Source organism: Mytilus galloprovincialis, chromosome 4 (genome assembly GCF_965363235.1).
Source record: "Mytilus galloprovincialis chromosome 4, xbMytGall1.hap1.1, whole genome shotgun sequence".
Lineage (NCBI taxonomy): Eukaryota > Metazoa > Mollusca > Bivalvia > Mytilida > Mytilidae > Mytilus > Mytilus galloprovincialis.
The window spans coordinates 21,133,960-21,194,907 of NC_134841.1; the positions used below are offsets into that span (position 1 = coordinate 21,133,960).

Genomic DNA, 60,948 nt, shown 5'->3' on the forward strand with positions numbered 1-60,948 from the left:
TATACATTTGTATCTAATAAGCTTGACCAACTTCTTAATATCAGTCAGACCGTACGCGTACGGTCCAAATACTCATACGGTCTGGAACATGTACATACAGAAGAATTTATGTTTTTTTAATAATAAGATCATCATGTATGAAGGAACTTGATTTTTTTCTCATAGCAATTATTAATATATTACACTAAAGTACTTTTTATGCAGAAATCCTATTTTTGTGGTTTAAGGGAAACACATTGATAAATGTTTTGTTTTTTTGTTGTATTTTTTTTTTGTGGTTTCAAATTTTGTCTGTAACATATGTATGTTAAAATTTCCTGTTGAAGTGTGTGTTTCCAATATACAAAGAAAACAATGGAAACTTCTACCCAATCATTAAACTGAAAGTCAGAATTGTGACTCTTTATATTTAATTCCATACTTTCCCAGTATAAATTGTAATCCAGTGTGAGCATGAGAATATTGTTATGTATTAAATTGAATAGATTTAAATATGTTTTATTGTATGAAGCAAAATGGATTTGACACAAATCATATAAAATGAGAATTTTTTTCTCCTTCCAACAACTGATTCTGTTAAGGGTCTAATTTAATGTGTTTTATATATTACAGACTGGATCTGGGAAATGTATAAATCTTTTTTTGTGAATAATATGAATTTTTGTTGTTGAATAATTTGTTATAATAAATATTTTCTGTTACCTGTCTGTTGAATTTTTTTCCTTCATATGGACATGAACATTGTTTATACTTTTAATGGTCTTTCTTGTTTTGTACTCTTTACTTAATTAACTCTTTCCTCCATAATGACGCTTTTTGACGCCACCCCCTTTACTCCATAATGACGCCTGTGTAGTACCTTAGTTGAAATGCTTTGACTACAAAATGTCTGCATCAGACTTAAAAAAAATTGTATCAAATATGAAAAGGATATTCATGAGAATATCTGACTTGAATTTCATCGATGAAATAATTGTTTTCACAATGCATTAATACTTTAAACCTGATGATTTTTTTTATTGAAAAAAATCCTATGCAAATCAAGTATGTGATGAAAAAAAATCCATGGAGGAAAGGGTTAATGAAAAAGCAGCTGTCAAGATTTGTGTATCTTACAATTAGGTAGGTTAACTTTAATAAAGACTAGTACAAATATGGCATTGAAAAATTATTGACACTAAAATAAGGAGATATGGTATGATTGCCAATGAGCACAATTATCCACCAGAATTCAAATGTGCTGGTTGTAAGCATTTTTAACAGTGTAATTCCCCCACCCCTCTAACCTGCCATTTGAGGTATACAATATGAAGAAGTATGTTTGGACGGTATATGAACAAAAATTGCAAGTATCACACTGCCAACACTAGGGACTATATTTGTAGACAACATAAATAAAAAAACACTGTGTTCCTGGACCAAATGCTCTGAATTTGACAGTTAAAGTCACACTAAAGAACCAATGCAACAACTCATGAGTGGCCTATTACATGGCAATATTTTTGCATTTTTCACTGACAAGTCTAATTAACCTCTTTATCCTGGATGACATACATTGAAGAGCCGACCTATTGTATTGTTATTTTTTTTTTGTCCTGAATATGCATGAACTATTTGCCACTTGGCATGAACAAACAGCAATAAATAAAAATATACTCAAGTCATTGCAGGACAAGTGAAAATTTTCTTGTTGTCTGCTTTATTGTCGAGGTGTTGTCGCTATGACACATTCCCCATTTCCATTCTCAATTTTAATTCTATTGAATCTGACAGTTAGGGTCCAAATACAACCAGTGCGTCAATTTGTGCATAATATTTCAAATGGTATACAGACCAGTTACTGTCACTAATGACTCTTGCAACAAAATTATATAGAAATTTTCAATTAATCTACACAAATTTCAGGTCATATTTTGCTATTGTAGCAAGAAAAGAAGACTGCATGTAATATCAATCTATTCCCCCTCAGTAGTCTTCAGGTCAAGTGTAAGAGATCAACCTCAAGTCAAGTCAAACACATTTTAAAGATCCATGACAATGAGGTCTGTCAGCTAATACCTGCCAGGCTGATATGTACACCTTACAATAAATTACATACACTCAATATATAGCTGACCTATTGCTTGGTATTTGAAAAATGGGACCAAAACACAAAAGCTGAACATTGACCAATGAATCATGAAAATGAAGCCAAGGTCAGATGATACCTGTAGTCATACATGAACATCTTACAATATGTTCACCAAATATAGTTGACCTATTGCTTAGATAGTTCTTGAAAAACACATAACTAGAAGTTCTAAATAGCCTGTGTCGCTCACATTGGTCTATGTGCATATTCATCAAAGAACACCCCAACATAAGTCTCTTGCCCAAAACACAAAAGGTGGTAAACAAATTCTCATTTTAGAGCAGTCACTCAAAAAAGAGTGACGGTTTTCTTACTATATCTGCAAAATTTGACTTGTTACATCAATTCTTAACATCAATTCTTAACATCAATTTTTAACATATGAGGCAAATTGCAATAAAATAAATGTAAAAATTGTCATTAAAGGGCAATAACTGCCATCAAGTGTTTTCAGACAATTTCCTCCTAACTGTCTCAATCAAACATCTAATCTTGCTGATCATTTTGGCTTATTTAAGTTTTAAGCTATCTATTGAAAAGGCATATATTGACTCTAGAATGGTAAAACTGACACTACCCAAATTCAAACTTAAATCAGTGTTTTTTGGTAATAAGCAACATTTGGTTAAGGCAAACTAAATCTTAACCCCGCCACATTATTTAAGTATGTGCCTGTCCCAAGTCAGGAGCCTGTAATTCAGTGGTTGTCGTTTGTTTATGTGTTACATATTTTGTTTTTCGTTAATTTTTTTTATATAAATAAGGCCGTTAGTTTTCTCGTTTGAATTGTTTTACATTGTCTTATCGGGGCCTTTTAGAGCTGACTGCTTTATGGGCTTTGCTTATTGTTGAAGGCTGTATGGTGACCTATAGTTGTTAATATCTGTGTCATTTTGGTCTCTTGTGGACAGTTGTCTCATTGGCAATCATACCACATCTTCTTTTTTATAAAGTAAGAGAACAGAACCAATTTTGGGATATATGTCTAGACAGACAATGGTAAAACTTAAATAAAATAATATCCAAATAATGATAATGGCAAAGTTTGGTTAACTTTGGTCCAGTAGTTTAAGGGGAGAAGATTTTTGTAAAAGTTCACTTGGCCTTTTGAGTGACCAATGAACAATGAAAACGAAGTCAAGGTCAGATGACGCCTACCAAACTGATATGTACCCCATACAATCATTCCACCTACCATATATTGTTGAACTGCCTGTAATATCTGAGAAACGGACATAATCACATAACTTAACCTTAATTACTGATCCATGAAATGAGGACAAGGTCAGGTAAACCATGCCTGATGGACATATAGACATTGCAAGGAACCAAAAGATCAAATATAGTAATCCTATAATAAGTGTTAAATTCACATGTGATGATTGCCAATGAGGCAACTTTTCACCAAATTTCAAATGATATAAGAAATAATAGGCAATGGTATGGCCTTCAACAATGAGATCTTTGATTTTAAGTTGACTAGCGATTTTAGTGAAGAAGAAAAAATGTGATCCTCTATGATGGACACAAAATGAAAATTATGGTCATATTCTACTCCAGGGCCAATGATCTATAAATATCCCCATGATCACATGAACAACACTTAATATTTCATTTCCCCTGAAAGTTAATGAGGAGTTGTAATGATTGAAAAGACAAAATATAGTGCAATTTTAAGATTTTTTTTAGTACTGACTCATGCAGAGAAGTGTACACTTCTAAATAATATAAGGCCAGGATTTTTTAATTTGTTGGTTTACGGATTTGCTGACCCCATTTTGCCAATTTCCAGAATAAAAATAAAATTGACTTTTCATGCTTTTTTATTCCCGCCGACCATAACAAATGTATTATCCCTGAAAAATAATTAAAATATTCTTTTTTTATGAAATGCAATGCATTAATCAGTAACCAAATTGATGACACTTTCTGTTGAGAAAAAATAAAACTTCCAGTTTAGGCCAATTAAAATTAATTGATAGATTTTCATCCCCGCCCGCCCCTCTGAAATCTTCCCGCCCCGATTTTTTTTATTTTTGAAAAAATTACGATTTCCGGATTTCGTTCATTTCCGTTACCGGTAACCGTCGATAATTTCGTTTCATGTAAAACTTCCTGTTTCAAATTTCGGTTATCGTATTCTTACTGAATGATTAAGTCGATATATTCTGCTGATCTATGATGACAACATCATTTACCGAGAATAGAGATTGAATTCGAGAAGGGCGTGAAATATTCGGGTTACGAGTAATACGCTGTGTCCAAGAACGCAAATCGCCGTATGTCAGAAATGACACAAATGTTTGTGAGTAAAACACCTTGGATTTGTTTTATTTATACAATGACTTTGTGTCAAGAAATTTGGACTGTGAATGAAACCCAAAAGCGTAAAAATCGTGGAACACATTTGACTGGAATAAAGAATTTGACATAAGCATGAACTTTTTAGATTGGTGTCAGACCGTATATTGAGTTCAGAAAATCAACAAAAATACGCATTTTTAAGTTATTAATTTCTAGCAAACTCTTAGATTTAACTTTAGCCATGCCTTTCGATTATTTTGTAGAAAAACAGCAAACATCCTGTACCCACGATAGAGTCATTAAACAACTTTATGTTCTACATTGTATTAATTATATTTGCATCTTGTATATTTAAAAGGACCAACCCTATTATTTCAACACTGTTTGAGTTTTCATTTTATTCTGTACTTATCGTACTCGTGTTGCATACCAATGCACTTGCTTCATTTTATAAGGACAACAAAACATTGCTTAGAAAGCAAAATACACTTGATGTAGGTAGTCCAACTGAAAAGAGCATTTCTCCACATTTCTGATGTTTACTATAAAATAGGTTTCTAAAGCGGCAATTACATGTAGAATAGTGGTTGCTATAAATCAGAGATATATTATTTACGAATTTGAAAAAGCGGCACCAGCATATGGAGTATATGTGTCTCAATTGATACATTACTTTAGAGCTTAAGCTCAACGTACATTGATTTTGTTGAACGAGGAATACTGCTTTCTCAAAAGTTGATAAGACAGGACTAAGAATCAATCAAATTAAGGTCATCGCTCAAGCAATTTTATGGTCGCAATCATGAGCTGATTGGCCATCATTACAAAACTGTGTCAGAAATCATATCTCAGTGATATTTTTCCTCAGTCATAACAACCTTCCGTCATTACCGAACTGAACAAAGAAATAACATGACGGGTGCCGTATACAGTGCAGGAAATGCTTACCCTTCCAGAGCACCTGATTTCACACCTGTTTTTTTTAATAGTGGAGTTGTTGTTTCCTACTTATTATTTGTAACTGTTGATGTAAATGTCTATTGGTTTCATGAGTCTTTGGTTACTCATTGGTTTTGATTGTTATTGTCTTACACACGATACCTTATGGATGTATTTACATGATATAAGCTTATTATTACACTTGCATATATGAATAACACGTGACAAGAAGTTTTCAAATGAAATAAAATTTAAAAAATAAAATCCTCCCACCCGCCCCATTTTTTTCAAAAATTTGGATGAAAATCTACTAATTAATTTTAGTTGGCCTTACGCTTCTAAAAATGGACAAATCAATTATAACTGACCTTGAAATGTCATTTGCGCAAATAATTTTGCAGAACGAAACCTGTGTTTAAAACCAATTACACAATAAGTTTGTTTCCCTTATTTGTTATCAGTCCGTAAGATGCATCATCTCATAGAAATAGACCTGTCCAAAAAAGGACAGGTGGAAGACATCATGTTAAAGTACTGGATATTAACAAATTATTTGGAATTTTCTTGTTTCATAGATAATAAAAAAAATTTTCCATTTAGATAAAAAACGGGAATGCATGACAACAGATTAACCCGAAATTCTCGTTTTTCCAGTGGACGAGTCTATTTATTACGGTTTTGAGTCTTTTAACACATGTGTTGAAACTTATTTTTGTACAACGTTTTTACATTTTTTTTCTTTATCAGTTTTCGTGCTTGAAGATGGTTATTCACCAAGTTTTCTGGAAATGATTAAGGGCTATGCGAATCTGTTTTTTCTTGTTTGTGAAATAACGATTTAATTTCGTCTTTGACTGTGCACATCCCCCTTTTTCGTGCGAAATTATTAGACAATGTCATGCAATGTTTATGACAGCTGAACATAATATTTCATCTAACTAAAATTTATGAAATAATGACAAAATAGCATAACAAACATATTGTTAAAAAGGTGAAATATATATATTTATTTTGCATATTTTTTTTATTTTTTTTCCCCGACTGACCGACCCGACTTTTTCATTGGGAAAATCTGTAAACCAACAAATTAAAAAACCCTGGCCTAATGAAATTGAAGTATCTTTTTATAAGATTTATTTTTTCCATGCTCTGTGTCACATTTTTCAATTTATTACAATTAATCACATTCCCCAGACAGCACCCATGCTCTGTTGAATGTCATTTTGTGTGTCTCTCTTCTTTCTGGTGACTAGCGATGCTTCACCACTTTTTCTAATCCTCCTAGCTTCCTGCCTGTGTTTAGTAGATTTAATCTGTCTTTTAACCTTTTGTTTGACAAGATCAGGAGCCATCACAGAAGAAACATTACTTGACATACTGTCTGTATTTCTTTGTCTTTGATGTGTAGTTAAATGTTCATTGATGTGTTCCATACTTTCCTCATTTCTAAAAGGCTTATATTCTCTGTTAGATACACTTAACTCTTCAAGTTCATCATTACCCTCATCCTCCGAATTATTTTCTTTTATTCTGTCACTGTCTTTGTCCAAAATAACTTCAAATTTATCAGGATTGGCTTTATTAGGTGATGCATTATCTAATCTGTCTAAGATATTAGTTTTGTCCTCTAATTGTAAATCAGGATCATCTTTTTCATGACCCTCACTGCCTTCTGAATTGCAATCTTCATTTTCTCCATCACCACATGCTTCCTCCAAACTTTCATCTGTTTCTGCTGAATTTTCATCCTCAGGTCCTTTTAATATATTAAGTTCTTCAGCTGCCTGTAGAAAGAAGGATAAACCTTAGAAAAGTCATAACAAAAAATATAAAATGCTCCACAGGGCGCAGCTTGATATGACTGCAGAGGTTAAACCCTGAACAGTTGGGACACAACATTCAAGCTTGATACAGCTCTGAATTTGGATTGTGATTAAATAGTTGACAAAGCATAGGTTTCTGACACAGAATAAATGTGGTCTAAGAACTTAAAAATTTTAAATTGGCCATTTACCTTTTAGGTCCAATATCCAAAATCTAAATACATTTTTTATGAAATCAAACAAAGTTCAATTTTGGACCCTATAGACCTCAATGTGGGCCAATTTGATAACAGGGTCCAAATATCAAAAATCTAAATTCATGGTAAGATTCAGCATATCAAAGAACCCTAAGAATTCAATTTTTGTTAAAATCAAACTTAGTTTAATTTTGGACCCTTAGGACCTCAATGTACACTAATTTGAAAACAGGACCAAGAAATTAAGAATCTAAATACACGGCTAGATTCGTCATATCAAAGAACTCCAATAATTTCATTTTTGATGAAATCAAACAAAGTTTAATTTTGGCCCCTAATTTCTAAACTGTTGGGACCAAAACCCCCAAAATCAATCCCAACCTTCCTTTAGTGGTTATAAACCTTGTGATTTCTTTTTACTTATACTTAATACTTAAGTTATTATACGAAAATCATCCGTTTTCAGACGATGCTGACATCGACGTGATACCAATATACGAACAAATTTCTTTTAATATTTGCGGTCGTATAAATATTGATTTGCTTTGAATCATTAAGGAATTATATATCATAACTCTATTTCTATACATACAAAAATCAATCTCAGTTAAACAAAGAGACAATCTAAATTATTAAAAAAGTTGCTGAATTACCAATGTTTTCCTACTTTTTCTAAAATTTTATCCATTGATGAGAACACTATAATTTCTTTATGTTAACCTTCCATATTTTTTACTAGAATAAACCAGAGGTTCACCTGAACCTTACTAATACTTATAAATGTTACGTTACTTGGCGTCAAAGTCATCATGCATGCCACCCTATGAAATGATAGATATCTGCAGAGGATTTTCTTTAATAGTATCATTTATTTTAAAAGATATGGCATTATAGTGTCAGAGAACAACCAGATGCTCCGCAGGGCGCAGCATTATACAACCGTAGAGGTCGAACCCTGAACTGTTGGGACAAGTATGAACACAAAATTCAAGCTGGATACAGCTCTGAATTTGGATTGTAATTAAATATAGGTTTTTGACACAGAATGAATGTAGTCTAATGAACATAAAAAAAAAAAATGTTTTTGCTTTTGAGCAATTCACGACGCTGTTGAATATTAATCCCCTCAAAAAAAATATTTGAAGAAATTTTCTTTTTTATTTCTGAAATCTGAAATGAGAAAAATTGTAATTTTTGCGGTTTTATAAAAATGCTTGTTTTTGGTCCTTAATTCTTAAACTGTTGGCACCATAACCCCAAAATGAATCCCAACCTTCTACTTGTGGTATTAAACATTGTGGTACAATTTCCCTTCTACTCTATTATCCTGAAACTAGAACTAGAGGCTCCCCAGAGCCTGTGTCGCTCACCTGTTACTGTCTTTACTGATGTCAGCCATCTTGGTTGGTAGGCTGGGGTCATTAGACACTTTTTTATACGCCCGTCGTCTTTTAGACGGGACGTATTATGGTATACCGTTGTCCGTCCGTCCGTCTGTCCGTCCGTCCGTCCGTCCGTCCGTCCGTCCGTCCGTCCGTCGTCCACACTTCGGACAATAACTCAAAAACGCTTTCACCAATTTCCATGAAACTTAAGTGAATTGTTTATATCTATTGACGTAAGCTCCCTTTCGTTTTTTTTTAATTTCAGATTTTAAGTTTTGGATTTATGGGGCTTTATTCATAAAAAAGGGGGGATTTTCAACACTTCGGACAATAACTCAAAAAGGCTTTCACCAATGTCCATGAAACTTTGGTGAATTGTTTATATCTATTGATGTAAGCTCCCTTTCAATTTTTATAAATTTCAGATTTTAAGTTTTGGATTTATGGGGCTTTATTCATAAAAAAAGGGGGATTTTCAACACTTCGGCCAATAACTCAAAAAGGCTTTCACCAATGTCCATGAAACTTTGGTGAATTGTTTATATCTATTGATGTAAGCTCCCTTTCAATTTTTATAAATTTCAGATTTTAAGTTTTGGATTTATGGGGCTTTATTCATAAAAAAAAGGGGGATTTTCAACACTTCGGACAATAACTCAAAAAGGCTTTCACCAATGTCCATGAAACTTTGGTGAATTGTTTATATCTATTGATGTAAGCTCCCTTTCAATTTTTATAAATTTCAGATTTTACATTTCCGTGTTATGAATTTTTATGCTTAAAAAAGGGGGGATTTTCCAATTTTGGGACAATAACTAACACTTTCACAAAATTTTATGCAACTTTAATAAATTGTTTATATCTATTGACATAAGCTCCCTTTCCATTTTTATAAATTTTAGATGTTACGTTTTCTTAAGTAATGAATTTTTATACTTTAAAAAGGGGGATTTTATGAAACTTTGGTGAATATATTAATGTAACATCCCTTTTGATTTGTATATATATTTCTAGTTGATCATATAAATTCATTTAAAGCATAAAAGACAAATTAAAAGAGCAACGGGCGTATCATGCGCTAAAGCGCAGCCCTTTATTAAAATAGATACCCTAGTAATGATTGTGGCCAAGTTTTGTTAAATTTGGCCCCTAGTTTTAGAAAAGAAGATATTTGTACAAGTTACAACCAGATGCTCCGCAGGGCGTAGCTTTATACGACCGCAGAGGTTGAACCCTGAACGGTTGGGGCAAGTATGGACACAACATTCAAGCTGGATTCAGCTCTAAATTTGGATTGTGATTAAATAGTTGACACAGCATAGGTTTCTGACACAGAATGAATGTGTTCTAATGAACTTAAAATTTTTGTTTTCTCTTAGAGCAATTCACTATGCTGTTGAATATTAATCCTCTCAAAACAAGAATGTGTCCTCAGTACACGAATGCCCCACTCGCACTATCATTTTCCATGTTCAGTGGACCGTGAAATTGGGGTAAAAACTCTAATTTGGCATTAAAATTAGAAAGATCATATCATAGGGGACATGTGTACTAAGTTTGAAGTCGATTGGACTTAAACTTCATCAAAAACTACCTTGACCAAAATCTTTAACCTGAAGCGGGACAGACGGACGGACCAACGAACAAACGGACAGACGGACGGACGGACGGACGCACAGACCAGAAAACATAATGCCCCTCTACTATCGTAGGTGGGGCATAAAAATGTTTGAAGAAATTTTCATTTTTATTTATGAAATTTCAAATGAGAAAAATTGAACCCAATTTTTTTAATCACATCCCCCTTTCCCTTATTCCAAAACTAATCTCAATTAAAATTTCTAATGGAGTTTGCAACAATAACTACTCATTTAAATACATCATAAAATATTAAGATGTAAAAAAAACTGCTTGTTATCACTGAATGTTATTTATTATAATTTATCAGTTGGTAGTAAAAAGTGAATATACATTGTATATTGTATATAACAAAGATTTAAGTTGATTCTGGACAAAGAAAGATAACTCCAATTAAAAAAAAATCTTGCTATTGCACAATATTTTGCAATTAGATATTTCTTGCTTACTATTCTGGACAAAGAAAGATAACTCTAATTAAAAAAAAAATTGCTATTTCACAATATTGTGCAATTAGATATTTCTTGCCATTGCGCAATACTGTTCAATTGAAAAGACTTGCTATTGCACAACACTTAATATAATAATTTTAGATCCTGATTTGGACCAACTTGAAAACTGGGCCCATAATAAAAAATCTAAGTACATTTTTGGATTCAGCATATCAAAGAACCCCAAGATTTCAATTTTTGTTGAAATCAGACTAAGTTTAATTTTGGACCCTTTGGACTTTAGTGTAGACCAATTTGAAAACAGGACCAAAAATGAAGAATCTACATACACAGTTAGATTTGGTATATCAAAGAACCCCATTTATTCAATTTTTGATGAAATCAAACAAAGTTTAATTTTGGACCCCGATTTGGACCAACTTGAAAACTGGGCCAATAATCAAGAATCTAAGTACATTTTTAGATTCAGCATATCAAAGAACCTAACTAATTCATTTTTTGTCAAAATCAAACTAAGTTTAATTTTGGACCCTTTGGACCTTAATGTAGACCAATTTGAAAACGGGACCAAAAGTTAAGAATCTACATACACAGTCATGACAGTTAGATTCGGCATATCAAAGAACCCCAATTATTCAATTTTGATGAAATCAAACAAAGTTTAATTTTGGACCCTTTGGGCCCCTTATTCTGTTGGGACCAAAACTCCCAAAATCAATACCAACCTTCCTTTTATGGTCATAAACCTTGTGTTTAAATTTCATAGATTTCTATTTACTTATACTAACGTTATGGTGCGAAAACCAAGAAAAATGCTTATTTGGGTCCCTTTTTGGCCCCTAATTCCTAAACTGTTGGGACTTAAACTCCCAAAATCAATACCAACCTTCCTTTTGTAGTCATTAACTTTGTGTTTAAATTTCATTGATTTCTATTTACTTAAACTAAAGTTATTGTGCGAAAACCAAGAATAATGCTTATTTGGGCCCTTTTTTGGCCCCTAATTCCTAAACTGTTGAAACCTAAACTCCCAAAATCAATCCCAACCGTTCTTTTGTGGTCATAAACCTTGTGTCAAAATTTCATAGATTTCTATTAACTTAAACTAAAGTTATAGTGCGAAAACCAAGAAAATGCTTATTTGGGCCCTTTTTGGCCCCTAATTCCTAAAATGTTGGGACCAAAACTCCCAAAATCAATACCAACCTTCCTTTTGTGGTCATAAACCTTGTGTTAAAATTTCATAGATTTCCATTCACTTTTACTAAAGTTAGAGTGCGAAAACTAAAAGTATTCGGACGCCGGACGACGACGACGCCGACGCCGACGCCGACGCCAACGTGATAGCAATATACGACGAAAAATTTTTCAAATTTTGCGGTCGTATAATTTTGGACCCTTTGGACCTTAATGTAGACCAATTTGAAAACGGGACCAAAAGTTAAGAATCTACATACACAGTCATGACAGTTAGATTCAGCATATCAAAGAACCCCAATTATTCAATTTTGATGAAATCAAACAAAAGTTTAATTTTGGACCCTTTAGGCCCCTTATTATGTTGGGACCAAAACTCCCAAAATCAAACCCAACCTTTCTTTTATGGTCATAAACCTTGTGTTTAAATTTCATAGATTTCTATTTACTTATACTAACGTTATGGTGCGAAAACCAAGAAAAATGCTTATTTGGGTCCCTTTTTGGCCCCTAATTCCTAAACTGTTGGGACCTAAACTCCCAAAATCAATACCAACCTTCCTTTTGTAGTCATTAACATTGTGTTTAAATTTCATTGATTTCTATTTACTTAAACTAATGTTATTGTGCGAAAACCAAGAATAATGCTTATTTGGGCCCTTTTTTGGCCCCTAATTCCTAAACTGTTGAGACCAAAACTCCCAAAATCAATCCCAACCGTTCTTTTGTGGTCATAAACCTTGTGTCAAAATTTCATAGATTTCTATTAACTTAAACTAAAGTTATAGTGTGAAAACCAAGAAAATGCTTATTTGGGCCCTTTTTGGCCCCTAATTCCTAAAATGTTGGGACCAAAACTCCCAAAATCAATACCAACCTTCCTTTTGTGGTCATAAACCTTGTGTTAAAATTTCATAGATTTCCATTCACTTTTACTAAAGTTAGAGTGCGAAAACTAAAAGTATTCGGACGCCGGACGACGACGACGACGCAGACGCCGACGCCAACGTGATAGCAATATACGACGAAAATTTTTTCAAAATTTGCGGTCGTATAAAAATATTGTATCTCAAGTAAATATAACATAATGGATAATCATATAAAAATTTTGTCAATGAATGTTAGGGGTCTTTTCTCTAGTGCTAAGAAAAGATCTGATGTCTTCAACTGGACGAAATCAAAAAATAGTTCGATTGTGTGTTTTCAAGAAACACACAGTACAAGAGATATTTAAACTTTATGGGGGGATGAATGGGGTCATCAGTGTTACATCAGTCATGGTGATAGTAGAAGAGCTGGAGTTTGGGTCATGTTCAGGGGTGGTTATGATTACGAAGTTCATGAATCACTTATAGACCAACATGGACGATACATCATATTAGACGTGACTCTATACGATCAAAGGTTAACTTTGGTATGTTTATATGGTTATAACACAGATAAACCAGATTTTTTCTGTGATATCCTACGGAAAACTATGAGATTTTCTAATACAAGTTTCATCTTCTTGGGTGACTGGAATGTAGTGCAGGATAAGAATGAAGATACTTATAATGTAATACATGACAGAAACCCCAACTCCAGGAGAAAGATTGATGAAATTAATGACACACTTTTACTGTTAGACCCTTGGAGGGCCTGTTATCCTAGTGATAGAAAATTTACATGGCGTCAGAAATCTCCCATTAAACAGAGCCGTCTTGATTATTATCTTGTATCTGAGGACCTTTTTACATTGATGGAATCAACAAAAATTATTCCTGGATACAGGACAGATCACTCTGCCATTATATTTACTTTTACAGCATCCTTAGCTAAGCGGGGCAAAGGATACTGGAAATTTAATTCTCAGCTTTTAAGAGAACCTGCATATGGAGATTTAGTTATAAACTGCATCAGAGACACTGTTTCTGAGTATTTCTCTAGGGGTGATTTCGAAGATTTTCTTCATGTTCAGTTATCTTGCAGTGATCAGCTATTTTTAGAGGTTCTAAAAATGAAGATTCGTAGTCTTACTATCTCCTACTGTATTAAAAAATCAAGGGAAGAAAAAGATGTTTTCAAGGGACTGGAATTAGAAATCCAGTCTTTAGAAAACAGTGTAAATTTAAACCCTAGTGAAATTGATGTGACGTCACTCAATCAGAAAAAGGGTGAATTAGAGAAGCGACGACAGACATTAGTTGAGGGCCTCATTCTCCGTTCTCGTGTAAATTGGCATGAGAATGGAGAAAGATGCACTAACTATTTTTGTAAGTTAGAAAAGAAAGCCTTCCTAAATAAAACCATGACTGAACTCATTGATGACCAAGGAAATCAAATTTCTGATCAATCTAAAATATTGTTTGAACAGGAGCAGTTTTATAAAACACTTTATACATCTAAGTCATTTAGTAATGATGACAATCAATTTTTTAATCATGACATAAAACTCAGTGCAGAACAAAAACTTCTTTGTGAGGGAAACTTATCTTTTAGGGAATGTGGGGAAGCTTTAAAACAGATGCAAAATGGCAAGTCTCCAGGATCTGATGGATTTACAGTGGATTTTTTCAAATTTTTTTGGAAAGATATTGGTCCATTTGTCTTTAGATCTCTGCAATTTGGATATGAGTTGGGCCATTTTTCAGATTTTCAATACCAAAGTATTATTACTTGTATTCCTAAGGAAGGGAAAGATAGGAGGTACATGGGTCACTGGCGACCGATCAGCTTGATGAACACAGATATGAAAATTGCATCTGCAGTTCTTGCTGGTAGAGCTAAAAAGGTAATGTTTGCCATTATTAGTGACACACAAAAGGGCTTTATGAAGGGGAGATTCATAGGAGAGAACACTAGACTTCTATATGATTTAAATTATGCACTATCTAGAAAAAAATGATATAGAAGGATTGTTATTACTAGTAGATTTTGAAAAAGCCTTTGATTCTATAGAATGGGATTTTTTAAAGCAGGCTTTGATTAGTTTTAATTTTGGTCCTTCATTTTGTAAATGGTTTGATGTGCTTTATGCAGATGCTAAGAGCTGTGTCATTAATAATGGTAAGATGTCCCAATTTTTCAACCTTGAAAGAGGCTGTCGCCAGGGGGACCCGTTATCTCCCTATTTGTTTATTATTGGGGTGGAATTACTTGCAATACAGCTAAAACGGAATCCAAAAATAAAAGGGGTGAATATAAAAGGGAATCTGCCACTCATTAGTCAGTATGCAGATGATACGTTTCTTACACTGGATGGAAGTGAAGATTCATTAAAAGAGACCCTTTCTTGTTTTGAAAAATTTCACAAAGTCTCAGGATTAAAGATAAATACAACTAAAACAAAAGTTGTTTGGATTGGAAGTAAGAGATATTCTGACTTGGTTTTGTGTCCTGAAACAAATCTAAGCTGGTCCTGTTCAAACTTTAAGGTTTTAGGATTAAATTTCTCTTTAGATCTAGAGTGTATGCCCAGTTTGAATTTCAGAGCAAAAATCATTGATATTTCAAAATTGTTGAAAAGCTGGCAGCATAGGAAGCTAACACTACTTGGCAAGGTTACTGTTAATAAGACTCTTGCACTTCCGAAATTGATTCATTTGCTTACATTTTTGCCTAATATATGTCAATCCATGTTGAATGAAATCAACAGATTATTCTTTAATTTTATATGGGATGGAAAAACAGAAAAAATCAAACGTGATACACTGATTGCAGATAAAAAGGAGGGAGGTTTGAAAATGGTTCATTTACAATCTTTCAACTCTTATCTTAAAGTCGGTTGGGTGAGGCGATTTTTTTCAAATTTGAATGGGGACTGGCAAAATATTCTTAAGTTGATATTGAAAAAATTTGGAGGTGCAAGATCTTTTTCTTTACAAAACTTCAAATTTTTGGAGATTGGAAATCAACTCGGCAACCCTTTTTGGAAAGATGTTTTTCAAGCTTTACACTCATCTAAACCACATGTTAAAACTGATGTCAAGGAGTGTCTTTCACTGGATATCTTGAATTTTGTGAAAACAGAAGATTTCCCATTATATAACAGATGGGGAGTTGCTGGTGTGCAAAACCTTTGTCACATTTTTTACCATCAAAGAAGAGATTTTTTCACATTTGATCAGATTAAACAAAAAGTTCAGACAAATAATTATATGCACTATTACAGTTTAATATCAAATATCCCTATGGAGGTAAAACAGTGTATTAGGGAAAACACAGATACTGACTTAGAAAATTTTACTCCGCATGAAAATTTTTTGGAGAAAATTACTAGCAGTAAAAATATCAAATTCTTATATAATAATCTTATTGTAAAATGTGCATATCCTCCAGTTGTAAAATTTTCAAAATGGGAGGATGAGCTGCATTCTAACATTGAAGACTGGAAGAAATACTTTTGTATACTTCAGAAAGGTTGTAGAGATACATATTTGTATAATTTCCAATTAAGTTTTTACATAGGATTATTCCTACAAACACATTTTTATATAAGATTAAAATTAAAGATACAAAGTTATGTTCTTTTTGTAGATGTGAAGATGAAACTATTGGACATTTATTTTATGATTGTCAAGTGACATCAAATTTTTTATATATGTTTTGTGCTTGTCTGAAAAATTTCTATGTTAACATTGATTTTAACAAAAAAAACTTTTTTCTTGGTTTTGTAGAAGAAAGCTTAATTTTAAATTTTCTTGTAATTTTTGCCAAAAAATACATATATAAATGCAAGCTAGAAGAAAAGCTTCCAAATGCAATTGAATTAAAAAATAGACTGAAGAACTTTTATAACTTAGAGTTATATACAGCAAGAAAATACAACAAAGTTTTTGAACTAGAAAAACTTTGGGCCCCTATGTTAATTATTTATCCTGAATGGTAATCTAACAACCAAATTTATATCAATATACATCTTTTTGACCTATTTATGGAACAGAGCAAACAACATGTAATATATGCACAGCACATCATAAAAACCCTTTTTTTTTTCTTCTATTAAATAATCTATAGATATTTCTATATGAAGAGATTGAAAAAAAGAGAGAAAGACAGAGTGAGAAAAAAGGAGAGAGAGAGTGTGAAAGAAAGAGAGAGAGAGAAAAAAAGATTTTCAAAAAATTTATATTTTAGTTTGTGTTAATCTTGATAAAACAATAGTCTTTTGTTGTTATATATTTTGAAACCCTGTAACACCTTAGTCAGGTGGTGCTGTAAGGGTGATGTTAAATCCTGACTATTGAAAAAATAAATAAAAAATAAAAAAAAAAAAGTTAGTTTAAATTTGGCCCAGTAGTTTCAAAGAAGAAGATTTTTGTAAAAGTTACAAAAAAATGACAAAAAAGTTGTTAAAATTGACTATAAAGGGCAATAACTCCTTAAGCGGTCAACTGACAATTTTGGTCATGATGACTTATTTGTAGGTCTTATTTTGCTGAACATTATTGCTGTTTACAGTTTATCTTTATCTATAATAGTATTCAAGATAATAACCAAAAACTGCAAAATTTCCTTAAAATTACCAATTCAGGGGCAGCAACCCAACAACAGGTTGTCCGATTCATCTGAAAAATTTCAGGGCAGATAGAAATTGACCTGATCAACAATTTTACCCTGCATCAGATTTGCTCTAAATGCTTTGGTTTTAAAGATATAAGCCAAAATATACATTTTACCCCTGTGTTCTATTTTTAGCCATGGCAGCCATCTTGGTTTGATGGCCAGGTCATCAGACACATTTTTTTAAACTAGATACCCCAAGGATGATTGTGGCCATGTTTGTTTAATTTGGCCCAGTAGTTTCAGAGGAGAAGATTTTTGTAAAAGTTTACGGATGTCGGACGACGGAAGCTAATTTGATGAGAAAAGCTCACTTGACCTTTCAGGTCAGGTGAGCTAAAATGCTTGTTTCTGGCCCCTTATTACTTAACATTGGGACCATTATCCCCAAAATCAATCCCAACCTTCCTTTTGTGGTATTGAACCTTCTTAAAAAATTTCATAGATCCATTCACTAAAACTAGTTATTGTCCAGAAACCAAATGTGTCTTCAGACGACGACGCAGACCATGAAAACATCATAGCATTATACAAACCCGTTCCTATAAAAGGTTTTTCAAAATTACCAAACTTTTCAAGGGCATTCCTTAAATCTATCTTCTAATATCTTGCTGAGAACACCCATTACTTTAAAAGGAGAAGATGAAACTGTAAAACTGTAATAAAGAGCAACAGATGCAAAAAAAGCCTTTAATCCAAGATCAGAGAAAAACCAAGCTTTGCAAAGTAGAGGTCTATCTTAAACTTTTGGTTTAAAACATATTACAAAGTAAAATCGTTCTGACTTTTAGAGATCGTCAAACTATTTTGAATTGTCTTTTCAAAAATAAGTTATACTTATAGGTAAAGACACATTCATTCCCTCACCATAAGAAGATCACTAAACTTTACCTCATTAAATGACTGAGCTATTTCTTTAGTATATCCACTGGCAGCAACTTCTACATCCAAATCATCTGTACGCCTGAAATCATATGGATCAAATCATTATTTTTATATAAATATCTAATGTATATTTATGATACAATAAAAAGAAATCTAGAATAAAGGGCATAACTGAATCCTTAATTGGCATTCAATTATGTAATTATGATAGTGTGTGTATGTGATACAATAATACCATCAAGAACTCTTAACTTATATTGACACAACTGATTCGCCTTTTCAGAAGGGTAATCTCATTGTTCATACTCCAAATTTTGTTTTGGTGTACGCTTTTGAATATATAACCCACTATGCATTAGATTCTGAAAAGGCAAATTAAAAAATAACTGCCCTGCATAAAAAGAACCTATATGTTCACACTACATCATATAAAGCAACATACTCTAGGTTGGTGTTTTAATCACACCAAAATCCCAAAATAATTTCACACAATTGATTTTAAAATCATGTCCATTTTTCAGTTTGATTTTACCACTTTTTTCCATTTTTTTTGTTTATTTTTAATTGTCCATCAGTACTGACATGTCCGCAGCATGCAAACAAACTCAATTAATGTAATGTTGAGGTCATCAGTAGAATACAGAAATTATGTTTCATACTTGACTAAAATGTTCCAATTTTTCCAAGATTTTTTTTAGATTTGTTTAATTTTTCTTACTTATTTTATAAGATATTCTGGGTTCATTAGGATGGTATTTGATAATTACATGTCTATCACTGAAGAATGTACGCTGATTTGTTTGTTCATTTGTGTTGTTAGGTTTCTGTCCAATTATTTACACATAACTAAAACTTACTTTATATCAGCAAAAGTAGGAAACAGTTCACTTTCATAATTGAATCTTCTTATAAAAAATTCTCTAATACAAGTTACATCTCTGTTGAAGTACCTATCAAATAAATATATTATAAGACATGATGTAATGTATAATGTTTTAAGGCTGTCTCCATTAATGAAATTAACAGAGATGAAAATTGAAATTGTAAAATGTACGTTAAACCATACCTTACAAACAAACGATTTTGTTTAAAATTTACAAGCAATATCCATTGATCTGTTAAAAATTATCAAGACAAAACATCTTTGCATAATATCTGAATTTGTTTTATGCATATGTTTTTAAGACAATAATGAACTTTTCAATTCCTGAAAAAATCTACTCAACAGTACTGCAAGAAGATTTGTCGAGATAGTATGAAGGATTTTAATGTTCCTGTCTAATAAAACCTACCATTCTGCATTAGCATGTGATGTAGATATCATCTGTGGAAAATCATACATGGTTAAATTCCCTTCATCATCAACCATCAAGTTAAACTCATTAAAGTCCCCATGTATGACACCACAATTCCCTAATCGTACAATTAGTTCCATAGAGTCACTGTACACTTGGGCTGGATCTCCTAATTCTCTAACTTGACACCTGTAAAAAGATAGTTGTTCAATTTTAAAATAATATCCTAAACAGCAAATCATATAACATGACAGAAAGCTTATAAGCTTGATTACAATTGCTATCCTTCCATGATAGTATTCTGTCTAAGGCAACATTATTTTACTTCCCTTGTATGTTTGTTAGGCATAATTTCTAAATGGATAAGTTGAGAATGGGAAAAATACATAAAAATGTGATGATTTCCATGTATCACCAAAGATAGTTGTGATGAAATTAGCACATTTTCATAGGTGAAGATAAATATTGTAGATCTACACACAGAGATGTGAACTTAAGCATTACAGTTTTATGCTCAATAATAAGACAACAAATGTTGCCTTTTTCTTATACACTTAATTCTTTAAATATGTTTATTTTCATCAATTCTAAAATAATAACTTACAGAGGATGTCCACTTAGTAACTCCATTATAACAGTATGTCTGTTGAAATCTATTGGTTTTGGTACTGGAAATTTTCTGTCATACAAAGCCTAAAAAACAATGAATTATAAACTCAAACTCTAGTTCAATAAGATAATTTAAGCATCTGATGACAGAAGTGATGAAATATTCTGTAATAAAAATAACCAGGTGCTCCGCAGGGCGCAGCTTTATACGACCACAGAGGTCGAACCCTGAACAGTTGGGGTAAGTATGGACAAAACATTCAAGCATGATACAGCTCTGAATTTGGATTGTGATCAAATTTTTGACATTACATGGTTTTTTTTTACACAAAACAAATGCCAAGATTTTACAAATCAATTAAAGATTTCTTCTTCAAACTTTTTAAATCTAAAATTAAATAGTTGACACAGCATAGGTTTCTGACACAGAATGAATGTGGTCTAATGAACTTAAAAGGTTTTTTTTGCCTTTCAGCAATTCACTATGCTGTTGAATATTAATCCTCTCAAAAAAATGTTTGAAGAAATTTTCTTTTTATTTATGAAATCTGAAATGAGAAAAATTTAACCCCCCCCCCTTTTTTTTCACATCCCCGTTTCCCTTTTTCAAAACTGATATCAATTCAAATTTCTAATGGAGTTTGCAACAATAACTACTCATTTAAATACATCATAAAATATTAAGATGTAAAAAAACTGCTTGTTATCACTGAATGGTAAAGATTGTTTTAATTTATCAGTTGGTAGTAAAAAGTAAAAACACAAAAATACTGAACTCCGAGGAAAATTCAAAAAGGAAAATCAAAAATCAATAATCAAAAGGCAACAATAATAAGCATTATTCTCGAAAATTTCTTGCTATTGCACAATATTGTGCAATTAGATATTTCTTGCTATTGCGCAATACTGTGCAATTGAAAATATTTGCTATTGCACAATACTGTGCAATTGAAGATTTCTTGCTATTGCCCAATACTGTGCAATTAAAAATTTCTTGCTATTGCACAATACTGTGCAATTGAAGATTTCTTGCTATTGCTGAATACTGTGCAATTGAAAATTTCTTGCTATTGCACAATACTTAATATAATAATTTTAGATCCTGATTTGGACCAACTTGAAAACTGGGCCCATAATCAAAAATCTAAGTACATGTTTAGATTCAGCATATCAAAGAGGCCCAAGAATTCAATTTTTGTTAAAATCAAACTTAGTTTAATTTTGGACCCTTTGGACTTTAATGTAGACCAATTTGAAAACTGGACCAAAAAAATTCAATAATCAAGAATCTAAGTACATTTTTAGATTCAACATATCAAAGAACCCAACCGATTCATTTTTTGTCAAAATCAAACTAAGTTTAATTTTGGACCCTTTGGACCTTAATGTAGACCAATTTGAAAACGGGACCAAAAGTTGAGAATCTACATATACAGTTAGATTCGGCATATCAAAGAACCCCAATTATTCAATTTTGATGAAATCAAACAAAGTTTAATTTTGGACCCTTTGGGCCCCTTTTTCCTAAACTGTTGGGACCAAAACTCCCAAAATCAATACAAACCTTCCTTTTATGGTCATAAGCCTTGTGTTTAAATTTCATAGATTTGTATTTACTTATACTAACGTTATGGTGCGAAAACCAAGAAAAATGCTTATTTGGGTCCCTTTTTGGCCCTTAATTCCTAAACTGTTGGGTCCTAAACTCCCAAAATCAATACCAACCTTCCTTTTGTGGTCATAAACATTGTGTTTAAATTTCATAGATTTCTATTTACTTAAACTAAAGTTATTGTGCAAAAACCAAGAAAAATGCTTATTTGGGCCCTTTATTGGCCCCTTATTCCTAAACTATTGAAACCAAAACTCCCAAAATCAATCCCAATCTTTCTTTTGTGGTCATAAACCTTGTGTCAAAATTTCATAGATTTCTATTAACTTAAACTAAAGTTATGGTGCGAAAACCAAGAAAATGCTTCTTTGGGCCCTTTTTGGCCCCTAATTCCTAAAATGTTGGGACCAAAACTCCCAAAATCAATACCAACCTTCCTTTTATGGTCATAAACCTTGTGTTAAAATTTCATAGATTTCTATTCACTTTTACTAAAGTTAGAGTGCGAAAACTAAAAGTATTCGGACGACGACGACGACGACGACGACGACGCCGACGCCGACGCCAACATGATAGCAATATACGACGAAAATTTTTTCAAAATTTGCGGTCGTATAAAAACAGCTTCATCAGCAACATTTTATATTGGCAAATTTCCAATGAAGTTATTTACATAAAGTTATTGGCAAATAAAAATAGAAAATGACATCATAGTCATGTCTGGCAAATTTCCAACATATATTATCAACTACTATTCTATACAAAGAAAGATAACTCCAATTGAAAATTAATTGCTATTGCACAATATTGTGCAATTAGATATTTCTTGCTATTGTGCAATACTGTGCAATTGAAAATTTCTTGCTATTGCACAATACTTGATATGGAATCCTGATTTGGACCAACTTGAAAACTGGGCCCATAATCTAAAATCAAAGTACATATTTAGATAAAGCATATCAAATAAGCCCAAGAATTTAATTTTTGTTAAAATCAAACTTAGTTTAATTTTGGACCCTTTGGACCTTAACGTAGACCAATTTGAAAACTGGACCACAAATTAAGAATCTACATACACAGTTAGATTTGGCATATCAAAGAACCCATTTATTCAATTTTTGATGAAATCAAACAAAGTTTAATTTTGGACCCCCATTTGGACCAACTTGAAAACTAGGCCAATAATTAAAAATCTAAGTACATTTTTAAATTCAGCATATCAAAGAACCCCAAGGATTCAATTTTTGTTAAAATCAAACTAAGTTTAATTTTGGACCCTTTGGATCTTAATGTAGACCAATTTGAAAACAGGACCAAAATTTAAGAATCTACATACATAGTTAGATTCGGCATATCAAAGAACCCCAATTATTCAATTTTTGATGAAATCACACAAAGTTCAATTTTGGACCCTTTGGGCCCTTATTCCTAAACTGTAAGGACCAAAACTCCCAAAATCAAACCCAACCTTCCTTTTATGGTCATAAACCTTGTGTTTAAATTTCATAGATTTGTATTTACTTATACTAAAGTTATGGTGCAAAAACCAAAAATAATGCTTATTTGGGCCCCTTTTTGGCCCCTAGTTCATAAACTGTTGTGACCTCAACTTCAAAAATCAATCCCAACCTTCCTTTTGTGGTCATAAACCTTGTGTTTAAATTTCATTGATTTCTATTTACTTAAACTAAAGTTATTGTGCGAAAACCAAGAATAATGCTTATTTGGGCCCTTTTTTGGCCCCTAATTCCTAAACTGTTGGAACCAAAACTCCCAAAATCAATCCCAACCTTTCTATTGTGTTCATAAACCTTATGTCAAAATTTCATAGATTTCTATTTACTTAAACTAAAGTTATAGTGCGAAAACCAAGAAAATGCTTATTTGGGCCCTTTTTGGCCCCTAATTCCTAAAATGTTGGGACCAAAACTCCCAAAATCAATCCCAACCTTCCTTTCGTGGTCATAAACCTTGTGTTAAAATTTCATAGATTTCTATTCACTTTTACTAAAGTTAGAGTGCGAAAACTAAAAGTATTCGGACGACGACGACGACGACGACGACGCCAACGTGATAGCAATATACGACGAAAATTTTTTCAAATTTTGCGGTCGTATAAAAATATTTTAATATATTGAAACTTTATCAAATATATAAAAAAAAAAGGGTTTTCATAGTATCAAAAGAAAGTGTTACACTTTAAAACTTCGCTCACATTAATTCAAAATTTTTACCTTCACAAACCATATATTTCTCCTGTGATGATCAAAATCACTTGAAAACTGATTTCTTCTCATAAATGAGAAAATATGCATTAGGTCAAAAAAAATTCTCATATATTCAATTGTTCTTATATTTTATCTATTTCCCCTAAACTGCTTATTCCAAAATCAATAAATTTAAACCTATAACATCAAGTTTGGTATACCATTACCTTCATGTAAGCAAACTCTTTCATGGCTGCCAGTCTGGATAGGTATAACCATGATGCCTTGTTCCTATGTTTATGGTAATCTCTCTTGTTCTTTAACTGTCTAAATGAAGTCCTTCCCAATCTAAATTAAAATAAATATGAAATGGGTCTGATTGATTGATTGGTGGTAGCTTTTTTCCAGCAGTAAATAAGTTTCATAACATTTGGTTGGGGCAAACTTAAGTTAGAGAACAGAAACGAAAATTCAGCAATTTTTATATTTGTGAAGGAGCATTTCTCAAGAACATTAAAAGTGAAAATCCCCAAATTCAAACTTGACCTGCATGTTGTGGTATTAGGCATTGTGTATCAGTTTCATAACATTTGGTTGAGGCAAACTAAAGGTAGACCAGGTGCTCTGCAGGGCGCAGCTTTATACAACCGCAGTGGTCGAACCCTGAATAGTTGGGCCAAATTTTGTCACAATATTCAAGCTTAATACTGTCTGAATTTGGATTGAGATCAAATTTTTGACATAATATAGGTTTTTGTCACAAAATAAATGTGGTCAAAGATCTAACAAATCTATTGCACAATACTGTGCTATTGAAGATTTCTTCTTGAAACTTTTGAAAACAAGCAGTGTAAGGGAGGTAATCAAGTAATCAAACATATATATGTAGGACTCAAATCTATGGTGGGTTCCAAATCTATGGCAGATTCTTTATCTATGTTAAATGTGACGTCATGCAACCTCAAATCTATGGCAGATTTTTTACAACCTAATTTATGGCAAGTTTTGTAATTTCCAAATCTATGACAAATTTTGTGCAAATGAAAACACAATGCAGTACATTTTCGACCCATGACTTGTCGATAGCAAGTGGAAATATACGGCGTCTATAACATTTGTGAAATAAACATACCACATCTTCTTTTTTATATAATACAGACTTCAGGATAATAATGATGTGCTCCGTAAAAAATAAATATTTTTTAATCTGTGCATGGTACTTGTTTAACCCATTAATTAAACGAACTAATAAGTCCTTTAACAAACAATAAGGCCGCTTTTTATAAAAAAAAAAGGTAAAAAATAAAAATGAACAGTTTGAATTTTCAAACAATTTTTTATTCAGCGATATTGTTAATACTATTCACTTCTTTATTATTTGATGACGATTTAAATCAAATTTGTATCCAGTAATTTTATCTTTCACTTTATAAACTGTGCCAGCTGTAGAGAGTAAACTATTACTAAAACTTCTTTTCTAAAATATGCGGTACTTAAAATAGCGATGCTCTTATTCATCGCGGGCATCGACCGGTACAGCACATTTTGACCCTCTTCAGGATAATAGGACACATCTTCCTTTAAACCACTGGCAAATTGTTGTCAGGGAAATATCTTCATCTTGAATGGTGTTCTAAACTATGGGTTCCACCATCGTTAGCGGCGGCGAAGATAAAATATGGCGTTATTCAATTGTGACGTTATGTAACTCTTTCCCCCAGATCTGCCATAGATTTGGAGAAAACAAAAATCTGCCATAGATTCGAGTTGTTTGGCGTTTGTAACGTCACATTTGCCATGGATTAGGAATCTGCCATAGATTTGGAACCCGCTATAGATTTGAGTCCTACATATGTAACAGCATTTTTTAATTTTAATTGCATTACCTCCCTTACACTGCTTTTATATTGTCTGAATTGTCCTTTAACCAGAAAAACCCTTGTGGTACAATGTCAGATAGATCCATACAGTTATACATGAGTTATTGTCCCGAAACTACAAAAATGCTTGTTTTTGGCCCCTTTTTGGCCCTAAATGCATAGGCTGTTTGACCCATAACCCTTGAAATAAATCCCAACCTTCTACATTATGATACGAAACATTGTGGTACAATATCAGAGCAATTGAAATACTAATACACAACTTATTGTCCTGAAACTAGATAAATGCTTGTTTACGGCCACTAATTTCTAAACCGTTGGGACCATAACCCCAAAAATCAATCCCAACCTTCCTTTGGTGGTTACAAACATTGTGTTAAAATTTTATTGATGTCTATTTACTCATACTAAAGTTATTATCCTGAAACCATCCTTCTTTGGACAACACTGACAACAACAACGTGATACCAATATACGACCATTTTTTTTTTAATTTTTGTGGTCTTATAAAAACAGAAACAAAAAATTCAGCAATTTTTCAATTTGTATTTTGGGGCATAATTGCCACAGGCATAACTAGAATATTACAAGTGACGCCACCAACATTTAAACTTGATCTGTGTTTTGTGGCGATAAGCATTTGGTACAAGTTTCATTACATTTTGTTGAGGCAAATAAAGTTAGAAGAACGGAAACCATTATTGGGACACATAATGTTTTTCCATAAATTTAATTTTTCCAAGGGACATAACTCTTTTAAAGAAAGTGGATCGCCCACCATTATAAAACTTGTTTGAAATTTTGCTGATAAACCTATTGTATAAGATTTATAAAAATCTGGCATGAAAAAGACCTGTGAGAGTGTTAACAAGACCAGAATGATGGAAGTGCTTACTGCTGTGCTAGTGATACCCTCAGAGAGTGGTATGGACCCAGTGATTGTAAATAGACTCATTTTAGAAACCAGGCTTTAAATTTTATACGCTAGACACACTTTTTTGTCTACAAAGACCTATCAGTAACACTTGAGTCAGATTGTCAAAGGTCAAATAAAGAACGAGTTGAATAGCATGGGAATACAAAATTTTGAAATTTTGGCCTTAGTACAGCTACGGTAATCTACTTTGCCTGAAGAAAATCCTTAGAATTTCAAAAATATTCAAAAAGTTTGGTAAACAGTTAATTTATAACCATGACAATATCATTGATAATTTATTTCAAAACAGAAGCGTTGCCTACTCGGCTGGTGATAGATACCCTTGAGAAAATAGAAAATCAGATGTACAAGCAAAGAACATTCAGTCTTCCTCAATTTCATTGAGGTAAATGAATACACAAAAAAACATTACATATAAACACAATACCTGTGAAATTTAGCTGCAAACTGATGATCTTCACTGTCTGCTACTATGTAAATATCTGTAAAATAAATAGGAGAAATCAAATTATAAAGATGAACTTGTTAAGTTGCAACATTTTATTTCAAATTCTATGCAAATTATTTTGATAAATGTCAAATATTAAAATTTATATCTCCAATTTTTGTATCATTTAAAATTTTTCTTAGCCTTTGGTATACATAGGCCAAAATATTTTTCTGATTTTTTTTTTTTTTTGCAGTTTGACAATTGCTTTAAAGAGTCCCAAGTTCCTAAAATAAATTTTAAGTCTTAATTTCCAAATCAGATCAAAGTTTTATAAAAATAAGTAAATCATTTAAAATTTATTAAAAAGACTAACACAGTAAGGTAGATAGGTGATGAGATGGATAAATGTCATCAAAGATCCGACAAGCAGGAACTGTCTTCGTTATGTCCAAAGTCTGACTTTCTTAAGCAATGGTGACAAATATCACTGCGTTGCACAATTCATTTCTCCAGCCAAAATTATTACTGCTTCATAAGATACATTTTTTATGTTTTAATTTTCCCCCAAATATTTTCTAATACGAAGAAAACATATCTAGCATTAATTCTTACCCGACTCTTTACCAACACCAATCTGATTGCCAAGGGAATATACAGTCTCTCTACTGGCAAGTGCCTTCAATGCTAAATAGTCATAACCAGCTATCGTAAGTCTGTAACCTTCAGCTGATAAATACAAATTCAGTCATCAATAAAAGAATCATTTTTCAAGAGGAATAACTAGAATTTCAACGAATCATAATCACAGCGTCAGACTCTTTATTTGATTGATGCAAATATTTCATGCATGCTCAGGAAAGTATTTTCAGCCTCACTTACTATTGGTATAAATCAGGGTTTTCACCCTTCAACAAAACTTTCTTTAATATTAAGTTACCTCTAGGCTTTTCCTAATCTAATCATTACAATTATTATCCTGCACTACCTTCTGTTTTCAATATTTTTCCTAATGTAAATTACAAATATAAAAAAAAGAAGATGTGGTATGATTGCCAATGAGAATAACAAGAAAGTATACATACATAAATTTCAAATAACGTAGTTGTACTATACATTGTAGCTTCTAATAACCCTTCTCTGTTTATATTTACCTACTTTTTCTACAAGCATGCTCATAAGCTACAAGTCTTTATTTACATAATTCTCTCACCTTCTCTTTTATATTTACCTACCTTTTCTACCAGCATGTTCATAAGCCACCAGCCTGTGTTTGTGTTGTGATCGTATTTCGGTACGTGATTGTTGTCCGGTATTTTGATTATCCCCGATGTTTTGACTATAAAATTCAGTGGTGAAAGTAGTTGTGGCAATTTAAAACTATGATATTGATGTGATCATGTTGGACTTTATTAGTTTCTATAATTACTAAAACCTGAGAATGTTTAGTTATTTGGAAAGGCTTACTTTTACATGTTTTAATAAATTATCCAAAGTTCATTATGGACTTTCGTGTACTAGTTATCCTTTCATGAATGGTAAATATTCCATGAATAAACCGGTTAAATGTGTGTTCATTGTTGATTGAATATTGTAAATATTGTGTGATATATTATATGAATTGACTTATGGTAGTCTGTGTATTAATTTAGTTTTTTTAAGTTCCTATTAAGATAAACTCAGTGAGTCATTTGGTTTTACGGGAAAAGGGTGTGTTTTGACGTAATCCGTGACTTTGGAAAACAAACTTGGAATGCTTTTTCAAATGCCCAGCTGATGGGATGTTTTTTTGGAAAGCAAAGCCTTATTCTAAATTGGGGATCCATTTAGATCGAGTATTTAATTAACGGAAGCTTATCTAAGTACGTATTTGTATTTTATTTACAGATTTTCAGCAAATCTTTCATCATAAAACGGTGAAATCCGTGACTGATATTTTCTGGAGTCTGAGTCAATGTTATTTAAAACTAGGGGGTTTTCACATTTATAAATTTGGCAATCTATTGATATTCTATTGAGATTTATTACTATTTCAGCGTATTTGACGCTGATTATTTGATTATTTAACTGTTGTATTAAGATTGATTGTTATATTCTATGTTTTCATGAAAGTCTGAAGAAATAATAACGATTTAGAAATTGAAGAATTTTCTTGACTTTTTATTTGCATTTTGAATTAGTTTTGACAAACCACTCGCAAAACGCATACACAGTGTTCTCCCCAGGATTTTTGGATAGCACCAGGGTAACGCGTGACGAAATGAATTTTACAATATTGTGTGTCGCGTTGTGTCGCTTATTTTTTTCTTGTTAGTTTTTGTCATTACCTTTTTGCCTTTGTTTTGTTTACTATGGTACTGTGTTGTATGGACTTTGGGTCAGAACATTATTGGTAGAAAAAGTAAATCAATAAAACAGTTTGTATACTTTAATATCTTTGAAAAAGAAAAGAAAGCACAATTAGTCTTTAAACTAAAGTCACTTCTTATATTTTGATCAAGCCATTTTGTCCCAATACTTGTAGTTACACTACACATTCCCCATGTTAGATTTGACCATAACAATGAACTTTGAACAAGATTAATTTTTGATACAGAATCTTCAGTAAATTAAAAACTTTCTTTTCTTTTTAACAACAACAAATTATTTATTTTCTTATGCATATTAGTTTTTACTTTAAATTATTTATATATAGTTAAAAATATTTTATTTCAAATATGAAAGTAATTTTAAACTTTATATTCCTATTAAATTTAGGCATTAAGCTTTAAAACCATTACAATTTGAAAATTACTACCAATTTAATATAAAAGTCTGTGTATCAATAAAGGTATGATTCTCTAAAATAATTTGCAAAACATTTTTGTTGGTATGTTCTACGAAAGTTTTTATCCTTAATGTAACATTCTAATATAATTTTGCATTCAATTTGTACTTTATTTTAATTTTCAATGAGAAATTATATGTGAGGAGCATTTATTTGTAATAAGCAAAATCAGGGGAAGTAACTCCACAATTAATTTCTAACAGGCAAATTATTTTGACTAAAGACTGGCGTAATAGAGTTCATTAACAAATGTCTGCTTGTCCCCTATTACAAGTCTGTTATTAAAAATATGATCTCTTAATTAATTAAAACACAAGAGAATCATGTACATCGATTAAATCCAATCATCAAGGTTAACCTCAACAGGTAAATCGATCACGTGGTGTAAACAATCTACTTGTCAATACTGGATTAAACTGGTTAGAACTGGTCAATTTTCATGTAAAATTTTAATCCTCACTGAAAGTTGAAGTCATCTGAAACTTTACCGATTTTGATACGATTTTTTTACCGAAAACTTTAGCACCACGGAGAAAAATTATACATCGCGGCAAGAACGATACCACCGCGGTAGAAAATTATACATCGCGGGCCCGTGGTCCTTTAAGGGCCTGGGGAGAACACTGCATACATTCAAAATATTTGCATAGTTCTCTTACCTATTCTGTTTATATTTACCTACCTTTTCGACAGTACGGGTAGGGACTTATTTTTATGGATGTCTTAATCCGTCTAGTCGGATATGAATAATCCGACACTTTTATGGTAGGTAGTATGGTCATTAATCAACAGATCCAGGTGTGAATGGTCCTTTCATCTTAATCCGTGTTGCTAGAATTACGGTTCACTGATTTCAGAATCAGATTACCTGTAATTTTAACCTCTCAGTCACTTTATTGATTATATTAGTTCTACATCGTATTTGACATAAAATATTTTTACAGGTGAAGTACTGGAGAAAACTTTGTTTAATAAAAATAGCCTATTTTTGTTAATTATGGTTTTGATATTTCAACTGTTATTTATTTTCTTTGTTCCTAAAAATCATTTTTATTTTATGTTCCTTTTTGTTTGTTTTTTTTTTTTGTGTATCTTTTTCTTATTTGTTTGCATAAATTTTTTTAAACATATATATTTTTACATGTATTCTATTTCTTGAAGCTTACGGTTATTTTTATTTTACTGATTTATTTTCCACGTAAATCCATTGATTAGCAGAATGCTGTCTCAAGTGCTGCTGCATACGTTTTAGTTTGACGCGGTCACATGCAAAATATTTCTATAATTTGTATTTAATATTCAGTCTGTGTTGTGTCAGTTCCGAGATAAAAATAATTACAGTGAGCAATACTTGTATATTATTAGTAGCTTGATGATTCTTTGTAGTTTTTACTTTTTACTGTAAACAAATATTGTCCGAAAGTTGGAGATGTATAACTAAAATAGAACGCAAATAATAACACTAGAAGAAAATATTGATTCCGGGCAGAAGTTTATTTTAAGATTTCCGTGTTTGTTCATTATGCTAAATTAATATAATTGATCTGCATTTGGGGGTAGGGGGTAAAAGGGGTCCGGATCTCGAAATCCCGGGCTTAAAAACACGAAGTCCCAAGGTCCCGAATTTAAATAAATTTAAATCCCGACATCGCGAAAAAAGAATTGCCAGATCCCGAAATCCCGAACTTAATTGCATAGTATTAATTTACGCACAATCCATGTAAAAAGGAAACTTGAATGTTATATTTTTTATAGCAATCTAAAAGAAAAAATTGCTGTGAAAAGACAATTCCATGATACACATATCAGTGATCAACAGCGTGTGCACGTGGTTGAACTTTAACTTGACTCCACTCACAATAATATTGAATGCTAATAAAAGATATTAAAGATCGATTTTGTCCACTGCACAAGATTTTTATATGGCGGGAAATGTCGTAACAGTAAACACAGGTTACCTTACTGACTGACCGTGGGAAAATTCATTCATGATTAAATTTGATGTGGAATGATTGACAGTATTGTGCTTTAGTTTTGAGGCTCTTGATCAATTTACCAGAATAGAAATTTAATCGATTTACATACATGTATAATCAAAACACGATTTAGTCTTCTTTAACTATTTTTTGTTTGATTTTAATCAGTCATTTCCCGGATTCCCATTTAAATAATCTATTTGGAGACCTCCTTTAAACTACGGAAATAATACAACATCGATTTAAAAAATCATACTGACTGCGCGAGCTTTAGAATGACTAGAAGTACGACGAAAAAGTAAAGACAGCTGATCATGACTAGTACGACTAGCCTTCAACCCTATTGGGGTATAAATGTGCATTTAGTCAATAAACTATATAAGGTTAAACTTTGATTTTCGTGTATCGATTTGATACAATTTGTAAAATATATTTATAACACCGGCGATTTTCAGAAAAAATTTCAGACATGAAAATAGAAAGGCACATTAAATCGAGTGTCAACAATTTTAAATAAAATAAAAAAAAAAAGGAATCGAAATATGATCTCGGCGTTATAAATATTGTATTAAAGGAAACCAATTGTTTGACTTTCAAAGAGATTAACGGGAAATATGTCAAAATAGAAAGCACGAGTGATCTGTCTGACCAAAATGTTTCACTTGCGAGAAATGATTGACAGGTGTGAATAGATGTAGAGGCTCCGACGGGGAAAGTTGTATCAAAAGGAAAATAACTTAATTCCTATACATATTTCATAAATACGATATGTTGGCCTTACACTTAAAATTGAGTTTCTTATAATAACATATAAAGGAACTGGACGTTAAAAGCGGAAAATAATATAACCATCAACGAAAACTCGTATAATTTAGGGGATTGAAGTCTCAACAATTTGATTTAAACTTCTGTTGAAAACAGTCTTGGTTGTTATTAGGCTTATTATTTTGAATTAGATGAAATATTTACGGTTTACGAATACAAATACAAAATAGTTTATTGGCACAAAACTATTGAAATAATTGGCAACACAATATATTGTTAAAAATCGTCTTTATTTCATTTTCAAATTATAAAAGAAATAAAATTATATTTTATTTTTATTTTTATTCTTATATTTAATTTTAATTTTATTTCTTATATTTAATTTTAATTTTAATTCTTTCTCTTTGAATACAAAACAATATTTTACATTTATCTATCCTTTATAAATACTAATATATCTGTACAGGTAAAATTTAATTCTAATCAAGCTGGTACAGATTGATTTATGACCTTCCACTTGGATATTGCACAGCAGGTGTTTATTACACTGGAACAACTGTCCGACCAGTCTGACATCTAGATGGATTAAGACATCCATAAAAATAAGTCCCTACCCGTACTGTACAAGCATGTTCATAAGCCACAAGCCTATGTTTACATAATTCTCTCACCTTCTCTGTTTATATTTACCTACCTTTTCTACCAGCATGTTCATAAGCCACCAGCCTGTGTTTGCATAATGCTACAACTTTCTCTGTTTATATTTACCTACCTTTTCTACCAGCATGTTCATAAGCCACCAGCCTGTGTTTGCATAATGCTCTCACCTTCTCTGTTTATATTTACCTACCTTTTCTACCAGCATGTTCATAAGCCACAAGTCTATGTTTACATAATTCTCTCAATACTTTATGGCATCCTCCTCCGTGTAGATGCGCAATAGAAGCAATCAGTGGAGTTGGTACAATCTCGTGATTCTTAAGTCCCATTTCAACCTGCACATAGAAATAGAGATTTCATTAAAATAAATGGGGAATGTGCCCATGGGACACAGATGTCTTAATATTTTGTCCAGAAAAGATGGAAGTTAGAGTTGTCTTTCTTTAATAATCACCTATTTTAATGAGTAGAAGAAATAAATCACTAGAGTAAGTGATTTAGATTAACATTTATTGTAGCTTTCAATATAAATTACATGTACAAATGATCCATGCACTAATTACATGTACAAAAATTGTTGATTGAGGTCATAAGGTTATTCATAGATAAAATTGAGCCAAATCAGATGAAATATTTCATTCCTTCATTTCCCTTTAATAGCATATGTTTGGCTTTTTTCTCTGAAGACTGGATGACTGGATTCAACATCTATTTTTAGATCTAAATTTTCATAAGCATTTGCAGTCACATAATTAAATAATCCAATAATCCAATCGTCAGTCTTAATCAAACAGTTTTCATGTCAGCCAGGTGTGTCAAACTAACTTTACAATTCTTGAATTGATTAGTGATCTTCAGCAGGATATCCCTCTCACTTAAAAACTGAAGTACAAAAAGCGGAAGGGTTAATTGATTATAATTGCTAACAAAAATGCTCAATAGAGAAACGAAAACAAAATTTGAAGATGGTGGAAGATATTTTTAAAACGTCAATGGGAGGTGGATGGAGATATTGTAACTATGGTGGTTCCCCATCATGAAATAGGTCATGGAGGTCCCTGCTAAAACCAAAAAGTGAACATATGTTTATCAAGATTCAATGTCAATGACCACTCACCTACCATAAATTATGACAACAATACATGACAGTCAATACATTCTCATTCATAACACACAGGGCTTTCCACCGTTTACTGGTTTCAAGTGCCGGCTACTTCACTGTCAGACAAAAATATAAATTCAAAAAGAAAAAATATCTTTTTCAAAAGTTTACAAGCAGCTGACACTGGCTGAGAGACGTATTGTCACAAAGTCGTGGTCACGATTAACAAAGATAAAAAGTCAGTGTTCACCTTGGGCTAAATATAGTTCACACGAATTCAGGTCACTGATTGGTTGTATATTTAAAGTCAGAATGCATCGTTTCTTAACAAAGATAACAAGAGAGACGTTCCGGTGGTCATTGGACGATAATAATAGAGACCTTCCGATGGTCATTAACTCGTTGGTTTTGGCTTTTAGAACGTGAAGACAATCAGTTAGGATGACAATTTTATGTTATGGAATAATATCTGACAGTCAAATAAAAGAAAGTGTAGTAGATCGTGTTGTTCAGAATCTGGAAAACAGTATCTTTTGAAGTTCATTTTTCAAAGCCACGTGGTGTTCAGAGAATCAAGGTCAAAAATGAAAGTAAAATATTGTCGACTCAACCACAAATAAATAACATTTCCAAATGATTTATGTATCCGACTTATTGAACAGTTTACAAAAAAAGAGAGAATCAGCCGCCTATAATAGTGTAATTTAGCCTACTACTTCAATTTCAAGGGAAAGCCCTGAACACATAAACATATAAATGAAAATAAATTAAAATTTCCATATAGTGGATGAAGTTATCTCTTTGTGTTAACGTTGTATCATAAAATATATTATACTGTGCATCTGGGTATAGAAAGAGATAATTCATCAAAGTTTGGCACAAAGAATGTTAGCAACGCAAGGATCAGTGCTGCTAGAAAAGCAACATATGCGTTAATGGGAGCTGGCCTCCACGGTGTGAACGGTTTAAACCCCACTGTATCCATCCATATCATCCGTATATTTATAATTCCAAGACTTATACATGGACTTGAAGTAGTTAGATTAATGATTAGTGATATAAAAGCTCTGTCATCTTATTTCAAACAACTATTAAAACGTATTCAGCATCTACCAGAAAGAACAGCTGACTCAGCAACTTATCTTTTGTCTGGCCAGATGCCAATAGAAGCAGAAATTGATAAAAGAACATTAACTTTATTCGGAAATATTATAAGAAATCCAAATACAGTGGAGTTTAAACTAGCACAGAGACAGTTAGCTATCAAGGACGGAAACTCAAAAAGCTGGTTCACTTATGTGCAACAGTTATTGGAGAAATATAATCTTCCCTGTTCGTCAGTACTTCTACAAGAACCACCAGGAAAATTCTCATGGAAAAACTTAGTATATAAGGCTGTAAAAACATATTGGACTAACAAAATACATTCGGATGCCCGTGAAAAATCTTCTCTACAATATATAAAATTTGAACAATTAACCTTTGATAATCCACATCTTGTATGGAAAAGTGCAAAATTTGAATATTTCTCAATCCAGAGGGCAGGTATCAAATGCAGACTTATGTTAGACACTTATTTACTTCAAATCCATAAACAAAAATTTAATAAGTATGAAGTAGACTCAACCTGTTTATTATGTCAAAATGGTGCTGAGGATAGGAAACATTTTCTAATTCAATGTGTTGCTCTGGACAGTATAAGAAGTCCATTTTTGAAAACACTACATGAAAAAACCACTGAGGTAATGTAGTAAAAGATGTGAATCTCACTGATGCAATTTTTGAACAGTCAGATAAGTTGTTGTCGTTGATTCTTGACTGTACAGGATATCAAGTAATTCCTCCATCTCGACAAGAAGAATTTGAGGCCGTGAGCAGAGGCCTGTGCTTTGCATTACACATTGCGAGAAGTGATAGGATTAAGTCATTACAATAACTGTGGTCATAGCAGTGGTGCAATATAGTGTCACAGGGTGACAGGAACATTGATTATTAAACTGCAACATATATAGTGAAAGCAGAATGCAATTTAGTGTCACAGGGTGACAGGAACATTTATGTTTAATTGTATAGTGAGAGTATACATATGATAACCGTGAGAGTGACGGAGGATTAATGATCTCATTAGAGGAATTAAAATAATAATAATTTTAATTCTAGGATCTATATCTTATTTTAATAATAAGTAGCTCCCCAGACGATTAGGTGGTGTTTCAGTCCAAAATTGAAGAACAGTAGTGGACTTATTACGTTGTATAAACAACGGTTCTCCAAGATAGTGGAGGAATACTACAAAAACAGAACAGAACATACAAAATTATAAAACCATGTTATAATATTTTGATAAGATGAAGGACGGTCAAATTTGTAGTGCCATTCATGACCCAACAGCTTGCTGGAAGTTGATTAACTTATTTACCGCAGTTAACACGCGAAAATCCTCTTTTGTTAGATATCTAAGAATGGAAACGTTTAGTTTTCCCATTCTTGCTGTTTTCGTGTTTCTCAAAGCACATGCAACTTCCGGTAATTGAGACTGTGAAGTGTAGATTATCAATGTTCTCTGTCTGAAATGGAAAACACATGTTCAAAATTTTTCATATTTATGATTGATTAAAAATATTAATGATATCAACACTTATATATTTATTCAATCTTCACATATACAAAAATTTCTTTATGATAATTTTAAAAGTAGTACTATTGAAAAATCCCTGTCCGAATGTTGATTTGAATCATCAAACAAATTTACACTTCATCTCACCGAGCTATGTTGACATTTTGAATCTATTTAAAAATATCTATTCAATCAACGATTACTTCATTTGTTGCCCATCCTCTAGATGGGAGGGTGTTGCTCTTCCCAGGTACTTTACAGGATACTGTATCTTACCAATGTGTTACTGTACACATAATGATAATCATTGTATACCAGAGAAAACAATATTTGTAAAAAGAATTTATGTTTTTGTTGTCACCAGTGTAACCATAAAAATTTCTCATGTAGCAGTTACAAATTCTGATATGTTGATTTTAGGACACATTTGTAGACATATATGCTATGGTAGTCTATAACTTAAGATAAAAATAACGTAACAACAGAAACACTGGACTATCATATGGCTACGATAGTCTATAATCAGTCATCATATCGGTTCATTTGCACTTTGTTATTGTACTTATCATACAGGAAACCTCAGCAGTGACATCACTGTGCTCGATGCAGGACGTAACGGCCATACTGCCATAACGTCCATAGGATGAAACAGCCATACCCCGAAAAGATGGAGATTCACTTGTTGTCGAGTATCGAGTTGCGAGTTAAGAAAATCGAGTTGCAAGTTAAGAAAGTCGAGTTGCGAGTTACGAAAGTCGAGTTGCGAGTTACGAAAGTCGAGTTGCGAGTTACGAAAGTCGAGTTGCGAGTTACGAAAGTCGAGTTGCGAGTTACGAAAGTCGAGTTGCGAGTTACGAAAGTCGAGTTGCGAGTTACGAAAGTCGAGTTGCGAGTTACGAAATTCGAGTTGCGAGTTACAAAAGTCGAGTTGCGAGGTACAAAAGTTGAGTTGCGAGTTAAGAAAATCGAGTTGCGAGTTAAGAAAGTCGAGTTGCGAGCTACAAAAGTCGAATTGTGTAAAAATGTGGAAACTATAATATTTCAATTTTTTGGTGTAACTGATAACATTTCGGAATGATGATTTCTTATAGAATTGTATATAGTGTTGTTGACTATTTTTGTGGTTTGGACTCTATCTGAGTCTCTTGTAAAAATAAAATGGACTAGATAATCACTACGTTTAGTATTTTCTGGAGAAGCAGATAGCCTTTTGAAATACAGCAGATGGCTTGCATTTTAATTATTTTTAAATTTCATACATAGCACCGTCGTATTAAACGTAAAGGGACATAGCAACTAAACTATATTTCATATATGTAAAACACCCCTTCTGCAGATTTCGTGTAAAATGGGCTTTTTGGGGCAGCTGCGGAGCCGGGCAATATTCGTTAGGGACCGCAAAATTTATTGTTTGTCAGTGACACTCAAAATTGAGGATGTTAAAATTATATATGTCTTATGCATTGGCTAGAAATGAAGGGGATATGATGGGCGTGAATAAAACCAGTTTAAACACGCCGCTTTTTTGTGTCTGACCAATTTCAGGAACCTTTAGCCTTTGTTGCTCTTGTATACATTTTAATTTTGGTTCATCTTTATATTTAGCAGCATAGAATGGCGTCTACATTCTTTATCTATCTATATTGTGTTTCGGGCCTGCTCAGGGCTCCCTCTAGGTGTGTGATTGTTCGCTGTGTTAATTTGTAGACCTAATGACCTTTGGTTGAATATATATTTTGATTTGGTTGCTGTCTTTTTGACTCATTCCACATTTTTATTCCTTATTTTATAAATGTAGCTGTCAAAGATACTATTGTAAAAACTATATTTGCGCCATTTACAGGTAAGATTTAATTGGAAAGTATAAAATGATTATTGCTACATCGTGATTTCATACGTATTTATTTAAAGTCAGTGGCAGATCCAGAAATTTTCATAAGTGGGGGTCCACTGACTGACCTAAGAGGGGGCCCGCTCCAGTCACGCTTCAGTGATTCCCTATATAAGCAAACACTTTTTTTCCCAAAAAGGGGGCCCCTGGCCCCGCCCCCTCCTAAATCCGCCTCTGAAAGTATTGGGTAACTTATTAAACTGAGTCACTTAGGTTTAAACTTGAGTTATATAGACGTGTTCACATGTTTGATATTGTCAATTATAAGTTATTTTAAACTTAATTAAATTAAACATCAACCCAACAATGTTAGATCTGTAAATTTGCTTTCGCAAATTTTTGGTTCTTCCCTCGCGGGGATTCGAACCCATGCTACTGTGATATCGTGACACCAAATCGCCTGCACTATATATATATATGTTATAGAGTAAAATTACTTGGATTGTAAGATGATGAAGTTCGCAATTTGAATATTGCTTATAGTAAATTTTTTGTATAGCTCTCCCTTTCCGTTCTTAAAAAGTCAATATACATTTTAAACCTAGATACTTATAATTGTAAACACATTCTATTATATCTTTTTCGCAATACAAATATTCTTTTAAAATTTTTCCAGGTTTGTTAAACATATTAACTTTGGTTTTAGATAGAGTGACCTCTAAACACTCGTGTTTGAAAGACTTGCCTTGGAACTAGACAAAAAATAACAAGATCCTCTGCATACATGAGGCACTCAATTTTGCGGTCATTTATATCAACAGCATCTAGGGTTTCATTTAATGCATCCGGTTAAATCTTTTATAAAAATCTTAAAAAGGTTGGGATTCAAAATATCCCCTTCGTTTACTTCAATTTGGGAATACAAATTAGAAGTAAGCACATTATCTATTTTCGCACATAATTCACTTTTATTATACATATCTGTCACGATTGCATGGAAATTACTTCCTATGTTTGGCGGCAAAAACACACGTTTTTCAAAACGATGGATGTAATAATGAAAACGGAAAATATCGATCTTCAATCGGATTTAAAAAGTCTATATATATATATATATATATCGATGTAGTTTTAAAAAGATTAATCTTATTTGAATCGATCTTTTTTCAAGGTTTAAATGTTTAGATCGATCGCTTTTGTCAGGTGAATGTTAATATATATTCAGATATGAAAATAAATCTGCGCATGTTCGGCGTGTTTAAAAATGATGGATGGAATACGAAAAGTAAACATAGATTCGGCTATTTTTTTTTATTATCTTCTAAATCAATAAGTTCTATTTGTTTGCTGCAAATCCTCATCTTCAAACGCATTGGCCGTTCGTTATTTAGCGATAGATATATAGTTTACACACATATCTTTGTTTAATGACTTGTGATGTACGATCCAAAATAATGATTAATAAGTCCATACGAAATTCCAATGAGCAAACTATTTTCTCAATGATTTTGCAATGTGTTATAGTTTGCGCGAGATGCAGAATTTCCTTTACTATTCTATTTTTAGGATTATTTGTTTACAAAAGGTAATTTATGGTCAGATCGGTTCTTTTTTTGTTGTAGTGTAAACGCATTGAATTAAATAAGATCGATCTCGTCCATTAAGGATACATTATTTTTTTAAAATGCTTCCAGAACTTAACTTATATTAGACTCTAATAAATAAGTATCACATAAACTGTTTCAAATCCCACAATCACGGGAATAACTAAGTTCAGGTGCATGCATGATGTGAATCAAACCTGAAAATTCGGTGTAAACAATATTTTTTTAACTCGCAACTCGACTTTCTTAACTCGCAACTCGACTTTTGTAACTCGCATCTCGACTTTTGTAACTCGCAACTCGACTTGAAACTCGCAACTCGACTTTCTTAACTCGCAACTCGACTTTCTTAACTCGCAAACTCGACTTTCATAACTCGAAACTCGACTTGCTTAACTCGCAACTCGACTTTCTTAACTCGCAACTTGCAACTCGACGATAAGAAACCCTCCAATTAAACGGCCATAGTTCAAAAACGGCCATACTTCATTTGTACTTTGTAAAGACGTCCATGTTTTTTTTTTTTTTTTGTAGATGTTATATATATATGTTTATCTGTATAACTAACAAAAATATTATCTTTTTGTGTTTCTTATTCAAGAGTATAATTGGTATGATTGTCAGGAATACATTTCTCCATCAACAAACGCTGGCAAATCAAGCTGTAATTCATTTCCGCTCTAGATAAGAAGATTCAGTAGCAATGAAATTATGTTAGACATATTTTTTTTTTGGTGACCTGAACTGGGGGGGCACGTGCCCCCTGTGCCCCACTGGTAAATACGCCACTAATCAGTCATTGGAAAATTCTACAGTATTCTCTGTCTTGGAAAGATGTTCTGCAAATGGAATGACCCTAAACTAGAAGACTCGAATGAATTGCCTTCCTTAAAGTTAACCTTTTCACTGAGTCCTGTTTTAAATTTCACCAAGATTGAGAAGATTTTAATTGTTTAGTATAATATATTTTTTACCGATATCTACAGCGACAGTCAACATTCCTAAACTTCTTATAAAATGTACGATAAAAATGATTCTTCAGAAATTTGTTTATAACTGTTAATGAAGAAATGATCAATATACTTGCATAATATGGCCCCAACAAGATGTAATCACAAGTGATAATGATCAAGTAGAGATAACTCTTATAAGAATAAATAAAGGTGCACAGTACATCTCTTGTGCAGAAAAAAATACTAAAAAATCATATTTATATTATTAAAATGAATAAATACTTATTTCATTATCATGATTATTATATTTTATGGTACAAACTCAATAAAAAATATTTTTTAAGTGTGGCAAATATGTCCCATGGACGATGTGGGGGTATGGCCGACACATCCTATGGCCGTCATGGAAGTATTCGCGTCGCAAGCTGGTCGCGTCTCGAAAGCACTGCGCTAATACCAACATACAAAATAAGTCAAGAATACGTTTTTTTTATCTTCTTAATCTTCTTATTAAAAAAATGTTTCTGAAGTATTGTACACAAATGCCAATTTTTTAATGGCCGTTTGAAACCTAACTTCCGAAATGCCTGAAAACATTTCAGAACTTCAGAAAATCCCTCTTCCGACCCTTATTGTTTTGTTTACCATGTACATTCCATTTAGCGTCATCAATTTATCTTAAAGGAAGACCAAACAGGCCAAGCAAATTGTATTTTTAAGAATTTCAAAATGACAAGCACCTATCTTTACACGATTTTCCTGCAAAAAAACCATCCAAAATGAAAGAAAAACTTTGGGAAACAAACTCCTATTCTTCAGCATGTTCAGTAGCTTTATGTAGTATTGTCGATTTCAGTGTATACTTTGAGTCTGGTTCCAGTCGCGGTTTACCTATGTGCATATGTTTGCACTAGCCGGGGTGGAATTTTAATAGCCAGGTATCAGTCCATTGCGATAGTTTATTTAAGTCACTTTGTAATTGAGTTTTATCCTCTTTGACTAATTGTGTTAAAAATTTTAGTATTATCTGCAAAGAGGTATATGTTGGAATCGACCAGGTGTGGTAGGTCATTTATAAAAAAAAAATCTTTTCTATTTGTATTAAAAGTTTTTGAAGATCTCATGGAAGATAAACATGTCATTGTTAAATGTGTTACCTTCATTAAATAAAGATTTTTATTTATTTATTATGATTATCTCAAAAATTAATCAAGTCAAAAAGACCTTACTTGAATATCTATTTCTGACATATTTAGATTTCATATTTTGTCTTAAATTCTTTTGAAGAAAAAAAAAATCTTGTTAATCCTTAATAATTTATCTTTCAGACATAATTTATAGAATCATTTTATGTAGTGTAGATCAAAAGTTATCATGATACATAATATAGTTTTGTTTGTTCAGGTATATACATTGTAATGTATATCACAGAAGTTTTTAAAGCTAATTAGAGGTGAATGTTTATTGTTGATGTTGAAAACTCTGCCAATTTTTACATCAACTTAAAATAAATTTATTTTGTATTTTACATGTTTCAGGCACAATGTTGCTTTTGGAAGGCATCATGTGGCCTTTGCTGTTTTTGCCTGCCACCAATAAATGAATCAACAACTACACGTATTATGTATACCATCTTTTTTGTTATTGGTTTTCTGGTTGCCTGTTTTATGCTGTCACCAAATTTTGAAAATGCTATTATGGAAAATGTAAGTACAAATGATCATAATTCTAGATGTACTACATTGTAGGAATCCAGGTGTGATCACCACACTCTAAAAGTAAATTGCTAATGAAAATTAATCGCTCAAAGGACCTAAGTTTATATATTCATGCACACAATATTTATATTCATATATAGTCATGACAGAACTGCAGTTATTTTCCAAATTTGATTTATAATGCAGCAAAACTTATAAGACATGATTTTGAAAAGTATTATGTCAAAAGTTCTTTTTTGGAGGGAACCATAATTTAATGTCAAGACAAAAACAGCTATTTCATTGATATATCGGTAATTTCTTTGTATTTCATGATATTTCATATAAATGTTCATCTATTTCACATCCTTTATTTTCAAATCTATCAATTACAGGTAGAAATTTGAAAAGAAAATAAACAGGAAAATCCGAAATATTTAGGATATGTCGATAATTCACCTTGCTATCCTGTTCAATAAAATCATATCATTGTTGAATTACCAATATTCTTATATGGTTTTTAGCTACAACAAATTTGTACCATGTTAAATGTAGAACAAATTAATTACATGAATTATGTATAACATTTTAATTTCAATTCACTCCTCAGTCCTGACAGTTGGTTATTTGAGGTATTAGTATAATTTGTAGACATCATATATATGCATGGTAATTTCAATCCAATCCTGACATTTGGTTACTTAATTATAAGGTATTTTTTTGTCATGTTTATAGATACCAGGATTCAATGAGACATGTTTGGAGTTAAATGCTGGAGCCAACTGTGGCAGGTTAACCGGTTATAAAGCAGTATATAGACTGTGTTTTGGAATGGTTGTGTACAGCTTTATCATGTTTATCACAACACTTTGTGTATCATCCAGCGCTCAGTGCAGAGGAGCGTGGCATAATGGGTAATACATTCTTATATACCTTTAAAACATATATTGATAAATGGAGATTTGATAATTTTTTTATGAGGCCTTTGCTTATAAGTTATAACAAATTTCACAAAATAATATTGTATACATACACATTTACAAATAATAAGACATTACAAAAGTATAATGCTTGTAAACATGGTAAAAGTTACGTCTCTTTAAAATTCTAATTATCTACATTTTTTCCCTGACTTTAAGTTTGGAAAAATTAATATAAGAGCTTGACTTATTGGAAAGATATTTGTAAATTGTCAATAACCATGTGTTGTTTTATGGAAATCTTTTGAATTTGTTTTTGTTCTTGAGTCGCTGTCTTATTGTCATATAAAAATGTTTTAATTAAAGATTTTGGTTGTGGAAGTTTTTACTGTTGGTTGGTTGCTGTGCCGGAGGATTTTTTGTGCCATCAGAATACAGTATATGTAAGTAACACAGCTGTAAACAAAGTCTCATTTAAGTTATCTGTTAAAGATCATATGCCATTTTTCATCTACAGGGTTAATGATTAATTTAATTGCCATGAGTTCTTCAATTAAAATTAAAAATCTATATCCTGTTCAACTTCTTGTCTAGAAAAACAAATGAGAAATAAACAAGCAAGTTGTTGTTTTGATGGAAGATTATTTTCAAGTGTTTATTTATTGATGTCATGATCATTTCTCTGATTGAACAGTAGTTTTACTATATGTGTATATATCATTGATGTCATGATCATTTCTCTGATTGAACAGTAGTTTTACTATATGTGTATATATCATTGATGTCATGATCATTTCTCTGATTGAACAGTAGTTTTACTATATGTGTATATATCATTGATGTCATGATCATTTCTCTGATTGAACAGTAGTTTTACTATATGTGTATATATCATTGATGTCATGATCATTTCTCTGATTGAACAGTAGTTTTACTATATGTGTATATATCATTGATGGCATGATCATTTCTCTGATTGAACAGTAGTTTTACTATATGTGTATATATCATTGATGGCATGATCATTTCTCTGATTGAACAGTAGTTTTACTATATGTGTATATATCATTGATGTCATGATCATTTCTCTGATTGAACAGTAGTTTTACTATATGTGTATATATCATTGATGTCATGATCATTTCTCTGATTGAACAGTAGTTTTACTATATGTGTATATATCATTGATGGCATGATCATTTCTCTGATTGAGCAGTAGTTTAACTATATATGTGTATATATCATTGATGGCATGATCATTTCTCTCATTGAGCAGTACTTTTACTATATGTGTATATATCATTGATGGCATGATCATTTCTCTGATTGAACAGTAGTTTTACTATATGTGTATATATCATTGATGGCATGATCATTTCTCTGATTGAACAGTAGTTTTACTATATGTGTATATATCATTGATGGCATGATCATTTCTCTGATTGAGCAGTAGTTTTACTATATGTGTATATATCATTGATGGCATGATTATTTCTCTGATTGAGCAGTACTTTTACTATATGTGTATATATCATTGATGGCATGATCATTTCTCTCATTGAGCAGTACTTTTACTATATGTGTATATATCATTTTTGAAACATGATATTTTAATGAAAAGGTATATCATGTATTCTAACATGACGTCCTTCAAACGCTTTGAGTACACACCCGTGGTAAAATATGAATATATTGCCAGTGCTGTTCCGATTGTACTCCCACGTCATATGCTTTTTTATGAATGAGATACCCGACATCATAGAACAATGACGTTAGAATGGAAGCATTTTACGGGAAAATACACGCTTGTGAATCCGAAAATCATCACAAGGAAACATACACAAATGATGCTAAAATGTGGCAAAAGCCCTTTATTGTACATCATATAAGACATATAAATAAATTATCATTCAAATTCATCCAAAACTGTCTAAATACATTATTTTATATAGTTTAAGCATGTCACTAATGCAGTTTGCTCCGTTCTTTTACGCTAGTTTATTAGTGCGTTTATTTATGGGAACGGCAAATATTTGCCTACACCTAGAGCGCTTTGATCCAAAAGAATTGCCGTATGTGTCCTATCAGAATCGAAATAATTCATGGGGGCTTGAATATATCTAGATTTTACCACGGGTTGTCCCTTTATGCCGATATTTTACCCCTCGCTATCGCTCAGGGGTAAAATATTTGTCATAAAGGGCCAACCCGTGGTAAAATCACGATATATTCAAGCCCCCATGAATTATTTCTTAATTATGAAGAATTTAAGAAGAAAAACATGATATAAAATATTTGCCTGTTAACTTTCCCTCTTTCCTTCTTCATATGATGGCATCAACATGATCAAGTCATTGCTTGTATGTTTAAAGATAAGATTTAAGCTAAACATAAAAAAGGATAACAGAAATTTCACAAAATATCTGACAATACAGCAGATCACACCAACTACCAGTATAATTTAAAAAAAAAAACCCAAAGAAAACAAGGAACAATACTGGATCCAGAACTTGGAAAGAGGCACCCTATGTGGTGGGATTTAACAGTTTATCATATCTACAAATCTCCCTCTTTCCCTAACAAAGATCCAAAAGAAAACCACACCATTCTGAATATGATGTGGCTCACATGAATTGTAGATACATTTTGTACCTTTTGACAAAGTTTGATATAATTAAATACATGTACGTTGTTCATTTATTTTATTAGTGATTAACATTGATCTTTTCCACAGACTGGATGTATTTTGGTATGGTAGGAGGGTTCATCTTTATTTTACTACAACTCATTCTCCTGGTGGACTTTTCACACTCCTGGAATGCTAATTGGTAAGTTTTGAAATTGGTTATTCATGTTAATCTCACACTACAGGTATGGGTAATAGCAAGTTTTATTCTTTTTTGTGAATTGATGAAGAAATGGTTTGATCATGGAGAGGACTTACATAGGCTTTGACTGTTGCCCAATCCAATTTAATTTATTTGAATAAAATATTGTTTAAACAAAATTAAACTAAAGGGTTCAACATGAAGAGTAGTCTAATTGCCATGGGCAAGTGAAAGTTATTTGAACAACAATAGTCATGTGCAATCAGGCAAGTTTGAAAACCAAGAAAAATGCTCTGGAATTTTATCACAATAATATCTCTTTTTATGCAATAAACCATAATATCATTCATCCTTAATAATATTCACAGACTTATTTTTATTAGTTCCTAACCCATGAATAGTCCTCTACCGACAAAGTCATTGGGACTTTACATGTAGGTTTGCAGTCTGTCTGTCTGTCCATCCGTCAGTCCAGCAAACCAGTTTTCCATACTTTTTTTCTTCATGCTTGAAGATATTGATTCCAAATTTGATATGGTATATAGTTTTATCATGACAATTTACAGATCAAGTTCAAATTATGTTCTGGTCTGATGGTTTTGTGCAGAGTTATGATCATTGGACTCAGAAAATTCACTTAAATAATCAGTTTTCCACACTTTTTTTATGCCCCACCTAGGGGCATTATGTTTTCTGGTCTGTGCGTCCGTCCGTTCGTCCGTTCGTTCGTCCGTCCGTTCGTTCATCCGTCCGTCTGTCCGTTCGTTTGTCCGTCCGTCTGTCCCGCTTCAGGTTAAAGTTTTTGGTCAAGGTAGTTTTTGATGAAGTTTAAGTCCAATCGACTTCAAACTTAGTACACATGTCCCCTATGATAAGATCTTTCTAATTTTAATGCCAAATTAGAGTTTTTACCCCAATTTCACGGTCCACTGAACATGGAAAATGATAGTGCGAGTGGGGCATTGGTGTACTGAAGACACATTCTTGTTTTGTCATGCTTGAAGATATTGAATTAATAATTGGTATATAGTTTTATCATGACAAGTTACAGATCAAAATCTAATTTTGTTTTAGTCTGATGATTTTGTGCAGAGTTATGGTCCTTTGAGTTTGACTTAGAAAATTTACTCAAATAATCTGATTTCCCTATACCATTGTATACCAGTCTTTTTATCATGCTTGAATAAATTTACTTGATATATATTATGTAGTTCACAACATGACAAGTTATAGATCAAGAAAGCATTTTGTTCCAGTACAATGAATTCTTAACTGGTAGGGGACTATGTATTGCCTTGCAAAATTCTTAGAATGCTTGTTAATCTCTGCATTTTACTTTTCTATAACAAAATTTAAAGAAAATTGTAATATCAGTGCACTATTATGTTGTTGCCGCAGAATTTGATACTTGCTAGATAACTTATTTTAGAAAAAAAAACAGATACCAAGTTGTCTGAGATCAATATGATATCATTGACATTATAATCAGAAAAATACCTGTTACACTGAAAAATTCTTTATACATGTACTTTTAAGGACTGGTCTAAAGAAAAATAAGAAAAGTATGGTTGGTTATTGTGGTAAGTGAAATCATAAAACTAATACTGTGGATGCATTTATTTTCATGGGTAACAATTTTAGTCTATTGAAAAGTAAAATCACAAAAATACTGAACTCCAAGGAAAATTCAAAAAGGAAAGTTTCCAATCAAATGGCAAAATCAAAAGTTCAAACACATCAAACGAATGGATAACAACTGTCATATTCCTGACTTGGTACAGGCATTTTCCTATGTAGAAAATGGTGGATTGAACCTGGTATTAAAGCTAGCTAAACATTTTTGTATTTGATTTAGTGGTTTTTCAAAAGTCTATAAGTTTCCATAAAAAATTTGTAATTCTTTGGACTTTTGAATTTGTGTTACCTGGGTAACCAAGAAATCCACCTAAATTTGTATCCAACAATTAATAATGACTCCACAGTTACATCTTGCATATTTAACTGTTGACTCGTCCATCCACCATGGATAATAGTGATTATATAGTTTAAATACTGTATTGCTGATTTTTTTAACCAGACTAAGATATATGGTCCTATATAATGAGTGAAACATCTCTTCAGCAAATATGTCTAGGTCATACCGTAAATTTGGAAATTATTGTGTGCATTTATTATTGCGATTTTTTTTCATTTTAGACCTAAATGCGATTTTAATTTTTTACGATTTTGAGAAAAATCCTGTTTAATTCATATAAAATTTTTCAAAATTTGAGTTTTAATTATTGCATTTTTATATACTGTTAAAATCACTACTCATTAATCATATATTTATTTTCATTTACAATTACAGCACCTTTCCAGAACTTGATGGTGTTTGTTGTGCCTGTCCTTTACCAGATTCATGCTTGACTTCAGTAGATAAAAGGGAGACAATCCTTTAAAACATTTCCCCAATGTTAATTCTGTAAATTCTTTGCTAATACCATTCTTTGCTTACTGTTTAACAAACTTGACCTGACTAGAATGAAAGTTTCTAATTGCATGTTGTATTCTATCTCTGCTATGTTTAATTCATTCTATTACAGGAACAATGCTCTGTGCTGGCATGCTGTATGCTATCTGTGTCTTTGGAACTATCATGCTGTTTGTTAACTATACCAGCAAGAATGGATGTACTCATAACAAAGTATTCATTGGAGTGAATGTTGGACTCTGTATTCTGTTATCTTTTGTTACTATGTTACCAGTGGCAACCAAACGTAAGACGATATATATTGTATTCTGTTATCTTTTGTTACTATGTTACCAGTGGCAACCAAATGTAAGACAATATATATTGTATTCTGTTATCTCTTGTTACTATGTTACCAGTAGCAACCAAATGTAAGACACTATATAATATTTGAATATTATCATTTCTGTCCTTCAACAGATTCCTGTCAGTGTAATAACAACTTTTTGGGGTTGAAATCACATTTATATAATTATATAATAACATTTCAAAACAAGGTTGTTATACATTTATACACCACAAGTAAATATGAACACAGCATTATGCAACATACATTTGTATAAAAGTAGAAGTGTAAGATTGTATGCATAATTTATTGACATATTATCTAAACATCAGCCCAACAATGTTAAATCTGTAAATTTGCTTTCAAACTCATGCAAATGAGATATCTTGACACTAAATCGCCTGCACTGTATCTGACGCGCTAGACCACTCGACCACCTTGGCTTCACAAAATAAAAGCTTTTGATGGCCGGGTGTTACCTTTCCTCGTCAGTTTTAATCTAGTGTTGTAATACCGAACATGATATATAAGGCATAAAGATGGTATTGTTACAGATCAGCTGAATTATCTATTGTAAAGGATCCTACAAATTAATGCAAGATACAGTCACAGAAATAATTATATTTATAATTATGTCTGAACCAGTGAAAAATTTACAAAAGATTTATCCATTGGATCACCAGTAGTGATGGTGATACATATCTGTGTACATTCTGTATATACAACTCGTTTAAACATCAGCCCAACAATGTTAGATCGGTTTGTTCTTCCCGTGCCTTGATTCGAACTCATGCTACTGAGATATCATGACACCAAATCGTTTGATACAGGCTAGACATATCTGAAAGATCTTGTCAAAAATTGATGAAAAATTGAAAAAAAATATTTACCTTTTTTTAATGATAAAGTAATAAAATTGGGTCAAAAATTTTCTGTTGTAAAAAATTAGAACAACAAAAAAAGAAAAATTACAGATATATTGTCAAACAATTATATTTTGATATTGTATAATGTAAGTGAAATAGAACAGCCTTATTTTAATTGTAGAAAATAAAAACAACAGTCTTCTACAAGCCTCTATTATAAGTACATATGTAATGTATTTGACCTGGTCAGCTCTGTCTAGTGAACCTCCAGAAGAGAGTAAGTAATACTTAAACTAGACTAGATATATTTTTGTGTAGCTTTTTACATCTAATAAGGGCCCCGCCAAAGGCGGGTCGCCCTATAGTGATCAGTCTGTCCGTCCGTCCGTAACACTTTGAGTCCGCTCCATATCTAGAGAACCATTATGATTTCATACTTTATACTTTACATGTTTATTAACCACCACCAGAGGGCGTGTCATGATGTATGTACAACTTCCTAGGTCAAAGGTCAAGGTAAAAAAAACTTTGGTTTCAGTTGACAACCCTGTGTCCTGTGGTGAAGATCGTGTCCGCTCTATATCTTGAGAACCGTTATCATTTTAAAGTTTATACCTGAAATGTATATAAACCAATATCAGAGGGTATGTCATAATTTATGTACAACTTCCTAGGTCAAAGGTCAAGGTCAAAAACTTTGGTTTCAGTTGACAACCCCATGTCCTATGGTAAAGATCGTGTCCGCTCTATATCTTGAGAACCGTTATCATTTTAAAGTTTATACTTGACATGTATATAAACCAACACCAAAGGGTGTGTCATAATTTTTTTACAACTTCCTAGGTCAAAGGTCAAGGTCAAAAACTTTGGTTTCAGTTGACAACCCCATGTCCTATGGTAAAGATCGTGTCAGCTCTATATCTTGAGAACCGTTATCATTTCAAAGTTTATACTTGACATGTATATAAACCAACACCAAAGGGTGTGTCATAATTTATGTGCCACTTCCTAGGTCAAAGGTCAAGGTCAAAACTTTGGTTTCAGTTGACAACCCCATGTCCTATGGTAAAGATCGTGTCCGCTCTATATCTTGAGAACCGTTATCATTTCAAAGTTTATACTTGACATGTATATAAACCAACACCAAAGGGTGTGTCATAATTTATGTGCAACGTCCTAGGTCAAAGGTCAAGGGTCAAGGTCAAAAACTTTGGTTTCAGTTGACAACCCCATGTCCTATGGTAAAGATCGTGTCCGCTCTATATCTTGAGAACCGTGATCATTTCAAAGTTTATACTTGACATGTATATAAACCAACACCAAAGGGTGTGTCATAATTTATGTGCAACTTCCTAGGTCAAAGGTCAAGGTCAAAAACTTTGGTTTCAGTTGACAACCCCATGTCCTATGGTAAAGATCGTGTCTGCTTTATATCTTGAGAACCGTTATCATTTCAAAGTTTATACTTGACATGTATATAAACCAACACCAAAGGGTGTGTCATAATTTATTTACAACTTCCTAGGTCAAAGGTCAAGGTCAAAAACTTTGATTTCAGTTGACAAACCCATGTCCTATGGTAAAGATACAATTTTTTAATGCACATTATTCACAGTGGGGCCCACAGAGATGGCTCCCATCTCAATGATATCTAGTTCATCCTCTTTTGGTATATCAATGATATTTGGTATTCAGCATTGCTAGCATTGGTCAATGGAGATTGTTAAGCACTAATCCCCTCAGTCATGGTCTACTGGCTTTGAAAATTTTGCATAGTTTGCATGTAAAAAGTTTGTTGTCAGATCAGTATAAAGGGTACAAACAAATGGTGAAACAATCATTCCGACTATCATTGACTTAACATTAGTGGTTCCCTTCAAACTAAACTCAGGGCCCACTATGGTAGTGTCTTACAAAGTTTATCCAAATTGTTTTTGCAAATTCATACATTTTTTATATTATTCAAAATTAAATCAGTCATGTCTTCTACAAAGAATACTAGACTCACCTTTCATTTGATACATTGATTGATAACATAAATTCTACATACCGGGTAGTTTGATATTTACAGTTTTACACCTATGCACAGAAACTATTTTGTTTTAAATATGTACTATTTTCCAGTATACTCTTTTTTGACCTCGCAGCCATGACTATAGTCTAGTGTGCTAAAAGTGGCATAAAATATAAGAAACAACCATTCAAAAAAAATGTCTAATGTAGTTAATCAATCTTTTAAAGTTACCATGATATTAGAAACAGTCAGGACTAGAGTATTAGAATCTATGCGACAAATAGATCCATCAAGCACTGGTACTCCACCCTCTGATAATGAACTTCTCAGAAAGATGGACCACGCTTCTGGACCGCAAGACAGTTTTCATGTTATGACTAACACAACAAAGATAATGTGTCGACCTGAACCATCATTTGCCTACAGTGAAATGGTATCAGCGTATGCTGGACTGGTGATTACTTTTATTATGGCGGTTTATGCAAGGTAATTGTTAAATGTAAAACAAAGCTATTCTATGTTTCATTTAGACTACTGATTATTTGTTATTTACTATGTAGATTTAATATTACACATTATTTTAAATATCAGTCTGGTATATCTACAAACCCATTATAAATCCAAGGTTTACACCTAGGAATGATTTCAAAACTTATTGCTGATGAAGAATATATTGCAATTAATTAGAAACCTACATTTTTTGCTGAACGTAGATGTTTTTACTAGTATGTCACATATGCTGACATACTATCTGATTTAGCAATAGGCACATCAAAGCTAAATCTGTGATGATAAAAAATATGGTCTTTTGGATCCAGTTCATAGTATTCTTCTTTTTACACTGAGGGACCTTGGTGGCTGAGTGGTCTGAGTAGTTACTACTGTAATCACAAGCTAGTCAACACTGAGGTTTTGAGTTTCTAACCTGCTAGTACGGATGCACTTGACTCTAATCTTAATTGACTAGGATTGTCAGTTTCCTTTCGAAGAACATAGTTTTCTCTGGGCACTCCAGTTTCCTGCACCAATAAAAACTGGCCACACAAAATAGCCCAAAAGCGGTGCTTAAAAGTGGCGTTAAAACACCAAAAATCAATCAATCAATCCTTTTCCACTGATTTACTTCTCATTGTTTAACCTTTATTATTGGTGTTCCCACTGTTTATATATTTCTTCTCAGCTCTTCATAAAAGTGCATATCAAGAAATAAGATGTCAAATAAGTTGATCTGGACCTTTATAACTTTGACCCTGATATTTCAACAAACATCATGATGCATGAACTGATGTTGATAAGTTTGACCTAAAGTTATCACGTCATCTTCTGGTTTGCTGAGGGAAAATGATGGTGATGTAAAATACACAAATACAATCTATAAAGCAATTAGATTTTCTTCATTTTCATAATGTAAAATATATCAATAAGCAGACAAGCTGATTATTGGTACTTTTCTCTTGTCTAAACCATGGTCTATCTCTCACAGCTGGGAAAGTTATTCAGACTTTGACATGTTGATAAGGAATGCAGATCTTTGATCATGAAATACATGTACATTGACCAATATAAATAGATAATATCATAAGAAATAAAATTAGAAAACAGGCCATACATGTGTACAAGAGATCAATATTCATCTTCTTTATAGTCACTCAAGGGTCTACTGTTATACCACTGTCCCAGGTTAGGGGGAGGGTTGGGATCCTGCTAACATGTTTAACCCGCCACATTATTTATGTATGTGCCTGTCCCAAGTCAGGAGCCTGTAATTCAGTGGTTGTGGTTTGTTTTTGTGTAACATATTTGTTTTTTGTTCATTTTATTACATAAATAAGGCCGTTAGTTTTCTCGTTTGAATTGTTTTACATTGTCTTATCAGGGCCTTTTATAGCTGACTATGCGGTATGGGCTTTGCTCATTGTTGAAGGCTGTACGGTGACCTATAGTTGTTAATGTCTGTGTCATTTTGGTCTTTTGTGGATAGTTGTCTCATTGGCAATCATACCACATCTTCTTTTTTATATTAACTAAATGGTTTTTATATACCCGGTAACCAGTGAAATATGACTATAGGTAACCAACACTTATCTAACCCCTTATATGATGACAGAAAGTAAAAAAGTCACAAGCTGTACACTTTTTATAACAGTCATAACACACATGCTTATCCTCTACAGCATGTACTATATGTATCAATATCAAATGTTATTTATATCTTATCTTGTATAAATTACAGTTTAACATCCTCAAAGGAATCCCATAAGCTTGGAATCAGAAGGGGATCAAGAGAAAATATACTTGAACCAAGACATGAAAATTGTAGTTGTTGTCCAGTCAGTATTAGTAAGTTAATCACAATGCATGGTAAATTTGTAGTATGGTAGAGTCATTGAAGTGTATACCTCAGGTATGCAGAGAGTTATGATTAAGTACATAAAATGTATAAAGTCTTATAACAATAACACTCTTGGGCTTAATTCATAGAATTGTTTTAGTCCTGTAACTTACATTATTTTCTTGTATAATCCTCAACTACACAAAAAAGAGGCTAGTAGTTATTATCTTATATGTGAAAGAAGTAAATCTACTGAACAAAAACTATGAGACCTGAAATTACTTTATCAGTTATATAATGACAGCTTCCAGGAAATATTGATAAATGATACATTATATTTGCAATGGGAATTTAACAAATACTGTATGAAATAGCCAGACAATATCAATGTGAAATTCAGAAATAAGCCTAATAAGACATAAATGGGACTCATCAAGGCCGCCCTTATTCTGTATGCTCCTGTCTCAAGTCCAGGGCCTATGAATCAGGGATTGTTGTTTGTTACTGTATATCATATTTGTTTTGAACATAAATCTGTCTGTTAGTTTTCTTGCTTGAATTGTTGAAGGCCATACAGTGACCTATAGTTGTTAACTTCCATTTCAGTTTGTCTTTGGTGGAGAGTTGTCTCATTGGCAATTTTATTTATGTAAGATAACTTGGGTAACAACATTTTCGAAAAACAAACTTGACAAAAAATAGAAAATAAAGTTTGATAGATAACCATATTTATATAAATTATATAATCTATTATTTTTGTTGATTTACAGTAATTGAGAGCTTAAATTTAATTTCTTTGTTAATTATGAATGCTGTTATTTTTTAGGACACAATCCGACTGAGAAAGGAGGCCAACCTGTTACTTACAATGAAAATAATGGTACATCTTATAATTACGCGTTCTTCCACTTTGTGTTCTGTTTAGCTAGTCTGTATGTCATGATGCAGCTTACAAACTGGTACAGGTCAGTGAATATTTACAGTATAATTTTACTTTTTTAGTCGCTTACAATTGCATCATTTGTACTAAAGAGGATAATAACAACACATCCTTATGGTTATATGAAATATCATGATAATTATAGGTTATCATTAATCATCTCAATGAGATTGATTTTCTCGCTTGAGCCGTTTCAGCAAAAGTGAGTTGAGACAACCAATAATAATCTGTTTATCGCTATTTTACCTATGGCAACATTGTTAATTTCAATGACAATGGCACGCACTTAGTATCTAGCAATAACTTTCATATCACTCTACTGTGCTGAGATAGAAATTATCAGTCAGTAAGATCAAAGGAAAATTTCATAAAATAGCTATAAATAACTGTATCAATTGATCATCATTAATATAATTCATTAATTGATTGATATAGTGAATTCGAAGACAATACATATCTTGTGAAAAAATATTGAAATTTGTTACAGCTGGCAATTCAGTAAATTAATCAAATGTTTGCATTTTATTGAAGCAGTACAAATTTTCAGATAGGAAATGCATTTAAATTCAATAATGAAATATATTTATATATTTTTCAACATTCACACATCTTGAGACAAGAATCTGTTTCTCTATTGAATTTAGGGCAATATGCAGACAAATTTAATCCTTCATTTCCAATGATCTGCAAAAAGATGTGTTTTTTTCTGTGTAACGTCACAAGACATGGTTGCTTTACTTCGAGACATCACAATAGGATATTAGAGGAAAGCAAGAAAAATTGATGTTTTAATTTAATTTTGATTAATGAAGAACTGAAACCAAACAAACCACAGTTTAATTAGATAAGAATAATCAACATTTGTGGGTCAGGAATGGATAAATCTACGAAAAATGAGAGAAATAAATATGTCTGACATAAAAAGAGGGTGAAAAATTCTTTTGGTCAACTTTAGAAAATTTTACTAATTTTTTTTCCAGGCCTGCTGAATCTGACATAAACAAGTTTGGCCTAAACTGGTCAGCAGTATGGGTAAAGATGGGATCAAGTTGGACATGTGTTATTGTATACCTGTGGGTATTGTTTTGTCGTAGATGTTGTCCTTGTTGTAGAGATCTATCATTCCCCTATAAGGATGATGATGAAGAGATTGAGGTAGGAGAGTCAGCAAGTCTCAACCACCTCCCTGAGGCAATCACATCCAGAGAATCAGTTCTTTGAATTAAATTATATTCTAATTATTTGTTAAGTCTCTGAGATATAGTTATATACTTTTCTAATTAGTAATTTTTCCATTTTATATAGTGTTACTGTTTTTGTATACCATGTTTATAATTGTTGTTTTTGTATGTATTTTGGAAAGAAAATTAAGTAGCATTAGTTAATTTATTCAATCTGATTATCACTGCCTATGGTATTGGTATGTCCTGATACCATCTGACAATTTTGGAGTCATTTGTCAAATTAATCTCTATTTTTTTCTCTTGTTAGCCAAACATGTATCCTTGAAGGGAGATAATCAATGACATATTTAATTCAAATTTTGTCTTTTTGTTCAAGTCAAAATCCATCAATGGAAAAATCAAATAACTACACAATCTATGTTTGTATATTTTTTTATATAAACCTTATCAAGCTTACCCCTTACATGGACAATACAATGAATAACGCAGACAAATCAGTTCAAAAACATTATACAATTTTATATTGTCTGAAATAAATATATAATCAATTTATTATCTATGTTTTATCTTAAACTAACAATTAGTCATAGAGGTACATACATGTTGTGTTTAGGATTGTATTATGTATGTTGTTAGTGAATAATCCTTTTATTATTAAAAAAAAACATAAATGAAAATCTGTTTGTCACGATAGAAGTTCTGGTACTTTTTTGTCATTTTTAAACAGGTTTTTTTTAAATAATCCAAATAGTTTTTACATGAGAGTAATCTGAAATTTACAAATTTTTTTTTAATTTTTTTTTATGAATTTCACTTTAGCAAATGTTTAATTTTAAACACTAAAATTCATGTTGTATTTTGATATAAACAGGCATTATATGCATTATAAAAAGTGTCCTTCACAAATTTCATGTGATTTTAACACATATTTCTTATTATAAACCTTTTTATTGATGAATTAATCTGAATTGCCTGTTAATGAGTGCCATTCTAATAAGTTTGTATTTTTTCCACTGATGGCAATCAGAAGTTAGTACTTCATAGAAGATAAGGATACATTTACAAAATTAATACAGAATTGAAACTTTTCTCGAATGAATTATGGTGAAAAACTTGTTAAAATAGGTAAGATTTGGTACCCTCACATTACACTTATATTTTTTATAACGTACCTCTGAAATTGTTTCATTGGGCATTGCTTCATGATTGTGGTACTTAACAAATTTTGTACTTTATTTTTATTTTTGTTTTGTTTTAAATGCTGTCATTACTAAAACATGTTTTAAAAATGTTAAATTTTAGTACATTTGTACTAACTAATTCATGTACATTTAATGAGGGTAGATTTTAAGGTTAATGGACAAAGATCTACTTGCCAGTAGTTTGCAGTTTTAGTGTAATATATGTTTATGTATTTTATATCCTCTAATTTATCTGTAGTCATTCCTTGGTAAAATATTCAGTATTCTGTTTATTTATTTATGAATTATATTTAATTTGTTTTGTCATAATATTACAGCCATATTGGTAATATTTTTTTTATTGAATTTTTTTATGTATTTTTTAATGTGGTGTTTGGTATTACAACATGTAATAGTATGTTGCTCAAAATTTCTATGTATTAATGGCTTCTTGTGTAGTATTATTAACAAAATGTATCTCTACATGAGGATGTTCCAACCAATCACTCACATGAAAATTAAAGGTTTCACAACGAGTGACTGTGAGAATAGAATATTGCTCGATATCAACTCAAGCTATTTAATCTCTATATATTAATAAACCATCCTTTCAATTCCTTTGACAAGTTTATATGTTTATATGTTAATGAAAGTGAACAACAAGCTTTATTCAATTCTCACAAGTTCCGATTTCTCTTATAGTAAAAATTGTCTTTTCTGATGATAGGTTTTTGTTTATTCATGCTTCACTTCAAATGTTAGTCTGCTTATGGTATTGAACATATTGCTTCTGGATTATTAGAATAGGTAGTTATCTTTTTAATAAGGAAGACGGATAATTTTATAGGAATTTGATACATTTTTCTGTATAATAGATTAGTTATATTTAGTATTTAACTCATAACAGGGTCATTAATTATAAAGTCTTATCCATAAAAACATACATGGTACTACCAGGAAGCCCTTAGAAACATTATACCTGGATTTTAAAAGATTTTTTGTAAAGTGAAAATGAAGGAGATACTCTTAATTTGCTTGTATACTGATTGATTTCCCAATTTTCAAAATGCCTGCTCTATGTGCCATGTTTGTTAAAATGGAACAGTCCTGATTAAAAACTTCATAATTATATTGTTTAACCTTTTTGTTATAGTCTTTGTATATAGGTCATTTATTTTGTGTTAAATGGTTTTTGTTTTAGATATATTATACAGTATATCTTACTATCAATGCAATGAATCTCACTTACTGATCAAGGTTGTATTGTTTTATAGATCTTTTGGGACCAAACTTATGTTACAGTACCAAGTTTGATTTGAAGAGGCGATCTCTTGTATATATAAAGAAAATGTTTTTTTTATATAGAAGAACTCTCATCAAACTAACAGCTTTTGCTTGAAATTTATTTATAGTGCAGTTTTCTACATGAATACACACAATGGCGGTTGTATAATGGTATCTTTTTTATCTATTTATACCCCCGCTTTAAAAAAGGGGGGGTATACTGTTTACCCCCGCTTTAAAAAAGGGGGGGTATACTGTTTTACCTCTGTCTGTCCGTCCGTCCGTCCGTCCATCAGTCCGTCAGTCCGTCCATCAGTCCGTCAGTCAGTCCGTCCCATGAAACTTTCGTCACATTTTTCTCAGGAACTACACATCCACCCTTTCTGTAATTTGGTATCAACATTTATATATGTCAGCCATACCGTGTGATGCGTTTTCAGATTCATCACTTGACAACTTCCTGTTTACCGAACACTTGTATGATTTTACACATGATAGCCAAGTTGAAAATTTTCGTCACATTTTTCTCAGGAACTACAATACAAGGATTTCTGAAATTTGGTTTCAGGATTTATATAAGTCAGCTATACCGTGTGATGCGTTTTCAGATTCATCCCTCGACAACTTCCTGTTTACCGAACACTTGTATGATTTTACACATGATAGCCAAGTTGAAAATTTTCGTCACATTTTTCTCAGGAACTACAATACAAGGATTTCTGAAATTTGGTTTCAGGATTTATATAAGTCAGCTATACCGTGTGATGCGTTTTCAGATTCATCACTCGACAACTTCCTGTTTACCGAACACTTGTATGATTTTACACATGATAGCCAAGTTGAAAATTTTCGTCACATTTTTCAAAGGAACTACAATACAAGGATTTCTGAAATTTGGTTTCAGGATTTATATAAGTCAGCTATACCGTGTGATGCGTTTTCAGATTCATCACTCGACAACTTCCTGTTTACCGAACACTTGCATATTTTTACACTATTAATATTATCCACTTGCGGCGGGGGTATCATCAGTGAGCAGTAGCTCGCAGTTTCACTTGTTTTTTTTATTGCAAAATTCTATATTGTCAATAGATGTGCTGTAATTTTTAT

At 32.1% G+C, this 60,948-nt stretch overlaps 2 protein-coding genes across 2 annotated transcripts; one reads left to right on the forward strand and one right to left on the reverse strand.

The window, feature by feature from the left end:
* Positions 1 to 6,493: 6,493 nt before the first annotated feature.
* On the reverse strand, positions 6,494 to 37,360 carry LOC143071607 (serine/threonine-protein kinase RIO2-like). The gene is made up of 10 exons (XM_076246026.1): positions 37,209 to 37,360; positions 33,878 to 34,022; positions 28,075 to 28,188; positions 27,460 to 27,514; positions 24,443 to 24,563; positions 20,392 to 20,480; positions 19,785 to 19,976; positions 19,350 to 19,442; positions 18,499 to 18,571; positions 6,494 to 7,158 (listed from the first exon to the last, which is right to left on the reverse strand). The coding sequence occupies exons 1-10, from the start codon at positions 37,272 to 37,274 to the stop codon at positions 6,556 to 6,558; spliced, it is 1,551 nt and encodes a 516-aa protein (XP_076102141.1). The 5' UTR covers positions 37,275 to 37,360; the 3' UTR covers positions 6,494 to 6,555.
* A 194-nt stretch (positions 37,361 to 37,554) lies between these two features.
* Positions 37,555 to 60,022, forward strand: LOC143071609 (serine incorporator 5-like). The gene is made up of 12 exons (XM_076246027.1): positions 37,555 to 37,656; positions 43,333 to 43,500; positions 44,227 to 44,405; positions 44,778 to 44,854; positions 47,146 to 47,239; positions 48,776 to 48,819; positions 49,825 to 49,998; positions 51,085 to 51,180; positions 53,145 to 53,403; positions 55,151 to 55,257; positions 56,076 to 56,214; positions 57,170 to 60,022. Exons 1-12 carry the CDS (start codon positions 37,633 to 37,635, stop codon positions 57,408 to 57,410), a joined length of 1,602 nt encoding a protein of 533 aa, XP_076102142.1. The 5' UTR covers positions 37,555 to 37,632; the 3' UTR covers positions 57,411 to 60,022.
* The last annotated feature ends 926 nt before the right edge of the window (positions 60,023 to 60,948 follow it).

Bases quoted from the DNA above. Each gene is read 5' to 3' on its own strand.
- LOC143071609 (XM_076246027.1), top strand. From the start codon at position 37,633: ATGGGAGGGTGTTGCTCTTCCCAG. The intron at 43,501-44,226 runs GTAAGTACAAAT...TCATGTTTATAG, and splicing joins AAAATGCTATTATGGAAAAT to ATACCAGGATTCAATGAGAC. The intron at 56,215-57,169 runs GTCAGTGAATAT...TTTTTTTTCCAG, and splicing joins CAGCTTACAAACTGGTACAG to GCCTGCTGAATCTGACATAA.
- LOC143071607 (XM_076246026.1), bottom strand. From the start codon at position 37,274: ATGGGAAAACTAAACGTTTCCATTCTTAGATATCTAACAAAAGAGGAT. The intron at 18,572-19,349 runs GTAAGTTTTAGT...ATATGATTTCAG, and splicing joins CCTACTTTTGCTGATATAAA to GCGTACAGATGATTTGGATG. The intron at 7,159-18,498 runs GTAAAGTTTAGT...TTCTTTCTACAG, and splicing joins TAGCTCAGTCATTTAATGAG to GCAGCTGAAGAACTTAATAT.